The sequence below is a fragment of the Bubalus kerabau genome, chromosome 1 (genome assembly GCF_029407905.1).
Source record: "Bubalus kerabau isolate K-KA32 ecotype Philippines breed swamp buffalo chromosome 1, PCC_UOA_SB_1v2, whole genome shotgun sequence".
Lineage (NCBI taxonomy): Eukaryota > Metazoa > Chordata > Mammalia > Artiodactyla > Bovidae > Bubalus > Bubalus kerabau.
The window spans coordinates 108,419,382-108,491,470 of record NC_073624.1 but is presented as its reverse complement, the minus strand read 5'-3'; positions in this window follow the sequence as shown (position 1 = coordinate 108,491,470).

The window sequence follows — 72,089 nt, the reverse complement described above, 5'->3', positions numbered from 1 at the left end:
AAAATTTCTCCATTTTACAGTGGAATAAACAATAAAATTTGTTACAAATGTTTGATCATGCATTATACCTTGAGTACACAGATCTTCTCCTGTGATGATTATCTTATCCTTAAACAAAATGGAATAAATAAGTATTATAATAAAATTCTAGATGTTAAGAGAATGTGAGATACTCTCTTTTTATATGCCAAACATTCAAAAGGGGAGATAGACACTGTTAGGTATTCTATTGGAAATATTTCATAGGCTTACCTTGTGTATTGAATTTGTAAAGTAAAGGAAACTAAATGCTCTTTGCTATGCAGTGGTTTATAGGGGAATGCAGAATTTATAATAAGTTTTTATGTCTTGTGTATAAAGTAAATATCTAAGCACTTAAAATAATTGTAAATAATCTTAGAGAAAAACAAAGTTTTTACAATGAAATTGTGCTTAAGAAATTGTTGCACTTTGGCTTAATCCACAAATTGTAAAAAAAGTAGGGGGGGGGGAGATATTCCCTGGTAGCTCAGACAGTATAGATTCTGCCTGCAATATAGGAGACCTGGTTCAATCCCTGGGTCAGAAAGATCCCCTGGAGAAGGAAATGGCAACCCACTCCATGATTCTCGCCTGGAGAATTTCATGGACAGAGGAACTTGGTGGACCACAGTCCATGGGGTCACAGAGTTGGACTCAACTGAATGACAAACGCTTTTACTTTCATAGATTGAAAAACATGAAAAGAATGTTCAGTAGGGAGTAAAATAAAGAGAATCAGTGAAAGGAAAAGCATGGTAAATGCCTATTTTCTTTTGCAGTAGAATCATATGTTGCTTTTATAAAATTCACGAAAAATAGTTTCTTTCAGGTTCATATATTTAGAATTAATCATAAATGTATTAGCTGTAACAGGGATAGATTCATTAATCAGTAAAAATGATTAATTATGATAGAATGTTAGGTACTGTGCTCTGATGTATATGTTCCACATGGGATACCCAGTGTACAATAATATAAATTAGAGTACCTGGGGAGCAAAAGTCTCAATGTAGGAAAAGGTTGATGGTGAGTTCAGTCAGTTCAGTTGCTCAGTCGTGTCCAAGTCTTTGTGACCCCATGAATCACAGCATGCCAGGCCTCCCTGTCCAGCACGAACTCCCAGAGTTTAATCAAACTCATGTCCATTGAGTCAGTGATGCCCTCCAGCCATCTCATCCTCTGTCATCCCCTTCTCCTCCTGCCCCCAATCGCTCCCAGCATCAGAGTCTTTTCCAATGAGTCAGCTCTTTGCATCAGGTGCCCAAAGAATTGGAGTTTCAGCTTCAACATCAGTCCTTCCAGTGAATATTCAGGACTGATTTCCTTTGGGATGGACTGGTTGGATCTTGTTGCAGTCCAAGGGACTCTCAAGAGTCTTCTCCAACACCACAGTTCAAAAGCATCAATTCTTCAGCGCTCAGCTTTCTTCACAGTCCAACTCTCACATCCATACATTACCACTGGAAAAACCATAGCCTTGACTAGATGGACCTTTACTGGCAAAGTAATATCTCTGCTTTTCAATATGCTATCTAGGTTGGTCATAACTTTCCTTCCAAGGAATAAGTGTCTTTTAATTCCATGGCTGCAATCACCATTTGCATGATTTTGGAGCCCCCCAAAAATAAAGTCTGACACTGTTTCCACTGTTTCCCCATCTATTTGCCATGAAGTGATGGGACCAGATGCCATGATCTTAGTTTTCTGAATGTTGAGCTTTAATCCAACTTTTTCACTCTCCTATGGTATTGACACTTAATTTCACATTCCACAAAAGATTTCCTTCCTTCCTCACTTCTCTTCCCCTACTTCTCTCCCTTTCTTTTATTCTGTCTCCCTCCCTCCTTTTCTCCATCCCTTCCTTTCTTTCATTTCTCCCTTTTTAATGTATCTTTCCTTCAGAAAATACTTATTGAACACCTACTATATTCCAAGCATATTTGCCTTTTTAGATTTTTGTTAATGGGTCAAAGAGAAAACAAGCAGCAACTTTCAACCAGTTGAGTAAAAGAGTTAATAACTGACCTAAAAAATTGTACTATGTCTTTCTAGAACAACACTGATATTACAGCAAAAAAGAAAAATGCTACCTTCAGTTACCCTTGGCAATATTCTTGTTAACTAAAGGGATATGGTTCCTAGCTTGGTATCTACATTAGTTTAGTATCAATAAAACATGAAACATGTTCTTCATATCAGGTGGCCAAAGTATTGGAGTTTCAGTTTCAACATCAGTCGTTCTAATGAATATTCAGGGCTAATTTCCTTTAGGATTAACTGGTTTGATCTCCTTGCAGTCCAAGAGACTCTCAAGAGTCTTCTCCAACACCACAGTTCAAAAGTATCAATTCTTAGCTCCTCCTTTATCTTTCTTCTATTCTGTAACATTTGGTTCACTCAGAAAATATCTGTAGAGCAGTTACCATATGTCAGGCTCTGTTTTACATATTAATACAGTAGATATGGACTTCTCAGGTGATGCAGTGATAAAGAATCCACCTGCCAATGCAGGTGGTGCCAGTTCGGTTCCTGGGTCAGGAAGATCCCCTGGAGAAGGGTATAGCAAGCCACTCTCGTATTCTTGCCTGGAGAATCCTATGGACAGTGGAGCCTGGTGGGCTCCAGTCCATAGGATCACAAAGAGTTGGACATGACTGAGTAACTGAATACTCATGCACACTAGATAGAGCATTAAAACAATGTAGAAAACCTCTCCCCTCAATAAACATACAACCTAGTTGATAGAGGATGAGAATCAGTTTGGGGGAGAAATAAAGTGGAATAAATAAATAGGAAGTCCCAGGGAATGGTCTGGATTTGATCCAAAGGTCCTTGTGTCTAGATTCTGAGTGAGGCTGATATTTAAGGAAAAGTTTTCAGAATAATAGCCAGGGGGAATGATTGATGGAAGCTGTATCTACTGGATATCACAGCAGAACTTCCTATTCCTGCCGCTCTAAGCAAAGTATTCACTTCTACTCTCCTTCTGGAAATTTGTACTTCTTTATCTATGAATATTTTAAGCATTAACAGTCTCCTCCTATATATGAATTGAAAGCATCTCCTATCTTTGTTCACTCTCATAAAATTTGGGCTGGAGTGCAAACCGTTTCCTATCTTATCCTAGACCATCTAGTTTGAAAGGGATCTATAGTTAGCTGACTACATCCCTAAAAAGTTAATAATGCTAGTTAAAGTTTATTTGACACATCATGCCAAGCTTACTTCCCTGTGCAGTGCATGTGTTATCTCTAAATTCTGTGGGGTTGATAAAGTCATTCTCTTCATTACAAAGATTAAGATGCATAGTAAGGAACTTGCAAAAAATTCATATCCTATGCAGTCTCACTCCAGAGTTTGCATACATTGAGAAACTTCTGGATTTTGGTTTCTGAATAGTTAAGCAAACAACACCCCTTCTAGTGTGGCTTGTTTACTTTACCTAGTCAAAGAAAATCTCTTCTTTCATCTTAATTACTGCATCTTATGTAAAACACCTATCACTTATTGACTAGGTCAGGGACTCCAATTATTTATTTTCATAGCACTATGGGTTTGCCTCATCACATTTTATTTTAGTTACTTACTTAATTGGTTTTGACACTAGTCTTTCAGCAGGAATCAGGTTCACTGTCATTTTCATTATATCTCAAGAATATGAGGTAGTCTTGGAACATAACCAGTATGCTCTAAATATGTTTAGAGTGAACAAATTTTTAAAAGCTGAGTTGATTGACAGTAATGTCTATGAGAGAGGGAGAGACGGAGAAAAACTGAATTCATAGAAATTTGAGCTTAGTTTTATTATTTATTATTGAAGGCAATTCAAGAATATGAAATAAGCTATTTTCTAACTTCAAGTTCTCAGTAACTTGAAGAATAAGAACTGTAATACGATTGTGGCAGTTTCCTCTAGTTTATGAAATTTTATCACAATTAGCCTTTGAAAATGTTGAACATTCTTAATACATTAAAATTTCACGTTAGATCTATTGATGACTTTCGAACTCATGTTTGTTTTGCCTACTTGCCATTCTTTCAATCATAGCATGTTCCAAACCCTTAAGGATAAATGGCATTATTATAGAGAAGACAGACAACAATTGAGCAGAGAAATGGAATAGGATAGATTAGAGTTTGGAGAGAGAAAGAGGAAGTTGTGTTTGTGTGGGTGTATATGTTGGGATAAGTGCTGTCAAGATGATAGTAGAGCTGAACTTTGGGAATGATGTTATTATTAAAGAAACTAGAATCTCAGGAAATTCAGTTACAGGAATCATTTAAAAACTATTAATTTTTCCATTTTCTTTTAGTTTGTGCCATCAATCATATCTTTCTCAAGCTTTTTCAAATTGGTATTGTTAAGAAAAACTAAATCAATCTTTTTTTCCCTACTTTTTATACTATGAGTCCAATTAATATGGTCTCTATAATTTATATAAAACTTTGTGAAATATATTTCATTTGAAATGTGCATTAAGAATATATATAATTGTATAAAATGCATTGAATAAATTAAAACTATGATTAATTATTTGTAATAACTGTAGTGTAAAGCAGTGAAAGATTATGGCTTCTGAGATAAAACTTCAGTAACTCCTTCAATTTTAGGCATCCCTTAATTAATTTGAGATTTTAAACAAATCTATATGAACTGATATTATCTATTTTTCTTTCATTATGTCAATGAAAAATTAATCAGTTGATCTAAGAAAGAAATGAAAAATGTTATTTGAGCCAAATTTGAGCATTATAACCCGAGAAGAGCATCTCATAAAGCTCTGACTCTTCTGCCCATTAGAAGTCAAATCACAGTTATATGTTTTTTTGTTTTTGTTTTTGTTTTTAAGATAGAAGGCTATATACAAAATGACATATTATTAACAGCTTACACTATCCAGATCTAAGTGTCATCTGGCCCCTTACAAAATCAAGAAGGGATACTGTCTTTTAAGGAGTTGTCTTAATGCTGCTCCTCATGGTTGAGCAGCTGTTTCTGCCAATGGGGAGGCTTCGTCCATGCATAATGCTGATACACAATGCACAGTGAGGGAGAGAAGTCAAAGGGCAGAGAAAACTTTTATGTTTAAATATTTATTGTCTTGCCATAAAATAGGAATTTTATTTCAACAATAATGATTCTATTTTTTCAAAGTGGTATTAGATTGATGATTCTTATTGTGGGAGAATTCTCCAGAAGTTTCACACCTGTAGTTTAATATTTACATTCTATAGTTTATTTAGTTCAGTCCTTCGAAGTCATTCACTTGTATGTACACATTTTATCTCTGATGTTCTCTAAATATATTTCACATTGGCTTTGATCTATTTAATTTCCCCATGATTATCATTAAAAAAATAGTGGCACAAATGATACAGTTTTACTTTCTTTTTTTAAATTTATTTTTTATTTAAATTATTTTATTTTTTAAATTTACAATATTGTATTGGTTTTGCCATATATCAACATGAATCCACCACAGGTATACACGTGTTCCCCATCCTGAATCCTCCTCCCTCCTCCCTCCCCATACCATCCCACTGGGTCATCCCAGTGCACCAGCCCCAAACATCCAGTATCGTGCATTGAACCTGGACTGGCGACTCGTTTCATATATGATATTATACATGTTTCAATGCCATTCTCCCAAATCATCCCACCCTCTCCCTCTCCCACAATACAGTTAAAAATTTGTGTGTATGCTTAGTCATGTCTAACTCTTTGGGACCCCATAGACTGTAACCCACCAGCTTCCTCTGTCCATGGAATTCTCAGGCAAGAATACTGAAATTGGTTGCTGTGCTCTCCTCCAGGGGATCTTCCCCATGCAGGAATTGAAGTTGTGCCTCTTATATGCCTTGCAGTGGTAAGAGGGTTTTTACAACTGAGCCACCTGGGAAGCCTCAAAGATGACAGAATGATCTGTTTTTTCTTTTCTTTTTTTTTCCCAAGCCATTCAGTATTACAATAATCCAAGTCTATGTACCAACCGCTGATGCTAAAGAAGCTGAAGTTGATTGGTTCTCTGAAGAACTACAAGACATAGAACTAACACACACACACACACACACACACACACACACACAATGTCATTTTCATCATAGGGGATTGGAATGAAAAAGTTGGAAGTCAAGAGATACGTGAAATAATAAGCAAGTTTGGCCTTGGAGTACAAATTGAAGCAGGGCAAAGGATAATAGTCCATGCATTCCATATAGTCCATGTGTTCCATGCAGTCCATGGGATTGCAGAGTTGGACACAACTGAGTGACTGAGCTGACTGAACTGAAAGGCTAACAGTTTTGTCAAGAGAACCTGATGGTCATGGCAAACACCCTTTTCCAATGGTCCAGAACTGTGTGTAGAGTATAAAATATCAAGTATTTTCTAGGTTATTTCTGAGCAGCTCTACCACCTGCTGACATAAGGGTGGTTACATCTGCTTATCTGAAGTTATTGATATTTCTCCCAGAAACCTTGATTCCAGCTTGAAACTTGAAGAGAAATAATTGACACCAAATAAGGGTAGCCTAAAAAATAAGGAGGTAGAGCTGCTCAGAACCAGTGAAAATAGTAGATTACTGGGCATGATGGAGTCCATGAACAGGGACATCCTCTTGAAAGACAAGGACGAGTAATCTCCGCTGAAAGTGAAAGCCGCACAGTCATGTGCGACTCTTTGCAACCCCATGGACTATACAGTCCATGGAATTCTCCAGGCCAGAATATTGGAGTGGGTAGCCTTTCCCTTCTCCAAGGGATCTTCCCAATCCAAGGAGTACACTTTGCCAGCACTCTGATCTCTGTGATACAGGTCTTTCTTTTAAACTAAGAATTGTGAGACAATAAATCTATGCTGATATGCTCCTTAATTTGTGGGAGTTTGTTTTAGCAGCAGTAGGAACATTAACTGATATAGGGCAGTGACTGGCTCCTCTTCTGTGTTGACCTTAGAGGAAAACCTCACCTCCACCCACTGGCTTCTTCTTTTTTTTTTTTTTTAATTGGACACTAATTACATTACAATATTGTAGTGTTTTTTTGCCATACATCTACATGAATCAGCCATGGGTGTACATGTATCCCCCATCCTAAAGCCCCCTCCCATCTCCCACCTCCCACCCCCTGCACATTCCCATCCCTCAGGGTCGTTCCAGTGCACTGGCCCTAAGTGCCCTGTATCATGCACAGCTTTCTTATTCATTCATCTGATGATGGGCATCTAGCTTGTTTCCATGTCCTGGCCATTATAAACAGTGCTGCAATGAACATTGGGGTACACGTGTGTCTTTCAATTCTGGTTTCCTCAGTGTGTGTGCCCAGCAGTGGGATTGCTGGGTCATATGGCAGTTCTAGTTCCAGTTTTTCAAGGAATCTCCACACTGTTCTCCATATGGCTCTACTAGTTTGCATTACCGCCAACAGTGTAAGAGGGTTCCCTTTTCTCTGTACCCTTTCCAACATTTATTGTTTGTAGACATTTTGATAGTAGCCATTCTGACCGGCGTGAGATGGTACCTCATTGTGCTTTTGATTTGCATTTCTCTGGTAATGAGTGATGTTGAGCATCTTTTCATGTGTTTGTTAGCCATCTGTATGTCTTCTTTGGAGAAATGTCTGTTTAGTTTCTTGGCCATTTTAGATCGGGTCACTTATTTTTCTGTTATTGAGCTGCATGAGCTGCTCATATATTTTTGAGATTAATTCTTTGTCATTTGCTTCATTTGCTATTATTTTCTCCCATTCTGAAAGCTGTATTTTCACCTTGCTTATAGTTTCCTTCATTGTGCAAAAGCTTTTAAGTTTAATTAGATCCCATTTGTTTATTTTTACTTTTATTTCCATTACTCTGGGAGGAAACTGCTGTGATTTATGTCAGAGAGTGAGTGTTTTGCCTATGTTTTCCTCTAGGAGTTTTATAGTTTCTGGTCTTACATTTAGATCTTTAATCCATTTTGAGTTTATTTTTGTGTATGGTGTTAGAAAGTGTTCTAGTTTCATTCTCTTACAAGTGGTTGGCCAGTTTTCCCAGCACCACCTATTAAAGAGATTGTCTTTTCTCCATTTTATATTCTTGCCTCCTTTGTCAAAGATAAGGTGTCCATAAGTGCATGGATTTCTCTCTGAGCTTTTTATTTTGTTCCATTGATCTATATTTCTGTCTTTGTGCCAGTACAATACTGTCTTGATAACTGTAAATTTGTAGCATAGTCTGAAGTCAGACAGGTTGATTCCTCCAGTTGCATTCTTCTTTCTCAAGATTGTTTTGGCTATTCGAGGATTTTTTAATTTCCATACAATTTGTGAAATTATTTGTTTTAGTTCTGTGAAAAATACCGTTGGTAGCTGGCTAGAGATTGCACTGAATCTATAGATTGTTTTGGTAGTATACTCATTTTCACAATATTGATTTTTCCAATCCATTAACATGGTATATTTCTCCATCAATCCGTGTCATCTTTGATTTCTTTCACCACTGTTTTACAGTTTTCAATATATAGGTCTTTTGTTTCTTTAGGTAGATTTATTCCTAAGTATTTTATCCTTTTTGATGCAATGGAGAATGGAATTGTTTCCTTATTTTGTCTTTCAGTTTTCTCATTGTTAGTGTATAGGAATGCAAGGGATTTCTGTGTATTAATTTTATATCCTGCAACTTTACTATATTCATTGATTAGGTCTAGTAATTTTCTGGTGGCGTCTTTAGGGTTTTCTATGTAAAGGATCATGTCATCTGCAAATAGTGAACCATTTTATTCTTCTGTTCCAATCCGGATTCCATTTATTTCTTTTTCTTCTCTGATTGCTGTGGCTAAAACTTCCAAAACTATGTTGAATAGTAATGGTGAAAGTGGGCACTCATTTTTGTTCCAGACTTTAGGGGAAATGCTTTCAATTTTTCTCCATTGTAATGTTTGCTGTGGATTTATCATATATGACTTTTATAATGTTGAGGTATGTTCCATCTATGTCTGCTTTCTGGAGGTTTTTTTTTGTGTGTGTCATAAAATGGATGTTGAATTTTGTCAAAGCCTTTCTTTGCGTCTATTGAGACAATCATGTGTTTTTTATCTTTCAATTGTTGATGTGGTGTATCACATTGACTGATTTGCGAATATTGAAGAATCCTTGTATCCTTGGGATAAAGACCACTTGGTCATGATGTATGATCTTTTTAATATGTTGTTGGATTCTGTTTGCTAGAATTTTGTTAAGGACTTTTGCACCTATGTTCATCAGTGATATTGGCCTGTAGTTTTCTTTTTTTGTGGCATCTTTGTCTGATTTTGGTATTAGGGTGATGGTGGCCTCATAGAATGAGTTTGGTAGTTTACCTTCCTCTGCAATTTTCTGGAAGAGGTTGAGTAGGATAGGTGTTAGCTCTTCTCTAAATTTTTGGTAAAATTCACCTGTGAAGCCATCTGTTCCTGAGCTTTAATTTGGTGGAAGATTTTTGATTATAGTTTTGATTGCCATGTTCGTGATGGATCTGTTAAGATTTTCTATTTCTTCTTGGTTCAGTTTTGGAAGGTTATACTTTTCTAAGAATTCATCCATTTCTTCCAAGTTGTCCATTTTATTGTCATATAGTTGCTGATAGTAGCCTCTTATGATGCTTTGTATTTCTGTGTTGTCTGTTGTGATTTCTCCATTTTCATTTCTAATTTCATTGATTTGATTCTTCTCCCTTTTTTTCTTGATGAGTCTGGTTAATAGTTTGTCTGTTTTATTTATCTTCTCAAAGAACCAGCTTTTAGTTTTGTTGATTTTTCTATAGTCCCCTTTGTTTATTTTTCATTTATTTCTGCCCTAATTTTTATGATTTCTTTCCTTCTACTAACTGTTGGTTTCTTCATTTCTTCTTTTTCTAGTTGCTTTACATGTAAGGTTAATTTATTTATTTGATTTTTCTCTTGTTTCTTGAGGTTAGCTTATATTGCTATGAACCTTACCCTTATCACATTTTTTTACTGAATCCCAAGGTTTTGGGTTGTTGTGTTTTCATTTTCATTCGTTTCTATGCATATTTTGATTTCTTTTTTGATTTCTTGTGTGATTTATTAGTTATTCAGAAGTGTGTTGTTTAGCTTCCGTATATTTGCATTTTTAATAGTTCTCCCCCCACCACCCCCATGCTATGCTCAGTCGCTTCAGTCATGTCCGACTCTGTGTGACCCCATAGACGGCAGCCCACCAGGCTCTGCCATCCCTGGGATTCTCCAGGCAAGAATACTGGAGTGAGGTGCCATTTCCTTCTCCAATGCATGAAAGAGAAAAGTGAACATAATGCTATGCTATGCTAAGTTGCTTCAGTCGTGTCCGACTCTTAGTGACTCCATGGACTGCAGCCTACCAGGCTCCTCTGTCCATGGATTTTCCAGGCAATAGTACTGGAGTGGGGTGTCATTGCCTTCTCCCCCCACCCCCATAGTTGACATCTAATCTTACTGCATTGTGATCATAGAAGATGCTTGAAATGATTTCAATATTTTTGAATTTACCAAGGCTAGGCTTATGGCCCAGGATGTGATCTATCCTGCAGAAGATTCCTTGTGCACTTGAGAAAAAGGTGAAATTCATTGTTTTGGGGTGAAATGTCCTACGGAGGAACCTGGAAGGCTGCAGTCCATAGGGTCGCTGAGGGTCGCACATGACTGAGCAACTTCACTTTCACTTTTCACTTTCATGCATTGGAGAAGGAAATGGCAACCCACTCCAGTGTTCTTGCCTGGAGAATCCCAGGGACAGGGAAGCCTGGTGGGCTGCCGTCTATGGGGTCGCACAGAGTCAGACAAGACTGAAGTGACTTAGCAGCAGCAGTCCTATGGATATCAATTAGGTCTAACTGGTCCATTGTATCATTTAAAGTTTCTGTTTCCTTGCTAATTTTCTGTTTGGTTAATCTATTCATAGGTGTGAGTGGGATATTAAAGTCTCCCACTATTATTGTGTTACTGTTCATTTACCCTTTCATACTTGTTAGCATTTGCCTTACATATTGTGGTGCTCCTAAGTTGGGTGTATATATATATTTCTAATTGTTATATCTTCTTCTTGGATTCATCCTTTGATCATTATGTATTGTCCTTCTTTGTCTCTTTTCACAGACTTTATTTCAAGTCTATTTTATCTGATATAAATATTGCTACTCCTGCTTTCTTGTGGTCTCCATTTGCATGAAGTATCTTTTTCCAGCCCTTCACTTTCAGTCTGTATTTGTCCCTTGGTTTGAGGTGGCTGTCTTGTAGACAACATGTATAGGGGTGTTATTTTGTATCCATTCAGCCAGTCTTTGTCTTTAGGTTGGGGCATTCAATCTATTTACATTTAAGATAATTGTTCATAAGTAGGATCCCATTGCCATTTGGTTTGTGGTTTTGTGTTCGAGTTTATAAACCTTTTCTGTGTTTCCTGTCTAGAGAAGATCCTTTAGAATTTGTTGGAGAGCTGGTTTGGTGGTGCTGAATTCTCTCATCTTTTGCTTGTCTGTAAAGCTTTTGATTTCTCCTTCATATTTGAACGAGATCCTTGCTTGGTATGGTAATCTGGGTTGTATGTTTTTCTCTTTCATCACTTTAAGTATGTCCTGCCATTCCCTTCTGGCCTGAAGAGTTTCCTTTGAAAGATCAGCTGTTATCCTTATGGGAATCCCCTTGTGTGTTATTAGTTGCTTTTCCCATGCTTTTTTTTTTTTTTTTTTTTTTAATAATTTCATCTTTGTTAATTTAATTCACATGTGTCTTTGGCTGCTTCACCTTGGGTCAATCCTGTTTGGGACTCTCTGGGTTTCTTGGACTTGGGGGGCTATTTCCTTCCCATTTTAGGGACGTTTTCAACTATTATCTCCTCATGTATTTTCTCATGCCCTTTCTTTTTTGTCTTTTTCTTCTGGGACTCCTGTGGTTTGAATGCTGGGGCATTTGACATTGTCCCAGAGGTCTCTGAAGTTGTTCTTATTTCCTTTCATTCTTTTTCCTTTTTTCCTCTCTGCTTCATTTATCTCCACCATTTTATCTTCCACCTCACTTATCCTATTTCTGCCTCAGTTATTCTACTGTTGGTTCCCTCCAGTGTTCTTTTGATTTCAGTTATTGCATTATTCATTATTGATTGACTCTTTTTTATTTCTTCTAGATCCTCATTAAATATTTCTTGCATCTTCTCAATCCTTGGCACTAGTCTATTTATCTGTAACTCCGTTTTGTTTTCAAGATTTTGGATCATCTTTACTATCATTATTCTGAAATCTTTTTTCAGGTAGACTCCATATCTCCTCCTCTTTTGTTTTGTTTGATGGCCATTTTTCATGCTCCTTTACCTGCTGAATATTTCTCTGCCTTTTCATTTTGTTTAGATTACTGTTTGGGGTGGCCTTTATGTAGTCTGGAAATTTTTTGGTTCCTCTTTATTGTGGAGGTTACTCCCTGTGGGTGGGGTTGGACGAGTGACTTGTCAAGGTTTCCTGGTTAGGGAAGCTTGCATCTGTATTCTGGTGGGTGGAGATGGATCTCTTCTCTCTGGAGTGCAATGAAGTGTCTAGTAGTGCTTTTTGAGGTGTCTATGGGTTTGGTGTGACTTTGGACAGCCTGTATTTTAATGCTTATGGCTGTGTTCCTGCCATTGGTGGAGAATTAGTGTGGTATGTCTTGCTCTGGAACTTGTTGGTTCTTGGCTGGAGCTTGGTTTCAGTGTAGGTATGGAGACTTTTGGATGAGCTCTTATTGATTTATGTTCCCTGGAACCAGGAGTTCTCTGGTGTTCTCAAGTTTTGGATTTAAGCCTCCTGCCTCTGGCTTTCAGTCTTATTCTTACAGTAGCCTCAAGACTTCTCCATCCATACAGCACAGATGATAAAACATCTAAGTTAATCGTGACAACATTCTCCACAGTGAGGGACACACAGAGAGTTTCACAAATTTACATGGAGCAGAGAAGAGGGAGGAAGGAGATAGAGGTGACCAGGAGGAGAAGAGGGGGAATCAAAAGGAGCTAGAGCAATCTAGCCAGTAATCAATTCCCTATGTGCTCTCCACAGTCTGAAACACCCAGATAGGTTCATAGAGTTACAGAGAGAAGAGAAGAGGGAGAGGGAGATAGACGTGACCAGGAATAGAAGAGTAGGTGTCAAAAGGGGAGACAAATTTAGACAGTAATCTAGATAGGGGAACAGTGGAAACAGTGTCAGACTTTATTTTGAGGGGCTCCAAAGTCACTGCAGATGGTGATTGCAGCCATGAAATTAAAAGACGCTTACTCCTTGGAAGGAAAGTTATGATCAACCTAGATAGCATATTGAAAAGCAGAGGCATTACTTTCCAACAAAGGTCTGTCTAGTCAAGGCTATGATTTTTCCAGTGGTCATGTATGGATGTGAGAGTTGGACTGTGAAAAAGCTGAGCACTGAAGAATTGATGCTTTTGAACTGTGGTGCTGGAGAAGACTCTTGAGAGTCCCTTGGACTGCAAGGAGATCCAACCAGTCCATTCTAAAGGAGATCGGTCCTGGGTGTTCTTTGGAAGGACTGATGCTGAATCTGAAACTCCAATACTTTGCCCACCTTACGCGAAGAGTTGACTCATTGGAAAAGACTTTGATGCTGGGAGAGATTGGGGGCAGGAGGAAAAGAGGACGACAGAGGATGAGATGGCTGGATGGCATCACCGACTTGATGGACGTGAGTTTGAGTGAACTCCGGGAGTTGGTGATGGACTGGCATGCTGCGATTCATGGGGTCACAAAGAGTCGGACATGACTGAGCGACTGAACTGAACTGTACTGAAGTGCTCTCCAGAGCCCAGAAGACCCAGAGAGATTCACAGAGATAAGTAGAGAAGAGAAGGGAGAGTGGGGAGATGGAGGTGACTTTGGAGAGAAAAGGCAGAGTCAAAAGGGGAGAGACCAATCAAGCCAATAATCACACCCCTAAGTAAAAGTGGGTACTCAAGATTAGATTCTTAAAGATACAAAATTTATAACAAATACCAAAAAGCAAAGATTAAAAATCTAGAGTAGAGCTTAGACTCTTAAAAATACAATATTCAAACTATAAAACAAAATCAATCACAAAAATTATTAAAAAATATATATATGAAATTTGCTTTAAAAATAGGGTCTCTTCTTGCAAGGTAACAGTAGGTTACAACAGAGAAGGCAATGGCAACCCACTCCATTACTCTTGCCTGGCAAATCCCATGGGTGGAGGAGCCTGGTAGGCTGCAGCCCATGGGGTCACAAAGAGTCTGACACGACTGAGTGACTTCACTTTCACTTTTCACTTTCATGCACTGGAGAAGGAAATGGCAACCCACTCCAGTGTTCTTGCCTGGAAAGTCCCAGTGACAGCAGAGCCTGGTGAGCTGCCGTCTATGAGGTTGCACAGAGTCGGACACAACTGAAGTGATTTAGCAGCAGCAGGTCCAAGCATCTCAGGCAACCAGGTGTTGGTGAGCTCACTGTCCCAGGTGGGCTTGAGTCTTAATCACATCCCCTGTCCCAGCCACTCAGTTTCCTAGTTATGCTAGGAGAGTGCCGTCTCAGGTGTGCCTTGTATCTCCTCTGGGGAGCTGATCTCAGGCTGTAATCCTCCTGGCAGATGTCAACCCTCCAGGACCCTGGGAAGATTTGGTTAGGAACTTGGAACCTGTCCACAGTTTGGTGCAGGTTACTGTCTCTGGTGCCCAAATTGCCCCTTGCCTTCCAGCTCTGGCTGCTGTTTGCCTGCCTCTCTGCCTCCAGCAGGGGATGGGCCAGTCCAACTGGCTAGCTCTCCTTTGGTATTCGCTCAGTCTTTGTTCTGTGAGTGGTCTAAGCTTCTCCTTAGGTTAGAGCATTTAGATTGAAAGTTCTCTTTTTTTCTCTCTCTGGCTATCCCACAGTTTGGGTTGCTGTCTCACATCTGACATTAGCTCCCTCAGATTGTCCTCAGGGCATTCAGTCCAGGTCCTTACCCTAAGCATACAACCCATGCCTCCCTGTCCAGACCTGCTCACTGGTGACAGACCTGAGAGTCTGGGCTACTTCTCCCCTGGGAATTGTGGTTAGGCTTGTATTGTGTGTGTGTGTGTGTGTGTGTGTGTGTGTGTGTGTGTGTGTTTTCCTCCCAATTATGTTGCCCTCTAAGATTCCAAAACTCCCCACAGACCCGCTGGTGAGAGGGTTTCCTGCTGTTTGGAAACTTCTCCTTTACGACTCCCTTCCCAGGACAGGTCTCAGTCCCTAACTCTTTTGCCTCTCATTTTGTCTTTTATATTTTGTCTTACCTCCTTTTGAAGAAAATGGGCCACCTTTCTAGGTGCCTGGTGTCCTGCACCAGAGTTCAGAAGTTGTTCTGTGGAAGTTGCTCAGCATTCAAATGATCTTTTGAAGAATATGTTGGGGAGAAAGTGGTCTCCCCGTCCTATTCCTCCACCATCTTAGGACCGCTCCCCTCCCCACCTCCCAGTGGCTCTTATCTTCTATGTTCTAGATATTCTGTGCTGTGAAACCTTACTGGTCCATAAACACAGAAACTTGATATCCTTTTTACATTCTCCAGTTTTGTTGTTTTTTTTTAATAGTTAAAGCAAAGAGAAAATTGATGGTCAAAAGAGGAAGCACCTCAAAACACCCAGTTCAGTCGTTCAGTCATGTCCGACTCTTTGTGACCCCATGAATTGCAGCTCACCAGGCCTCTCTGTCCATCACCAACTCCCAGAGTTTACCCAAACTCATGTCCATCGAGTCACTGATGCCATCCAGCCATCTCATCCTCTGTTGTCCCCTTCTCCTCCTGCCCCCAATCCCTCCCATCAACAGGGTCTTTTCCAGTGAGTCAACTGTTCACATGAGGTGGCCAAAGTATTGGAGTTTCAGCTTCAGCATCAGTCCTTCCAATGAACACTCAGGACTGATCTGCTTTAGGATGAACTGGTTGGATCTCCTTGCAGGCCAAGGGACTCTCAAGAGTCTTCTCCAACACCACAGATCAAAAGCATGAATTCTTAAGCACTCAGCTTTCTTCACAGTCCAACTCTCACATCCATACATGACCACTGGAAAAACCATAGCCTTGACTAGACGGACCTTTGTTGGCAAAGTAATGTCTCTGCTTTTGAATATGCTATCTAGGTTGGTCATAACTTTCCTTCCAAGAGTAAGAGTCTTTTAATTTCATGGCAGCAGTCACCATCTGCAGTGATTTTTCAGCCCCCAAAAATAAAACCTGACACTGTTTCCCCATCTATTTGCCGTGAAGTGATGGAACCAGATGCCATGATCTTCGTTTTCTGAATGTTGAGCTTTAAGCCAACTTTTTCACTCTCCTCTTTCACTTTCATTAAGAGGTTCTTTAGTTCCTCTTCACTTTCTGCCATAAGGGTGGTGTCATCTGCATATCTGAGGTTACTGATATTTCACCTGGCAATCTTGATTCCAGCTTGTGCTTCTTCCAGCCCAGCGTTTCTCATGATGTACTCTGCATAGAAGTTAAATAAGCAGGGTGACAATATACAGCCCTGATGTACTCCTTTTCCTATTTGGAACCAGTCTGTTGTTCCGTGTCCAGTTCTAACTGTTGCTTCCTGACCTGCAAATAGGTTTCTCCAGAGGCAGATCAGGTGGTCTGGCATTCCCATATCTTAAAGAATTTTCCACAGTTTATTTTGATACACACAGTCAAAGGCTTTGGCATAGTCCATAAGGCAGAAATAGATTTAATTTTGGCATAGTCAGTAAAGCAGAAATAGATTTATTTTTTTCTGGAACTCTCTTGCTTTTTCGATAATCCAGCAGATGTTGGCAATTTGATCTCTGGTTCCTCTGCCTTTTCTAAAACCAGCTTGAAAATCTGCAAGTTCACGGTTCCCATATTGCTGAAGCCTGGCTTGGAGAATTTTGAGCATTACTTTACTATCATGTGAGATGAGTGCAATTGTGCGGTAGTTTGAACATTCTTTGGCATTGACTTTATTTGGAATTGGAGTGAAAACTGACCTTTTCCAGTCCTGTGGCCACTGCTGAGTTTTCCAAATTTGCTGGCATATTGAGTGCTGCACTTCACAACATCATCTTTCAGGATTTGGAATAGCTCAACTGGAATTCCATCACCTCCACTAGCTTTGTTTGTAGTGATGCTTCCTAAGGCCCACTTGACTTCACATTCCAGGATGTCTGGCTCTAGGTCATTGATCACACCATCATGATTATCTGGTTCGTGAAGATCTTTTTTGTACAGTTCTTCTTAAACACAAGGCAATGGCACCCCACTCCAGTACTCTTGTCTGGAAAATTCCATGGATGGAGGAGCCTGGAAGGCTGCAGTCCATGGGGTCGCTGAGGGTCAGACACGACTGAGCGACTTCACTTTCACTTTTCACTTTCATGCATTGGAGAAGGAAATGGCAACCCACTCCAATGTTCTTGCCTGGAGAATCCCAGGGACAGGGAAGCCTGGTGGGCTGCCGTCTATGGGGTCGCACAGAGTCGCACACGACTGAAGCGACTTAGCAGCAGCAGCAGCATTAACACTTTTGATGTTTGCATCTCAGTTCAAAGTGAGATTCAGTAAAAAACTTTTTAAAAAAATGGCTTACAAAAATAAATATATATTTAAAAACTTTACATTTATGTGAATATATTAAGTTATTCATAAATTACCTCACTTTAATGTAATTGTAATGAAGCAACATTTAAAGAAGACTTTTTCTCCTGTACTTTTATTCAGATGAAACAAGTTTTATATTTTCATATTTGGGTCATTGCAAAGACTCTTTTCTATAAAATTTTGGTAATTAGTGCAATGAAGCTGCAAAGATCTTGCTTTCAGTGTTCTGGCTCACTTGTGACCTGTTTGTATTAAAAGCTTTTAATGGAAATGTTTAATATTTCATTTTATACATAACCATGGCAGTATTTTGACATTTACTGTTTTGTCATATTATCTTTCTGCTTTTTCTCTATTTGAGCAGAAACCATATAATTTGAAAAATTAAAAAAAAAATCCTTACAAGAAATTAAAGATTTAAAATAATACTCTAAGTACAGTCTCTACTTTAATGATTGACTATTTTCACAGATCATAAGCATATTCTAATTTTACTTCTCATTTGACACAATTTACATTAATAATTGTGAAAACTGAAAGAACTCCCATGACATCTAGAAGCATTTTTAAAAAGCCCTGAATTTCATGTAGACACTCTTTTTTAAATTCATTGAATTATTTACCTTAGTATCTCTGAATAAAAAAGTATTAAAATAAGAACTTACTTTAACTCCTAAATTTTTCAAATCGGCAACGAGTATATTCTTGAGTTTTGTATGATACATAAACTTGGATTATAGATACCAGGTGAACAGATCCTAGGCTAGAGAAGAGGAGATGGGTGACATTGGAGGCTGTGGGGCTGGACAGGAAAATGGACAGATGAGAGTTGGAGAGGAGAGAGCACTCATTTCTAGGTAGCATATAAAAGGAGTATAAAGATGATCATAAAAGGTTAACTTTCCTGAATATTTGTAGCCATTTTCTTTGCTTTTTTCCACTCCACTCTGTCTTATTATAATTAAAGATTTAGAGAATTAAAGGATCTATATAACACTTTTACTTTGGAAATTTGATGCTAAAGATTGTATAATTTTAAGATTGTCTTCTCAGAATAAAACTATGCAAAGTTCAACTATTTTCATTTGCATACTTGGAAAAATATGAGTGAACTATTGAAATGCAACTTTTCATGCCTATATGCTAGTGATGATCAGGAATTTGAGAGACGTATACTAAAAATTTGGCACTGTTTCAGGGAACTCTAAAAATTTTCCACTGAAAGAGAGAAACAAGAGTGTCCTACTATCTCTTGAAAATTCTTCCATCTGGCCTGAATGCATACTCTTGTCCATTTATTTTATCAGACATCAGATCAGATCAGTTGCTCAGTCGTGTCCGACTCTTTGCGACCCTATGAATCGCAGCACGCCAGGCCTCCCTGTCCATCACCAGCTCACAAAGTTCACACAGACTCACGTCCATGGAGTCAGTGATGCCATACAGCCATCTCATCCTCTGTCGTTCCCTTCTCTTCTTGCCCCCAATCCCTCCTAGCATCAGAGTCTTTTCCAATGAGTCAACTCTTCGTATGAGGTGGCCAAAGTACTAGAGTTTCAGCTTTAGCATCATTCCTTTCAAAGAAATCCCAGGGCTGATCTCCTTCAGAATGGACTGGTTGGATCTCCTTGCAGTCCAAGGGACTCTCAGGAGTCTTCTCCAACACCACAGTTCAAAAGCATCAGTTCTTCTATTTTATACCTTTACTGGGATTTGTGAATGTGAGTTCATCTCAGATTTGGGGTAAATGACCCCCGTCACCCTATATGAAATGTTAAGTGAAAAAATAGAATTTATACAAAAGCTTATGCATCTAGATACTCTTTCTCTAAATGTGTATTGATATGTACATAAACAGCTCCAGTCAGACCTAATGAGAAGAAAAGGCAGCAGCTTAAGATTGAGTGGAAATACAGTAACACTTACACTGGTCTTGTGTTATTTAAGGAATTTAAAGAAATTGATTTTGTTATCAATCCAACAATTTTGTGAGTAAATTAAACTTTTCTAGGTAATTCTTCAAATTTAAACTTACTTTAAAAAAAGAAATGTGAATCAAAATCAAAGGTAAGAACTGTTTCTTTAAAATATTAGGTAAGCTCAGGATTTCAATGAACTTCAGTTTGGGATTATACTTCTTTTAGTGTACTTAAATTATGATTATGAAACTACTGGGAAATACTGGATATTTACCAAACACATGAAAATAATTATTCATCTTATTGTGGCACCAAAGAACAGATGTCAACACTCAATCATGTAGGGAAAGATAGCTATTACTAGAAAGGAAATGAAAAACACAGCCAATACCAAAGGATTTTTTGTAACTAAATTATCTGCATTTTGATCCAATGTAAGAAAGAATGTATTCCAATTAAAACAGAAATTTAGAAGAAATCTAGAAAGGACTGTACAATAATTAGGATACCAGCTAATACGAAGGGACAGGTGTTAAATTTTCTGTAGATTATAATTGTCTTTAAATAAGTTAAAATAGTCTATTCTATTGTAGAAATAATTTTAAATTGGGAAAACAGCTTTATCTATGTAGATTTATCTTTGCTATGGAAATAAACACTTTGCAATGGGAGGCAGAATTATCTTCCTTTATATTTTGAGGTCAGCTATACTTTCCCACAAATTTTGGTCTTTTGGTAATCTTTTTGGATGTAAATGCAAATCAAGAGGAAGGTTGATCCAGAAAATAATTAACCAGCCACAGTTTTCTGCAGCCCTTCTCAGACTCCCAGCAACCATTTTGAGTAGAAATGCCAGCTCTGGTTAAGAGGTAGAGGGTTTCAGAGAGCGATTTCAGGCATAGTATATAAAAAAAAAAATACTTTAAGAAAAACTTTAAGAAGTTTTAAATAGTTTGGTATTATCATTTTAGGTAATGACATATTTACAAGTTTATAAGAGAGAAAGTCAGAAAATTTAATTGTCCTTGGTGTTTGGATAAATACAAAGCACTTTTTTTGCAAGCTCATACCCAATGAGAAGGGTAAAGGTACAGCATCTCATATGACTTTTCAGTCTATTGTGTACGTGTGATGTGCTGCTGTGTTGTGCTAAGTCACTTCATTCCTGTCTGACTCTTTGTGATCCTATGCATTGTGTAACCTGCCAGGCTCCTTTGTCCGTGAAGTACTGGAGTGGGTTGCCATGCCCTCCTCCAGGGAATCCTCTGGATCCAGGGATGGAACCCACATCTATTATGTCTCCTACATTGGCAGGAAGGTGCTTTACCACTAGCGCCACCTGAGAAGTCCTCTACATGTGATAGTCAATGTATTTCAGAACTTTCTCATGATTCACCTTTACTTTGTCCTAAATCTGTTTTACTTACCCATGATTTTAAGTGCAGTTTCAGTGTGGGATGACAAAGAGCCCCATATTTGTCCCTCGCACCCCTTTCCCCATCAACAACCACCTCTCTCTCTGACCTCTTTTCTTTATTGGAAAATAAATAAATTTTCCTTAGATTATGACGTGAATGAGAGTCACTCAGTCTTGTCCAACTCTTTGTGACCCCATGGACTGTAGCCTGCCAGGCTCCTCTGTCCATGGAATTCACCAGGCAAGAATCCTAGAGTGGGTAGCAGTTCCCTTCTCCAGGAGATCTTCCCAACCCAGGTCTTCCTCATGGCAGGTGGATTCTTTACTGTCTGAGCCACCAGGAAATATCATTATATTGATATACAAACTGATTTTGTCAATTTTAATAGTTTTTAATATCCATCTAATATACAGCTTTTATTATGCATATACTCTAATGTATAATGTTTCCATTGATCAAATTGGCTTGAAAACATCTTTAAAAATTGGCTTGATGTATTGAATTCAAATGGAACATATAATTTTCCCCTTAAAATAATAGAAATTTCTTTTTTGTGTAATCTTTTTACTGAATAGCAGATTTTTAGGAACATATCTAGTGGTTAGGTGAAAAATAAGTGGTATTGTCAGGTGTAATAGTAGTTATAAAGCTGCGTATTTAGTAGTTGCCTGAAGCATTTGAACCATCTCTTTATTGATGTTTAATCTTTACTGATGTTTTTAATTGAAGATGAGAGTAGAAGTTAACCTAATAATGACTAATTATAGATGGCGTTAATTTCAACGTTACCAAAAATTTTTAATATATTTTTTTCAATCTTTGATTTAAAGACATCCATAGTTTCTACTTCTTAATATAAATTTAAGACTTACTCAAGTAATTAAATGAAATAATTTGGTAGCGTGCATGCAATAAATTTTTGGGGGGTTGTGTTGTTGTTATTTGAATGATACATGAAGCTACTTAGATAAGCAGGCAACCTGAAATTCCTCTCATATGTGAGCATCACTAGAATAGTATTGAGACATTCACAGATAAATACATCATGTGTTGGAAAAATTCATCTTCTTGGCTTTTCCAGGAAAATTGAATCCCTAACAAGGTAGCAAGAATACACAGAAGAACTGTACAAAAAAGATCTTCATGACCCAGATAATTACGATGATGTGATCACTCATCTAGAGCCAGACATCCTGGAATGTGAAGTCAAGTGGGCCTTAGAAAGCATCACTACAAAGCTAGTGGAGGTAATGGAATTCCAATTGAGCTCTTTCAAATCCTGAAAGATGATGCTGTGAAAGTGCTGCATTCAATATGCCAGCAAATTTGGAAAACTCAGCAGTGGCCACAGGACTGGAAAAGGTCAGTTTTCATTCCAGTCACTAAGAAAGACAATGCCAAAGAATGCTCAAACTACTGCACAATTGCACTCATCTCACATGCTAGTAAAGTAATGCTCAAAATTCTCCAAGCCAGGTTTCAGCAATACGTGAACCATGAACTTCCTGATGTTCAAGCTGGTTTTAGAAAAGGCAGAGGAACAAGAGATCAAATTGCCAACATCCGCTGGATCATGGAAAAAGCAAGAGAGTTCCAGAAAAACATCTATTTCTGCTTTATTGACTATGCCAAAGCCTTTGACTGTGTGGATCACAATAAACTGTGGAAAATTCTGAAAGAGATGAGAATACCAGACCACCTGATCTGCCTCTTGAGAAATCTGTATGAAGGTCAGGAAAAACAGTTAGAACTGGATATAGAACAACAGACTTGTTCCTAATAGGAAAAGGAGTACGTCAAGATCATATATTATCACCCTGCTTATTTAACTTATATGCAGAGTACATCATGAGAAACGCTGGACTGGAAGAAACACAAGCTGGAATCAAGATTGCTGGAAGAAATATCAATAACCTCAGATATGCAGATGACACCACCCTTATGGCAGAAAATGAAGAGGAACTAAAAAGCCTCTTGATGAAAGTGAAAGTGGAGAGTGAAAAAGTTGGCTTAAAGCTCAACATTCAGAAAATGAAGATCATGGCATCTGGTCCCATCACTTCATGGGAAATATATGAGGAAACAGTGGAAACAGTGTCAGACTTTATTTTTTGGGGCTCCAAAATCACTGCAGATGGTGACTGCAGCAATGAAATTAAAAGATTCTTACTCCTTGGAAGGAAAGTTATGACCAACCTAGATAGAATATTGAAAACCAGAGACATTACTTTGCCAACAAAGGTCCGTCTAGTCAAGGCTATGGTTTTTCCAGTGGTCATGTATGGATGTGAGAGTTGGACTGTGAAGAAGGCTGTGCACCAAAGAATTGATGCTTTTGAACTGTGGTGTTGGAGAAGACTCTTGAGAGTCCCTTGGACTGCAAGGAGAACCAACCAGTCCATTCTGAAGATCAGCCCTGGGATTGCTTTGGAAGGAATGATGCTGAAGCTGAAACTCCAGTATTTTGGCCACCTCATGCGAAGAGTTGACTCATTGGAAAAGACTCTGATGCTGGGAGGGATGGGGGGCAGGAGGAGAAGGGGATGACAGAGGATGAGATGGCTGGATGGCATCACTGACTCGATGGAGGTGAGTCTCAGTGAACTCTGGGAGTTGGAGATGGACAGGGAGGCCTGGCCATGCTGAGATTCATGGGGTTGCAAAGAGTCGGACACGACTGAGCGACTGACCTGAACTGAACTAGATATAAAGAGTAAGGTGTTTTATGTGTAAATTATGGCTTATAGGAATGTGAATGGAGCTTACATCAGTGAGGGTCTGGAAAGTTATCCCCACACAATCACTAAGAACCCATCCTGAAGAACAGGACACAGTAGAAGCTAGAACTCACAGAGAAACTGTCATGAAAGGAAGTTCTTAAATGTATCTGGGTTCTGCAGATTCCTGACACCTGGATGCCATGACCTTTTGAGCATAAGGACTTCTTTGTCTCTTCTGCATTCTGAATATTATAGGACTTGTCCCTCGTTACCAAATTCTAGCCCATGACCAGATATGGATGGAAATTCTAAAAATCATTGTCCTCAGGTTTAGAAGGGAGTGGTCAGTGGCTTTTAGTTACTGGACAATCAAGCATATTACCGAAAATGTTGTATCTGTAGATATAAACATATAGTCACTTTGCAATGGCTTAATAAAATAACCAATTAATCATTGTTGCTGCTGCTGCTGCTAAGTCGTTTCAGTCGTGTCTGACTCTGTGCGACCCCATAGATGGAAGCCACCAGGCTCCCCCGTCCCTGGGATTCTCCAGGCAAGAACACTGGAGTGGGTTGCCATTTCCTTCTCCAATGCATGAAACTTAAAAGTGAAAGTGAAGTCGCTCAGTCATGTCCAACCCTCAGAGACCCCATGGACTGCAGCCTTCCAGGCTCTTCCATCCATGGGATTTTCCAGGCAAGAGTACTGGAGTGGGATGCCATTGCCTTTTCCGAGAGTTAGAATAAAGTCCTCCTATTTTCAGTCTTAGATAGTTCAGTTCAGTTCAGTTCAGTCACTCAGTCATGTCCAACTCTTTGCGACCCCATGAATTGCAGCATGCTAGGCCTCCCTGTCCATCTGAACTCCCGGAGTTCACTCAGACTCATGTCCATAGAGTCAGTGATGTCATCCAGCCATCTCATCCTCTGTCATCCCCTTCTCCTCCTGCCCCCAACCCCTCCCAGCATCAGAGTCTTTTCCAATGAGTCAGCTCTTCACATGAGGTGGCCAAAGTACTGGAGTTTCAGCTTCAGCATCATTCCTTCCAAAGAAATCCTAGGGCTGATCTCCTTCAGAATGGACTGGTTGGATCTCCTTGCAGTCCAAGGGACTCTCAAGAGTCTTCTCCAACACCACAGTTTAAAAGCATCAATTCTTCAGCACTCAGCTTTCTTCACAGTCCAACTCTCACATCCATACATGACCACTGGAAAAACCATAGCCTTGACTAGACAGACCGTTGTTGGCAAAGTAATGTCTCTGCTTTTAGTTTGATACTTACAAAAGTAATATTAGTTGACTGGATTTTGGGTTATGGTCTACTTTTTTTTTTTTTCCTACTAGGGCTTGGCAACAATTTTTACCTTTTTAATATCCATGCTGTAAAGAATCAGTACAAGTTCTAACAATAAATGTAATTGGCTTCTCAATAATGTAGTGGTTATAATCAAATAACACATTTGCTTGCTATGTTATACACATCATGAAATTCAGTTTCCAAATAGATTTGGATACTATCAATTTCTACCTTAAATATTAAGTTTCCCAGATGTATTTTTTTAAAGTTGAAATTAGCTGTGGATGGAAAAAAACAGTAGTAATAAAATATTTAGTATTATTTTTTATTGACCAATTGCTATGTATGAAGAAGGAACTAAGGCTTTTATATAGCCAGCTTATTAATTATCACCTTCAATTATCAATCTTATTTAAGGTAGGTAGGCTTTATGAATCCCTCCTTAAAGTTAAATAAAATGAAAAAAATTAAGTAACATATAAAATCCAGGATCTACTGAATACTGTATGTGAGAATTTGGATATAAATTAAAATTTGTGCTATTATGAGTTAGCCTGAACTCATAATCTTCCATAAGAATTCCTTTAATTTATATATAGGTGTGTATCTGATATGATCAAAATTTGTCATGTAATGGGAATATGGTTGTGGAGAGGTATATGAGAAGGCTTGGTAATGAGAGAATCATGTGAGAAATTTTGCTTCCTTGAGATAGCACACTTTTCTAGACCCCTTTCCTCTGATTATCCTTTTCTGATATTTATGAAACCTAGAGGAAACAATTAATGACTAAACCAAGACCTCAATAATCTAAGCAATCATTTTTATTACAGTCTGAGTGCCAATATAACACAGTTTGCAGCAGTTTACTAAAATACAAATCTCCTCTGCCATTTATTTTTAAAATTCAGGGAAAGCCTTAAATAAGATTTTAAAATTCATTACTTAAGAAATAGGAAGGTAATGATTTCCAAATGACTTAATAATTTTGCATATTAAATATTACAGGACTTAGAATGTTTTGCAATACAGTATTAATTTACCTGAGAAGTTATTCCATAAGGAATAAAAAACATGTGTTTCTAACTAAACTTATTACCTTAAAAGCTTGATGAATGACAACTATGAGAAAAATCCCCTTAAAACCATAGACTAATTGGTTGAATATAAATTCTCTTGGGTCAGAAACAACAGCTGTGCATATACATTAAGGCAAAATATGAGGCAAGAGGAACAGATAACAGCAAATAAGTCTGTCATTTTACGTTGAATGATACAAGGATTCAAATGTTTCCTTTCTCTTCTGGATTAGGTTCATAGGCCCACATGTTCTATGTCAATGAGTAATGACTTGCTGTTCCTTTCCCCCCATCCCCATTTATGTTTCCTTTTCTCATTACAGTTCTGTGTCTGCTCACAACCTTGGCTGAGTTCAGCCTGCCATATGCAGGCAAATCTAGGGAGTAGGTATGATTTTCCCCTTATATGCCCTTGTACTTTTCTGAGCTTCCATTAAGCCTGATATAGCTTTAACATCTTTTCTACATTTTTTTTTGTATCTACAAGATTTAAAAAATATTGCATCCTTTTTTTGCCCAACTTTTACTGTCGCCATGCCATCTTTTTACCTGAATGCAAGGAGACTGATATTTTGACATGAAATGAATGATGCAGGATACAAATTGAAAGGGCTTCCCTTGCCTCTGGGATAGTTCAGCAGTCTTTAAAAAGACACACAGAGCCATTCCAGCCTGGTCTCCACGTACTTCTATGGTTTCAGTGTTTATCTTTCTTGCTTTTGCATTCCGTTCTTGGGTTGTTTGATTCTGCTCACATTTCTCAGTCTTAGTAGTGGCTGTAATATCTCACTTGATCACTTTATCTCACTTCCTGCCCCATTTTTCTGAATACATCTTAGTCAATTTTTTTCAGGTATTACCTTAAAAATCATGCTCTTTAGGTATTTTAGGGATGTTTATCATCTCACCATGCTCCTGATTTTGTTTAGCTTCAGCTCCTACAGTATCACATTTTTTTCTCTTTTCTTTTAATTGCTTGTTTTCTGATTTATGTTGTAAGCACTCAAAGGAAAGACCACATCTATCCTGCTCTCCATTTCAAATTGCACTCCTCACACAGAGTCTAAAATATTGTTTGTTAAATAGTTATTTCTTCTTTGTAAATCCTTTGCCTAAAATGGTAATATGATTGGATTGTCAACATTTAAGTCAAAGATGTGGGAATGGGAATTTTCAGAGGGAATTATATAATATCAAGCACTATATATTAAAATAAATCTTAACTCTTACATTAATAATTATATGAATATTTTTTCTAACTGAATTTCAAGTGTGTGAATGAAAATTAGCTTGATCAGTTTGATATTGTATAAGTAGTGTTCAGACTATGAAAACAAAAATGTACTAGATGTGTGTGTGTGTGTGTGTGTGTACTGCTTTGGCAGACACCACATTTACTATTTATACAATGCCTCAAAGGCATGTAGGAAAGAGGAAAACAATCAGGGAATAAGTTGGTTAATATATCCTAACAAATATATAGAACTTGAATATTCCCTTTTCTATCATATATTTTAAAATTAAGAAACAAAGCAGAGGAAAAAACAAACTTTGGATAAATAAAACAATAGAGAAAATAAATGTGTCTAAATAACCTATGCATTTATTTTGGCCACATTAATTTTCCCTGAAGCACTATTTTGGCATACTACTTATTGAATAACAAATATATAGCAAATGAATATTGATTTGGATAGGAAAACAGCTATGGCACCTAATTCTGGACTGTTATATGGATTTCTAAACTGAGTTGAGAATGAATTATGAGTTAATTTGGCCAAATAACCAACATATATTCTGATATCCTGCCCTGGATAGCATGAGAGAAAAGATTTCTTTCAGAGACATATGAACCTAAACATTTGAAAACTTACAAAACCCTTCTGCATAATCATAGCTTTCCTAGTGTTTTTGAAATATGTTTTCCCACATTAAACCAATTGTGTGTGTATAAGAATTGATTCAATGTGTGAAAAACATATGTGTGTATGTGTGTGTGTGTGTGTGTATATATATATGTCTCTGCCTTAGATGTTAAATAAAATATGTCTTTTGCCACTTGTATTAAGAATTTGGGTAAAATAATGAATTTTTCTCTATAATTTCCATTTTAGGATCATTTTAATCATTCAATGAAACAAGGAATGTAATTAGTCTAGTACTTGGCTTAGTGGTAGTTGTTGTATTGGTGTGATCATTAAAAAAAAGATCAATTTTATTTTTATTGTGTTTTAAATTTCAAATTTGACTTACTAATAGTTCTTAGTCCTTTGAAAATAAAGACATATTTTCTACCACATACTTTGTTATTCAGGGATAGCAAATGGAGAAAACTTATTTTCATAACATACACTTTTCCAGTGAGAAAATAAATTAACAGGGAATTAAATGTGGATGTATCAAAAATATATATTTCAAAAAAGATATTTCCAAAACAAACAGAAACTCAACAGCAAAATCCTTTATGAGCAATTTTAAGGAACAGTTTCTTTTAGCTAACATTTTTATTTTCTACTTTTTAAAGAAGCACTACCCTTAAAGATTTGAGAATAGCTTAAACTAGAGAATACATTGCAAAATGTCTGATCTCTTGCTCAATACTTAAATTTATTCTGCAGAAGACATTTGCCATACAAAATTACAAGAAAATGGAACAGCTATAAAAATTTTCTGCATTGTAAATGGAACATTAAACAATGCATGCTTTGTCACATTTTATTGGACAGGTTAGAGATGTGACATCAAGTAATACATTTCAGAGTGATGAGATAAGGAAATTAGATACTGAATGCTTTGTAGCTCTCAATTTATAATACTTTCAAATATCATTAAATGACACATCCTAGAAGAGCAACCAACCAAAGCTTCTTCTAAATTCTTGAATTAACAAGTAAATTCTTCAATTAACACTTTTTAAAGATAAAAAAAATATTTTGTTTACTGGGATCTGAATCCCTACATAAAACCTTTGTTAGAGTCACTGCCAAGCATAATCTGTGTACCTATTCAAGGTTGCATGATGCATTAACTACCTTTAAAATTTTAGTTAAAATAAGAAATTGTACTGAGTATTTGTAATAGATTCTTTCAAAATGTTCAGTATCAAGCACAATGAATGAGTATGTGTGAATGTGGTATTTCAGTTTTTTGAAATAAAGTACACTTTTATTTTACTAATAAGAACTCAGGTTTATAGAACCTAAGATAAGAAATAAGGGTACAATCCCTAGGACAACAAATGTTGGATTATTGATGGATTGGTAGGGTTTTGGGCAGCTTCCATCTCATAAGCAGCAGGGTATTCAGAGCTAGTAATGACAGGAATACTTTCAAAAGAGAGCTGCAAGTATAATAAATTATAAAGTATTTAGATGGGGAAGTTCAACCAAGCAGCTTTGTGTCCTAAGGAGAAAAACAAACAACAAAGAAAAATCAAAGAATCAAAATAAAAATCTTAAAGAAGACAAAAGCTTCAGTTTAAAACTAAAGTAAGCATAAAGCAAAAGTATAAGAATGGGCAGGAAATAAAATCCATATACATAATAGTGACATAGTAATTCTCTTTGATTTTTCAGAAGTTTAAAGGCATATATAATTTTAAATAGTTGCTTTCTATTTGGAAATTTTGAATGTATACTTTATGAAATAATTCTTGATACTAATAAACTGAAATGTCAGACTATACTAGTATTATGGGATTGTAAACATCCAAATAACCATTCAATATTTATTTACTGGGCCTTTCTGTGCAAGACACATGTTAGATAAAATGAGAACTTAAAAATGTGTACTAGTAGTTTATTCCTGCCTGAGCCAAGTTAGCCACCTTGTGTAGAAACAGGTGAGTGGGCAACTGATGTAAGATATTCACTCTGTGGGCTTCCAAGGTGGCTCAGTGGGTAAAGATTCTGCCTGCAATACTGGAGATACAGGAGACACTGTTTTGATCCCTGGGTCAGGAAGATCCCCTGGAGGAGAGAAGGGCAGCCCACTCCGGTATTCTTGCCTGGAGAATCTGATAGACCGAGGAGGCCTGTGGGCTACAGTCCATAAGGTCACAAATAGTTGAACACAAGGGAAGTGACTAAGAATGCACATGTATTCACTCTGTACTTTCGATACAGTGCTTCTTATATTATTCACAAAGGAGAGACATTAATTCTCCTCAAAAGATGAGATTTGAACTGAGACTTACAGGCAAATGTATGACTCTAGCTGATAAAATTTTGTAATCAGTCTAAGTCTGGGAAATGAAATATAAAAATCATAGTTGACAAATGTACAAGTTATGTTTAAGAGACAGATAAACCCAGTTTATCAAGATAAGTGAATGCAATAGCTTGTTTCAGGAAAGAGGAGTTTCAGGAAAGCGGAGGATGGGGAAATTATAAGTGACACTGCACAGAACAAGCAAGCCTGCCTTGGATAATAGAAAACCATGATTGGAACCTCATTCTTTGAAATGTGGAAAATTAATGTAGACTGTTGGGAATGGAAGTACCATGATCACAGAGTGCAAATTTGAAAGAATTCTGTCAAGGTGGTTAGTGTTCTAAGGAAAAAGGGAACAATACTCTGAACTATTATGTGTTGGAAAGGAGGGATGAAAAGATATTTCTGGGTTAGAAGTAATGTTTATTCATCATTGAGAAATGTCTAATGTCACATGTCACACGCTGTTCTAGGACCTAGTTATATAATAGAAAGATTTTCAAAACAAAGAAGTTTCCTACTCCCCACTTTTGGGGATCTTATGTTCTAAGTCAGATTAGTCAGGGAAGGCTGCTCCAGGAAGGTGATGTAAAAGATGGAATGTGATGGTAAAGAAGCAGTCGGACACAGGATAATAGAAGGAAGGAGTACTTCAGATGAAGTATGCAGTTGGTGCAGGACTCCCCTGGTGGCTCAGACATTAAAGAATCCACCTGCAATGTGGGAGACCTGAGTTCAATCCCTGGGTTGGGAAAAAAGCCCTGGAAGAGGGCATGGCAACACACTCCAGTATTCTTGGTTGGAGAATCGCCATGGACAGAGGAGCCTGGTGGGCTGCAGTCCATGGCGTCTCAAAGAGTCAGACAGGACTGAGCAACTAAACACAGCACAACAATTGGTGCTAAGAGCTACTGAGAAGGAAACATAGAAACTTGGTGTTTTCAAAGGACAGGAAGAAGGTCCCTATGCTTGGAGCTTGAGTGACAAAGGATGGAATGGTAAGAGGAAGAAGTAGATAGAACTTTATAAGCCACCATAGAGTATTTTGATCTTTTTTGTTTGTTTAATCAGTTTGAACTGGAAGACAGTAAGTAGAAAAGGGACAGATTTTAGTTAGTGGTTTTATAATCTTAGTCAAGCTGTTTTATAAAAAAACAATGGGTATTACAAAGTCAGATGGATAGTAGATGATGTCTCCAGTGCTTTGGCTCCATCTGACCTGAATTGTGGTTCCATTATGAAAAAAAGAAAAAGGAAGAAGAGGCTTAGGAATTAAAATAATGAGTTTGTTTTTTCTGTTACATGTGAGTGTATAGAGTGTAAAAGTGTAACGTCAGAGATGCCTAGGAGAAAAATGTCACAGAGGACAAGGGCTGTAATGACATATGCTATAGAGAAATCAAGAGTGATGAAGACAGAGAAGATGTAGATTGATTTATCAATTACAAGGCTGTTGTAAATCATCCCGACAGCACCTTGCTAAAGCAATGCGAATAGAAGCCAACTTACTAAGGTTAAAATGGAGACGAGAAGAAAAGCTATCAAATGAATGCTATTATTTATAAAAATGTAGCCATGTAAAAAAGGAAAAGATTCAGGTCTTTCAGATATTTTATAATGCTAAAAGAAAGTCTTTAAGATTGAAGCAAACATTAAAAAAATCTGATCTCTAGTTTTTTTGACCAACTTTCTGCATTTTCAATTTTGGAAGTAATGTGTCACTTGTTTCGTGTTTACAGATATTTTAAATTTAGAAATAAGTTGGTTGTACATATGCTCTAATTTTCTTTGATTGCTTGATATAATGAAAATGAACAAAAATATTTAAAATATGGAAAGTAATTTAATACATATAAATTTAATTTAGATGGTTTTATTATTGTCCTATTAATAAGTTCATTTAAGGACACTATTATTAATTTAATAGGGTCATTAAGTAAAGCAAAGGACCCAAAAATGAAGCTTTAAATAATGTTTCCAAGGTTTTGCCTCCTCCCATATCAAAGATAGTTAAACTCAGTTTGAAAGGCAAACTTCTGATTTAAAATGGTATGACTAAATATTTCTAAGAAACATTTTGCAGCTCAAATGATAGAAAGAATTATCTGTGAATCCAAAGCACCTTTTGGTGTATTGCCTCACTTGACCCCAGGACAGCTTAATAAGTATGCAAAGTTGAGGGGATTGAATCTTAATGAGGATGAATCAAATTTTACAGTTTAGCAATAATAGAATTAACATTTTTGCCCCTAGTTTTATGATAATTAAATTGGAGCTTTTGCCAAAAGCAATGTCTAAATATATTTTAAGAAAGCCAATAATGAATCCAATAAATCTTACAATTTATTATTTTTTCCTGTCATGGTTTCTAGAAAGTTCAGAAATCAATTTTATAATTATAGGGGTCATATATTGTTATAATACTTGATCATTATTTTGCATTGCTTTATCATTATGTGTGTAAACATTTTTGGTTGTCATTTGATAATAAAGTGTATTGTATTTGAAACTAAACAATGATTATAAAGGATGAATCAATGAATGAATGAAAGTACCAAAATTTTCCTTGAATTTTGGTATATATTGAAGAGCTCTTTATTCAGCCATTTCCATTCTAGTAGCATATTCAAAAGGAAATGGCAACCCACTCCAGTGTTCTTGCCTGGAGAATCCCAGGGACGGGGGAGCCTGGTGGGCTGCCAGACGTCTATGGGGTAGCACAGAGTCGGACACGACTGAAGCGACTTAGCAGCAGCAGCAGCAGCATATTCAAATATTATTTATTTAGTGAATATCACCAACTGGTTATTAAACATATGAATTAAAAGAATATGACACACAGTGTGAGCAGAGGGTTCTTTTCAAGGGAGAGCTGTCTGGTTATTCATGAAGAGATTCGACAAAATGGTCTTTAAATATGGTGAGTAGGAATCTAAGTTTTAGAATTAAAACCATGACTTTTCTAGCAAATAGTAGCTCCTTCTATTAAGGGTGTATATATGTGATAGCCAGGTTAAAAAAAACTTTGATATAAATCAGCTCTACAATGTATTCATTTAAAGTGAAAATATATCTGCTGAAGGAAATACACTTGTATCATCTGCTAAATGCTTCTTTCTTGTTACAAAACAACATGGGCAAGTCAAATTATCATCATAAATCATACATTTGTTAAGACCCCCCATGAGTAAAAAAAAAAGTTATTATTAGCTGCATTGCATGGTGAAATGGAGAACTAAACATGTTTTATTTATTTATTTATTTTTACAACCCTGTTACTGTTACGGCTTCCCAGTGGCACTATTGGTAAAGAACCCATCAGCCAATACAGGAGACAGAAGAGATTCAGGTTCCATCCCTGGGTTGGGAAGATCCCCTGGAGTAGGAAATGGCAATCCAACCTGGTATTCTTGCCTGGAAAATCCCATGGACAGAGGAGCCTGGCGGGCTACAGTCCATGGGTCTGCAAAGACTCAAACAAGAACAAGCAACTCAGCACACACAGATAGAATTAAGATATCTTCTTGTTCTTACTAAAAGTTAAATGTCTTAATTTTGATTAAGATAAACATTAATTAATTAGTATTCTCCAAGATACATACTAAAAGGAAGTGGGGCATACTTTTCATTGGTTTCTTCACGTTATTGATTTTCCATTTGTGAAGAGCCCATGTGAATTGTGACCCAATAATAAACCATAGGGTGACAAAGAGTAAGAAATGTCTCAAGTGACTTAGCATGCAGCAGGCTCAACCCTATTACTAGTATAAAGTACTTGTAATTTATTTTTGGTAAGACAGCTTTGTAAACCATTGGGACAAGCCAGTCATATTCTTTAGCCTTAGAATTCTTTGCCCTGGACACCGGACTAGATCTGGAAATCCCTTTCTCAGTGAATGCTCTTCTCATATATTCCAGCAGAAATAACACCTGCAGTGGATTGAAAAATTTTTATTTAATTCTACTATTTCATTTGGTCTTTCTAATATGTATCAGTGTCCTATGCATCATTCTATTTGTTGAAGGTAATTTTGCATATATCTGGTATAATTAATTATGAAATGGCTGTAATATTAGTCACAGAGCAACTTTATTTTCTCATTTGCAAGTTCTTAGAGACATATGTTTCCTACTTATGAAAATAAATAAATTAAATATAATATTACCATCAAATATATACAGCAGTATATCTAAAGTATATTTTAAATATACTTCCTTCAGGCTCAGCCAGTAAATCATCTACGTGCAATGCAGGAGACCTGGGTTCGATTCCTGGGTTGGGAAGATCCCCTGGAGAAGGAAATGGCAACCCACTCCAATATTCTTGCCTGGAGAATCCCATGGACAGAAGAGCCTGGTGGGCTACAGTCCATGGGGTCACAAGAGTCAGACATGACTTCGCGATTAAAATCAAACAAACAAACAAACAAAATATATATAAAGTATATTTTCAATATACTTTTAAAATGTATATTTTTGAAAGTCCTATGCTTTTTTTAAATAAAATTGATAATAATTATCCACTGGCAAAATATACAAGCAGACAAACCCCACATCCAGGAACACTGGATCTGATTCCACAGTTATTTAGAAATCATTTATCCATTTTTATTAATGATTCAGGTATAGTTTTATTATATGATCTTCCCTGGTATGTTTCATTCTTTAATTTGGCATTAATTATTGGTTTAATTTTAAGTAAATTTTAATTTTAAAGTGAAAAAAATATTTCTAATAAGATTAGGTAAATGATAATGCATCTGCATGGTAAATACTGTATTAAAGAATATTGTTTGAATTGTAAATTCAAATTGAATTTACTCTCTCAAAAAATACTCTGTATGTAAATATATACATACATATATATATATATATATATATAGTAAAAGATACATATAGATGTATGTTAAAGTTTAGGTCATTAAAATATGTTAGGGTAAAGATTTTTAGAAAAGTCAAACTCAAATTCAATGTATGCAACTATGATTTCAAGCAGTAATGGAGAATTTCTGCTGGTCTAAAAAGTTATTTACATGAATATTTAAATACATGGTGGTGAGTGTTAAGTCCTTATGGTATTAGGAGTTTATCACTTAAACCTTTAAGTGGAATCACAGCAGTTTGTTTTAAAAGTCGATATATAGAATTCCTTTATAATTGTTGAAACAAGATGAACAATTTTATATTTCATCTTAAAAATATGAGTATATCTGTTGCTTTTAAAATTATTTTAGGAAGTAATTGAGTAAAGAAATTGAAAAAATACTGTTGAAATATATAAGTTGAAAAGGAATAAAATAGGTCATAGCATGATAAGAAAAGACTGGACTGATGTATTTCGTATTTGGAGAGAGGATTCAATAAGGCACAATAATTGACTGCCTGAAGCAGATTGATGTGGGGCAAAGAAAGAAGGTGTTAAATATCATGGTAGCTTTAAAGTCTGAATATCAAGAATACTGGAAGATTTGAAGTGTCAGAAGATAGTTTTAAACTTTTCTTGGTTTCCATTTGGCAGAATTCACCTAAAAAGATTCAGGGACATGAGTCAATTAGGTCTTCCAAACTATTTAACCATTTATCTAGTCAGGTTAATTGAAGCACTAAGATATCTCAGCAGTTAAAATTTGTTATTATAATTAAGGAAAATAAACACATTACCTTTATCAACTGAAATTATAGTCTGAATCATCTAAACTTTTAATCCACAAGAGTCTACTATCTCAATATTTTCCTTAATCTATTGTTACTGTTTTATTTGGTTTAAATTGAAAATTTTGTAAGATCGTAAAAGCTCCTCACCATCACTCCTTCTAGCGCCTCAGCTTTTATATTCAAATTTTCCATTTTAATATTTTGCATGTGGCTATTAGTACAGTTCTAACTAAAACTATACACACTTGTGTATACATACACACACACTCATACACATATCTATTTAAAGTCAGTTTCAGCAAATAACTTGATATATACTTGTTTTCTAAATATATTGTGTAAAAGTAAATATCATGAATAAAACATGATTCTGCACATACGTTGTTCACTGAGAAGTAGAAAGGATAGATCCAAAATATAAATCAATAGTGGGGTAATATGAAAAAAATATTGAATAAATTTCAACATACAGAGGCAAAATGATCCTGGAGTACTAGAAATATGTGAATGAGCCTTCAAAAGCAAGGTGAACACTGAGGGAAGCTAAAGGAAATATAAAGTCAGTCCAATCAAATCAACTAAATCAAATCATATAAAGTAAAATAAAATGAAATAACAGATACATGTGAAGAACTTAATGACTTTGAGGGGTTCAAGACTGCAGTGGAAGAAGTAACTGCAGATGTGGTAGAAATAAGCAAGATAACTAGAATTAGCAGTGGAGCCTGAAGATGTGACTGAATTGCTGCAATCTCAAGGCAAAACTTTCATGGATGAGGAGCTGCTTCTTATGGATAAACAAGGAAAGTAGCTTCTGAGATGGAATCTACTCCTAGTGAAGATGCTGTGAGGATTGTTCAAATGACATTTAGAAGATTTTGTTGTTCAATAGCTCAGTTGTGTCTGACTTTTGGCCCCATGGACTGCAGCACGCCAGGCTTCCCCATCCTTCACCATCTCCTGGAGCTCACTCAAAAACTCATGTTTATTGAGTCAATGATGTCATTCAAAAATCTCATCCTCTGTCATCCGCTTCTCTCCACCTTCAATCTTTCCCAGCATCAAGGTCTTTTCCAGTGAGTTGGCTCTTCACATCAGGTGGCCAAAGAATTGGAGCTTTAACTTTAGCATAAGTCCTTTCAATGTCTATTCAAGATTGATTTCCTTTAGGATTAACTGGTCTGATCTTCTTGCAGTCCAAGGGACTCTCAAGAGTCTTCTCCAATACCATAGTTAAAAAGCAGCAATTCTTTGGTACTCAGCCTTCTTCATGGTCCAACTCACATCCATTCATAACTACTGGAAATACCGTAGCTTTGACTACATGGCCCTTTGTTGGCAAAGTGATGTCTCTGCTTTTTAATACACTGTCTAGGTTTGTCATAGCTTTTCTTCTGATTTAGAATATGACAGAAACTTAGTTGATAAAGCAGCAGAACTTGAGAGGATTGACTCTAGTTGTGAAAGAAGTTCTTCTCTGGGTCAGATGTTATTAAACTGCATTGCATGCCACAGTGAAACCTTTGGTAAAAGGAAGTGTCAATCAATGCAGCACATATGATCATTGTCTTATTTGGAGAAATTTCCATAACCACCTCAACCTTCAGCAACCACCACCCAGATCAGTCAGCAGCCACCAACATCCAAGTAAGACCTTCCACTTTAAATTAAGTACTTTGTTCTTTTAGACATAGTGTTATGACACAATTAATATAATACAGTATTTTGTCAATATTACTTTCATATGCACTGAGAAGCCAAACAAAATTCATGTGATTTTTTTTTTATTAAATACTCTATTCCAGTGATTGGAACCAAACCCACAATATCTCGGAGGTATTTCTGTTTCCAACCCCAATCTAATCTAGCCACCCTGTCTCACCTGAGGAGGGAAAAAAATACTCAGAAATATTTGTGAGGTTCACAGTCCAGAGGAATAAAATCACTAAAATTGAGACCTAATCATAGGAGCACAGAATGCTTGCCCTTCTTCACTGCTGAAGACTAGAGCACTAAAGGCCTATTTCCAACAATTCCTTTTATCTAATCTAACCAATTCCCAATCCAATGAAAATGAAATCAAATCTACTCAGTCCCATCAAATGACTTTATCATTTTGTGATGGGAATTCAGCATTTATAATTACAAATGAAAGAGTAGACTAGTGTTTCTGAAACACCACTCAACTAGCAGTATGAAGAATGCATTTCCAGGGTACTAAGGGCAAAATGAAAGCATACATTTTAGGTATTCATACTAACATAACTTCAATCCCTTTAGTTGTCAGCAATTAATAATTTGTTCAATCTTATTACCACAAGGAATATCAAATTACATATTAGAAGAAAATAAAGGTACTCTATCATTTACTTCTGATAAGCCTGATGTTAATGTCATGCATTTAAGGATGGATTTTATAAATTAAGGACAAAAGCCAATTGATTGAGGGAAGGAGAAGGTTTTGAAATGATTTTCTGAAAATGTTCAAATTCACTTGGGAATTTTACTTATTCTTTTAAAAGCGACTACTTTACTGGAGCCTGCATTGTGCTCAAGGAAACACAACAGCAATACTGATGACATGGTAAATTGTCTCTAGTGGATTCCTGTACATTTTAATGACTTGTAGAACAAGATTAAGCTATATAGTTAAGAATAATCAGAAAGCATGTATACATGTGACATCCTTTATTGTCTTATTTCATATTATTAGATGTTGATACATTGTGCGTGTAATAAAAAACCTATTTAAGACAACGGTATTAAAAAGAAACCTATAATTACAGCAGGGAGAACAAGTCCTTAAAGCAGAAGCAATAGGTGAATCTAAAGTATTCATAAAGAAAAAACATAAATTGGGGAATTTTTGAACACTTGAGATTCTGTGCATGCACCTAAAATATTAGGGCATACAAAACTCTTGCATAATTTCACCATGGTTTGACTTTTTGCACAGCTGGATTTAGTTTATGTCTTTAGCAACATGGATGCTCATCAACACAGTCTACATTTGATTTCAAGATTTTGTGTTAAAAGCACTGGTGAAGATGTGAACAATTGGGGAATAATTCCTTGAAATGTAGATTTTGTCAGGAAGGATTACCATAAATAGCCTTTGATATTTTCATTTAGAAAAACTGTCAATATATAAATATCAAAATATTCAGAAATCCAGGGATATAAAAGTCATGATGCTTGTTTGATCTGTCAGGCAGCCTTTTAAGGGAAAATGTTCAGTATCCTTAAAGTTTAACACTATAATTAGCCTACAAATATGTTAATAGAGTTTGGATTCATGGACCTTAATTTAATGTGTAAAATACTGAGAAAAATTTCCAGAGCATTCCCAATGGTATACGTTGAAAGCTAAGTTATACTGGATCAGTTCAGTTCAGTTCAGTCGCTCAGTCGTGTCCAACTGTTTGTGACCCCATGAATCGCAGCACACCAGGCCTCCCTGTCTATCACCAACTCCCGGAGTTCACTCAGACTCATGTACATCAAGTCAGTAATGCCATCCAGCCATCTCATCCTCTGTCATCCCCTTCTCCTCCTGCCCCCAACCCCTCAAAGCATCAGAGTCTTTTCCAATGAGTCATATCTTCACATGAAGTGACCAGAGTACTGGAGTTTCAGCTTCAGCATCATTCCTTCCAAAGAAATCCCAGGGCTGATCTCCTTCAGAATGGACTGGTTGGATCTCCTTGTAGTCCAAGGGACTCTCAAGAGTCTTCTCCAACACCACAGTTCAAAAGCATCAATTCTTCGGTGTTCAGCTTTCTTCACAGTCCAACTCTCACATCCATACATGACCACTGGAAAAAACATAGCCTTGACTAGACGGACCTTTGTTGATAAAGTAATGTCTCTGCTTTTGAATATGCTATATAGGTTGGTCATAATTTTTCTTCCAAGGAGTAAGCATCTTTTAATTTCATGGCTGCAGTCACCATCTGCAGTGATTTGGAGCCCAGAAAAATAAAGTCTGACACTGTTTCCACGGTTTCCCCATCTATTTCCCATGAAGTGATGGGACCAGATGCCATGATCTTCGTTTTCTGAATGTTGAGCTTTAAGCCAACTTCTTCACTCTCCTCTTTCACCTTCATCAAGAGGTTATTTAGTTCCTCTTCATTTTCTGCCATAAGGGTGGTGTCATCTGCATATCTGAGGTTATTGATATTTCTCCTGGCAATCTTGATCCCAGCTTGTGCTTCTTCCAGCCCAGCATTTCTCATGATGTACTCTGCATATAAGTTAAATTAGCAGGGTGACAATATATAGCCTTGACATACTCCTTTTCCTATTTGGAACCAATCTGTTATACAATTTCCAGTTCTAACTGTTGCTTCCTGACCTGCATACAAATTTCTCAAGAGGCAGGTCAGGTGGTCTGGTATTCCTATCTCTTTCAGAATTTTCCACAGTTTATTGTGATCCACACAGTCAAAGGCTTTGGCATAGTCAGTAAAGCAGAAATAGATGTTTTTCTGAATCTCTCATGCTTTTTCGATGATCCAGGGGATGTTGGCAATTTGGTTTCTGGTTCCTTGCCTTCTCTATAACCAGCTTGAACATCAGGAAGTTCACAGTTCATGTATTGCTAAAGCCTGGCTTGGAGAATTTTGAGCATTACTTTACTAGTGTGTGAGATGAGTGCAATTATGCAGTAGTTTGAGCATTCTTTGTTATTGCCTTTCTTCGGATTGTAATAAAAACTGACCTTTTCCAGTCCTGTGGCCACTGCTGAGTTTTCCAAATTTGCTGGCATATTGAGTGCAGCACTTTCACAGCATCATCTTTCAGGATTTGAAAGCGCTCAACTGGAATTCCATCACCTCCACTAGCTTTGTTCGTAGTGATGCTTTCTAAGGCCCACTTGACTTCACATTCCAGGATGTCTGGCTCTAGATGAATGATCACACCATCGTGATTATCTGGGTTGTAAAGATCTTTTTTGTACAGTTCTTCTGTGTATTCTTGCTGCCTCTTCTTAATATCTTCTGCTTTTGTTAGGTCCATACCATTCTGTCCTTTATCGAGCCCATCTTTGCGTGAAATATTCCCTTGGTATCTCTAATTTTCTTGAAGAGATCTCTATTAAAATGTATATACTATTTATAGTTTGAAACAGATCCCATATTGCATTATCACTCCCATTTTACAAATGGGAAGAGTGAGGTACAGTGAATATTAATTGTTTGGCTCAGAAAGTGGCATTCAGAAACATTTTTAAAAATATATAGATGCTCTTTTTGTTCCCTTTTATAGAATCCATTTTCCATGTAGATAGGAATTATCAAAGCCAAAACTGCACTGGACAGAGTTATAGAGGTAAGAAATATTTTTCTCAAGGCTATTCTAATAGCAGGGATAGAGGGAGAGACTAGAAAACAGTCCAAACTCAAGTCTACTGAAAAAATAATGCAGGAATTTTTAAGAGGGTGACCAAGGGATTTTCATGGGCCACCCATGTTTGCTAATAGAAGGGCTCTGGAATTCTGTATAAATGTGAACTTGATAACTTAATTTATGATATTTTATTCTTGGAAAACAATCCAAGAATCACACAAATATATTTTTGCATACTCTATTTAATCTCGCATTATTTATGATAGTACAAATCCGGAAAATACAGCTGTGCAGCACAAGGAAATTGGTAAACAAACCATTGTATCCAAATGAGACCACACTATATAACCATTTAATGGTGTTTGAGGGATGTATTATTAACATAGAATAATATTCATGATAGTAATTAAATAAAATCTATACAGATTATATACATATTTATATGGAGTATACATCTACTTTTCAAAAACTGTTGCACTTACTGTAAAACATAGACTCAGATGAGATAAATATTTAGCACTTTTTAGTTTTGAATCATGAAACTAGGGTGTTATTTTTCATAATTATTATATTTCTTAATATTCAAAAAATAAACCTTTTTTGCATAATACTGAAAGTGAAGAAAATAGAGCAATATTAAAGGGGAGAGAAAGAAAAATATATGAGGGGTATTTGAAAATATGAAAAACATGAAACTACAAAATGAGGTCAAAATGATTATTGATTTCATAAAAATTAGTATTCTATTAGTAATGGGTTGTTTATTTAGGATTATTTTACTTGTGACAAATAGAAAAAGTCATTTCTCACTAAGTAAATCTTAACAGTAAAAGAATTAAATATATATATGTTATATAATTATATACTAACTATAAATGTACTTAAAAAAATAGATATTGATACATATTAGATGAATACATGCTTATGGCCAGACCAGTGAAATGTTAATGCAAATAGCTGGCTTTCGTCACAGCTGAAGTTGGGTCATCAGCCTGTCACTGTTGTCTTTGCTTTTGTGCTGTCTGTCTTTTCTGGTAGGCCCAAACTTTGGTGCCACTGTGTTGTATGTATTTTTGTTTGTTAACAAATTAATATCCAAGTAGCTGGAAGTGTATCCTTGCTCAATGTGTATATTCAAAGTGATCAAACATCTTGGCCAGGAAATATGATATTCTAATTGGACAAGTTTAGGTTGAAGTCCTCAGCACTTCCATTACAAGAAGTGAGGAGAGGAAAGATGAATCTCCAGATGAAAATCAGGATTCTCTTTAATAGATGTGAAAGAATTCAGCATATGAGAAGAATCAGCTGGTCACTAAAAATATGAATTTTGCAGGTATAAGTTAGAGATTGTAACTAGCTAGGTAGAAAACTACCATGATTATTATAATTACTGTACTAGTTAATGTATAAATGACATGAATTAATGCAGAAACATTAATGTTTATATCACAGTATAATATAAAATATGTTAACCACCTTATGGCAGAAAGTGAAGAGGAACTAAAAACCCTCTTGATGAAAGTGAAAGTGGAGAGTGAAAAAGATGGCTTAAAGCTCAACATTCAGAAAACTAAGATCATGGCATCTGGTCCCATCACTTCATGGAAAATCGATGGGGAAACAGTGGAAACAGTGTCAGGTTTTATTTATGGGGGCTGAAAAATCACTGCAGATGGTGACTGCTGCCATGAAATTAAAAGATGCTTACTCCTTGGAAGGAGAGTTATGACCAACCTAGATAGCATATTCAAAAGCAGAGACATTACTTTGCCAACAAACGTTCATCTAGTCAAGGCTATGGTTTTTCCTGTGGTCATGTATGGATGTGAGAGTTGGACTGTGAAGAAAGCTGAGCGCTGAAGAATTGATGCTTTTGAACTGTGGTGTTGGAGAAGACTCTTGAGAGTCCCTTGGACTGCAAGGAGATCCAACCAGTCCATTCTGAAGGAGATCAGCCCTGGGATTTCTTTGGAAGGAATGATGCTAAAGCTGAAACTCCAGTACTTTGGCCACCTCATGCGAAGAGTTGACTCATTGGAAAAGACTGTGATGCTGGGAGGGATGGGGGGCAGGAGGAGAAGGGGACGACAGAGGATGAGATGGCTGGATGGCATCACTGACTCGATGGACGTGAGTCTGGGTGAACTCCAGGGGTTGGTTGGAGGCCTGGTGTGCTGTGATTCATGGGGTCCAAAGAGTCAGACACTACTGAGCGACTGAAATGAACTGAACTGAACTGAACTATTTGGAAAGGTATTAACTGAAGGATAGCATGACAATGGTATAGTAATTCTGTTAATTAAAACACAAATTACCTCATAACATTTATGTGGTTTTATGCAAGTTTTTTGAAAAATACATTATTCAACTAAAATTAAACTTTATCTCCTTGGAAAAGACAGTTTTAGAAAGTAATAAGTGCAAATATACAGAACTAAAGAGAAACATTTTTAGAGAATTGAAGTTTATGGTTTGAAAATTTCTAAGTAAAAAAAAAAAAGTGAGTCAAAAGTCATTTCTAGAATCCATTTGATTCTTAGCACATCATATACTTAGAGCATCTTGCCTGATAATCTGTTAATAGAGGTAAATATGAAGAAAGTCCTGCTTTAGAGAATCCAAGCTCAGAGCAAGACTGCTTGAGCTTGAATTTCATCTTTATCATTTCCCATCATGACTTAATCTCATTGTGCCTCAGTTTCTTTGTCTGAAAGTAGAACTTAATTCAGCACTTCAGTTCAGTCGCTCAGTCATGTCTGACTCTTTGCGATCCCATGAATCGCAGGACTCCAGGCCACCCTGTCCATCATCAACTCCCAGAGTTCACCCAAACTCATGTCCATCGAGTTGGTGATGCCATCCAGCCATCTTATCCTCTGTCGTCCCCTTGTCCTCCTGCCCCCAATCCCTCCCAGCATCAGAGTCTTTACCAATGAGTCAACTCTTCACATGAGGTGGCCAAAGTATTGGAGTTTCAGCTTCAACATCAGTCCTTCTAAAGAACACCCAGGGCTGATCTCCTTTAGGATGGACTGGCTGAACCTCCTTGCAGTCCAAGGGACTCTCAAGAGTCTTCTCCAACACCACAGTTCAAAAGCATCAATTCTTTGGCACTCAGCTTTATTCACAGTCCAACTCTCACATCCATACATGACCACTGGAAAAACCATAGCCTTGACTAGATGGACCTTTGTTGGAAAAGTAATGTCTGTGCTTTTTAATATGCTGTCTAGTTTGGTCATAACTTTCCTTCCAAGGAGTAAGCGTCTTTTAATTTCATGGCTGCAATCACCATCTGCAGTGATTTTGGAGCCCAAAAAAGTAAAGTCTGATACCGTTTCCACTGTTTCCCTATCTATTTGCCATGAAGTGATGAGACCAGATGCCATGATCTTAGTTTTCTGAATGTTGAGCTTTAAGCCAACTTTTTCACTCTCCTCTTTCACTTTCATTAAGAGGCTTTTTAGTTCCTCTTCACTTTCTGCCATAAGGGTGGTGTCATCTGCATATCTGAGATTATTGATATTTCTTCTGGCAATCTTGATTCCAGCTTTTGCTTCTTCCAGCCCAGCATTTCTCATGATGTACTCTGTATATAAGTTAAATAAGCAGGGTGACAATATACAGCCTTGATGTACTCCTTTGAAATTAAATGGGTTACTCTCATAGACTCACACAATCATACCCACATTTATACATATGTACAGATTAAGACAACAGTGTCTGACATATTGAAAGCATTTCAAAATATTAGACATTGTTAATAAAACTCAGTCATATTTCGATATTAGCATCTTGAAACACAACTATTTCCTAACAAAACTGATTGTTTTTCAAAAAAAAAAAAAAAAAAAGACAATACATGATCCAAGTTTAATTTATTTCAACTTAAATTTGTTTGCTTGCTTGGCTACAAGAAAATTATAAACATTATCTTTCTGTAAAAAATTTTTGGAAAATTTTCTTTAAAATACTTTGGCAGACCACTGTTGTGCACTATAATTGAGCAATCACAACAAAATTCCAATAATCACAGAATAATTGAAAGCAGTCTGTCCTATAACCACTATTATTTAAGACAGAAAGTGTCTTTATCAGGATATCTATTTTTGTATCTATACTTGTCTACCTCATAATATTTTAAGAATTTTATGTCATTATTCAGAAATTACATCCTCTGGCTACCATCAAGTCCCCCCTGAAAAAAACAAACTAATAATGAATCAGATAAAAATTGTAAGCACTAGAGTTCTGTGTTTTCACACTGACTTAGGAGAGCTAACTGGATTTCCCTAATCAGTTTCAGAGATGGTAAGAATGCTATTTCTCAGAAGCAAATTATGCTGAAAATAAGAACAATTTGATTTAGTAGCTTAAGAAAGAGCAGAGACAATGTCAGACCACATCCGGGACCTGTTTAAAGAGTGTTAAACTTCATACGGGTCATCACTCTGCCTAAATCTAACTATAGTCTTAAAAACGTCATTGTGAGTATTTATTCCCTACACAATAAAATATTGAGTTTCAGTATCTCAATACCTGAGACATTTGAATATGACAGTTCATGCCAATAGAAAATTCAGCAGTGAGGCACATAGAGAAAAGTGAGCTGTTTCAAGCAGTGTTCCGATGAGACTCTAGCAAGACTCTGAATGAAGGTATCTTTCAGTCATGTTGTAAGTAAAATATCAGAAAGATGGAGTTTATTTTTAAGTGAAAAATATCACTTGAAACAGCAGAATTGGTGAGTGGCATATATATTTCCTTTTGCAGACCAAGTCACTTGATATTTTGCATCTGGTATCAACAGTTAATAGGTGACTCCATAGAACCTGGAAAATGATAGAGGGGCAACTTATGGAGTATTTAGTCATTAATCTATTTCTAAATGATTGGCTCAACCAGAAACTTAACACTAGTGGGGACTTTTTGTCATGATTATGACACTGCCATATTCTTGTCCTTCCACAACTATATATATAATGGTAGAATTCTATTAAATTTGTGCTCATCATTTCTGGCAAAACTGCTTCAGTTGGGGCTTCCCTGGTGGCTCAAATAGTAAAGAATTTGACTGCAGTGTGGGAAACCTGAGTTTGATCCCTGGATTGGGAAGATTCCCTGGAGAAGGGAATGACTACCCACTCCAGGATTCTTGCCTGGAGAATTCCATGGACAGAAGAGCCTGGTGGGCTACAATCCAAGGAGTTGCAAAGAGTCAGACACGACTGAGTGGCTAATGCACAACACACATATTTATAGCCACATCTCCCTCTTTTTCATGCGATGGGAGAGTTAATCTCATTCTGAACTTCAGGAGTAACCACTGATCAGTTCAGTTCAGTCGCTCAGTTGTGTCCGACTCTTTGCGACCCCATGAATCTCAGCACACCAGGCCTCCCTGTCCATCACCAACTCCCGGAGTTCACTCAGACTCACGTCCATCGAGTCAGTGATGCCATCCAGCCATCTCATCCTCTGTCATCCCCTTCTCCTCCTGCCCCCAATCCCTCCCAGCATCACAGTCTTTTCCAATGAGTCAACTCTTCACATGAGGTGGCCAAAGTACTGGGGTTTCAGCTTTAGCATCATTCCTTCCAAAGAACACCCAGGACCGATCTCCTTTAGAATGGACTGGTTGGATCTCCCTGCAGTCCAAGGGACTCTCAAGAGTCTTCTCCAACACCACAGTTCAAAAACATCAATTCTTCAGTGCTCAACTTTCTTCACAGTCCAACTCTCACATCCATACATAGTTTGTATCTATAAGAACATCCCTTCCTCTCTCTTTGTACTTATTGGCTAGGTATAAACACATTATTCATTTCTTAACCTTGACATTCTTGACGTTTTGAATACAGTAATTCTTTGTTGTGCGGTGTTGTTCTGCACACTGTAGGGACACTCAGCTGCATCCCTTGTCTCTGTTTGCTGAACTCCAGTAGTATCTACCAGTCCAGTTGTGACAACCAGAGTGATGTCCAGTTAGTGTCAAATAACCTCATGTGTGCACATTTGTCCCTGGTGGAAGAAAAAAGAAATGTAAATATATATAGATATAGATATATATACATATACATAATTTAGAATTTAACAACTAATTTAAATATATTATATATATATATATACACACATACTTAGGATATATGTATAAAATTTAGAATTTAAAAAGTAATCCTTATCTTGCAGCAAATGAAAGATAAAACCAGAATATTGCCATGCTCTTCAATATTATATTCCAACAAAGAACATGGATTTTTCTAAAAATAAATAAAATAGGAAATACCTGATACATTTGAATATGACAGTTCATGCCAATAGAAAATTCAGCTCTGACAAAAAACAACTGTCTGGATTTTGTTCAGTGAATAATTAATACCTCTGATGTTGCAGTGAAGTATGCTGTAGAGGGCATTATATAACAATAAAACACTTAAGGGTTTTTAGATGAATGTTGATAAGCAAGCTGTTGCTTTATAATATAAGTAAGCTGTTTTCTTCAAGTGAGAAAATTGTTATCCTAAAGAGAAAGCTGCTTGCTCAGATGAGAAAATGGGTTGCCTGGTTAAACTTATTTATGTTAATATTCTGAAGCAAGCAGTGAAAAGATGTGTTAGTTTGAAGTTTTATGTTCCTAGAACAAGGAAGTTATATTTGCTTAAATGATCTCAGTCCTAATGAAAAGTAGAGGAGCAAGGGTCTGATGCCAACCTCCCTTCATAGTTTTAGGGATAGCTTTTCCATACATGTACCAAGTTGATTCTGATTTATCAGTTTAATTTTCTGACATCTTTCAGAAGGTAATAGGTTTATTTTTAACTTAGTTTTCTTTATTATAATTTTTTTATTTATGGAATTTATATGTACAGGTATGCTTTGAAACTTCGTATTTTACCTGAGACCCTATTCTTTTTACTCTGTTATGAATGTAGTTGACTTTATCACCCTACTTTTTTCTGACATCTTGTCTTCCACTCCTAAGATTATTGTCATTACAGCGGAAATATTTAAAATTGACCAAAGACAAATTATACTCTCTTCGCTGGAAATTTGTCTCTGGAAAGCACATTATTTCTTGGTGAATGATATAAAAACTCTAGCTCATGGGAATTTGCTGTATGGCTCAGGAAACTCAAGCAGGTGCTGTGTATCAACCTAGAGGGATGGGCTGAGGAGGGATATGAGAGGGAGGTTCAAAAGGAAGGGGATATATGTATACCTATGGCTGATTCATGTTAAGGGTTAAAAGAAAACAGCAAAATTCTGTAAAGCAATTATCCTTCAATAAAAAATAAATACAATTTTTAAAAACGCTCAAACACTTTGAGTTTCCAGGACTTCTTTCCAGTAACTGTATTTGTGTGTGCACATGTGTGTATGTCTTATGGGTCATCATATCCAAGGAAGAGTTGAGTTACAGGAAGAAATGGAAGAATAAAGCAGACATTTAGAAAGAAACAAAGATGAGATAAAGGGGGAAAGTATTGATGGCATCAGGTCTGGCTACATAATTTGCAGGGCCCAGTGCTGATGAAAAGATGAGACCTCTTATTCAAAAAGGCAAAAACAAGTGCTGCCATTAAAGGTCAGTCAGTCAGTAGGTCAATTGCTCAGTCATGCCTTACTCTTTGGGCCCGCCAGGCTCCTCTGTCCATGGGATTCTCCAGGCAAGAATTGTGGAGCTGATTGCCATCCCCTCCTCCAGAGGATCTTTCCAACTCAGGGATCAAACCCATATCTCTTATTTACCCTGCACTGGCAAGTGGATTCTTTACCACCATGCCACCCGGGAAACCCAGCTGTTAAACATACCGAAACATGAAACTTTTCCCCCATCTTTTGCAGTCTCTTTCTTTACCCATCAAGATGGTTTTAATATCCCATGAAATGTTGTGCCTCCTTGAGAATGAGGATACTTGAAGGGCAGGTGCAGACCCTCAGAGGAGTACCCGTGATGTCCACACACTCTGCTCCCCTATGCGTCCCCTTTCCCAGTCCAGACACTGGTCCAAGATGTGATCCAGCCAAGGAAAGTCAATCTTTCCATAAGCCAGTCACCCCCAACCCACAGTGACAAAATTCCAAAGGGATTAGGATCCCTGTGCGGAATGATCAGTATCTGAATTATGAATACACAACACCCCTAACCTACCAAGTTGTTCGATGACAGAGCCATGGCTTTGCCAGCTTGGGGTGAGGATGGCTGCTGCCCATGCTGCATTCCTGATTCTGACTTGTGCCCAGGTCTCTACAGTCACTGGGTAGGCTGAGGGTTGTAGGGTGGCAGTGCAGGGGCCAAGGCCTTGGGGAGCAAGTGCATCAGGGACCAGTGGGCAACTGAGACCAGATATGAGCTGGCAGGCCAGGGTGCCAGAGGACAGGGAAACAGACAGCCTGGGACAAGGAGATGGGCAGGGGGCAAGACCACTTCGGTGCCTCAGCTCCCTGTGACATATTCCATTATCCTATGGAACTCCACTTACAAATATAATTTCAGAGATAAATGGTAATTTCAAGATTAACCACAGAATATTACCTTTTAAGCCCTAGACTTTCTGAGTGAGCAGCCCTGAGTGACTGTTATAAGCTCATGCATCTGACTCTAGTGTGTATTACAACTCTGTTGTTGTTCAGTTGCTCAATCTGATTCTTTGCAACCCCATGGACTGCAGCAGGCAGTCCTGTCCTTCACTCTTTCCCGGAGCTTGCTCAAACTCATGTCCATTGAGTCAGTGATGCCATCCAACCATCTCATCCTGTCCCCTTCTCCTGCCTTCAATCTTTCCTGTCATCTTTTACAGCCTCGAATTTAAGTTTATTCCTGAGACCTATCTGTATCCATGTCCTTGGATATTTGCACAGTCATGCGTCCTTGCAGCTTGCTCTCAATTTTTGCTTAATGTAGCTATAGTTAGAATCATTAATTTTCCAGTCTTTATATTGGCTTATCTTTCTCCCTTTGAGTTTTTCTGTCTTTCCACTGTCCTGTCTCTCCATATTACTCCATCACTGTAACGCTCTCATTCTCATTTACATCTTTGATCCTAGAATTTATTGTGGGATATAAAGTCATGAAACACTTAGTATGACCCCAATTTCATGACTTTGATATGGAAGAAATGAAGTTTTCTCAGAGAGGCATCTCCCCCTGAATCTCATGATAGTGTATTAGCTCTTCATGATGAAGAATGAACAAAACATACTTAAAAATTAATTTGGGCTAATCTCTTATTTCAGAATTCAGTAAGACAACTTTTAGATTATTTTTAATTAATTGAACCTTTAATTAGCTATAATAACTGAGACCCTCATATTAACAGCCCTCTAGATTTTAAGAAATAATAATCCCAAAATATCCAAATGTTAATTTCAATTGAGGCTCTTCCAGTAAAGGGCAGCTGCTGCTAGCATGTTAGCATTCACAAAGAAAATTATGACTTTTAGATACACATTTTAGAATAAAATGGAAGACTAGTATTTATAGGATGAAAGAATGTTCTATCATAATTCTAAAATACTTTTCTTAGTACTAAAAGAATACAAATATTGATGGGTTCTGTGACCTAGAAAAAGACTACAGAGATAAATAAGACAAACCAGAAAACCAAGAAAACATTGCCTCTAATAAACAATGGATCTATTCCAAGCTGTTGTTTTGTGTTACATTCCATTCTTGTTAATTTGAAGTTTACAAAATAGGCAGAAACTTTTGTCTACCCAGTGATTTATCTATATAGTTTTCCACTCTATTTTAAGTTGTTTTAAAACATAACTCTAGATACAATGCTGAAAGGATACAAGTATAGTTATTTTTAGTTCATATTTTTAGACAAAGAACTTTAAGTCCTCACTTAAACACTAATGTAATCTCAATTTTTGCTCCCTTGGCACCCTTCTTCTTTCATGATACTGTTTTTTAAATAGTTCCTTCTCTCTCTCTCTCTCTCCCCCCACATATATATATATATATATATAGGCTTATTTATATTGGCTTATATATATGTATATATAAGCTCTTTCTCCCTTCTGACATTTGCCTATTGTTCTTATATTTAGTAACAATTTCAAATGGGTCAGAGATTTGAGAGTTGGGACAAGATATGAATTTGTTCCATACATTTTGAAGCTATAAGCATATGAAAGTGAAAGTGAAAGTGCAGCTCGCTCAGTCATGTCTGACTCTTTGAGACCCCATGGACTATACAGTCCATGGAATTCTCCAGGGGATCTTCCCAACCCAGGGATCAAACCCAGGTCTCCCACATTGCAGGCTGATTCCTTACCAGCTGAGCCACAAGGGAAGCGCAAGAATACTGGAGTGGGTAACCTATCCCTTCTCCAGTGGATCTTCCTTACCCAGGAATCAAACTGGGTCTCCTGCATTGCAGACATATCTTTTACCAACTGAGCTATCTGGGAAGCCCTATGTGTATGCATATATATTTGTTGAGAATAAGGTAAGATATATACAAATATATATGTATGTATCTTACCTTATCTTCAAAAATAACATTGACCTTGTTCTCCTTTAATGAATTTGACCACTATACAATAATTTTTCACAATTTCCCTTACTTTGTCTGATTAAAAAATTTGATGAAAGATTTGCCCCTACACCTTCTCTTCACATTTTATATAGTAACTTTGGGCAGCCTACTCTATTCTCATTATTTCATGTAGCCAACATTGAAACCAAACCTTTTTATATGTGTCCTTTAAAAGACTGAGACATTTCCCTTCTAACCTGAATATTGGGGGCTTTCTTTTTTTAGTGTACACTGTTGTTTGAATCTTGAAAAATGCTTTTTTCTGCATCTATTGAGATAGTTTTTTAAAAATTTTTCTTTTTTTATTCTGTTAATATTAATATCAGTTCCATATGTCATTACATTTGCCTCATATGTATATCTTGCTCCTTAATGTTTCAAAATTTAAATTTACGTTTCTAAGATAAACTCAGCTTGGTCATGATGTATTATCCTTTCTACATACTGTTGGATTAAATTTACTAAAACTGAATTATGAATATTTGTGACTATATCTTTGAGGATATGGCTCTATATTTTTCTAACTTCTTTGTCTTTAGGATTGGCATAATGCCGGCCTCATAGAATGCATTTTGAAGTATTTTCTTTTATTGTCATTTAACTTGTCTCTACTATTCTTGACACTTCCTGGCCTTTTGCTTGTATGGCACCCAAAGAGATTCAGTTAAAAATATGAGAGACCATATCTCATCCTTTAATACTAGATGAGTGCTCACTAAACTTTCATCTGAAATAGTGTTGGACTGCCATTCCCAAAGACTCATTTCTTTGTGGGAATGATGTCTACAACTGTTCTTGACAACAACTGTGTAAGTGTTATGGTTCAGTTGCAGACAAAAGAAGGTATTCTTGTAGGAATGACTGTAACCAGATCCTGGGTGGCTTACAAATCATCTGCAGACCCAGAAAGGTGCAATCTAAACCAGACTTTCTGCAACAGTTCTCAGCCTCTGGGGTTATGTTGCTACTGCCATGGTTGACCCAACTGCCACTGAAGCCTCAGGAAGTTGCCACTTCAGGAAATTTACTGCAATCTGTGTCAATATGTGATTGCCTTCTACCACGCATCTTTCTTCTACTCAATTCAGTTCTGAATTGAAAATCACAGGCATGCATCCATTTATAGAATCTCAGTCATTCAGAAACAACTGAGTTGCAGAGGAGTTTAGAAATCTGCATATTTAAATGTTTTGATATAGTTACTTGTTTGTTTGTTTGTTTTTGGTTTGGTTGTTTTATTCTGTTTCTTACCTTTTTAGGTCAGAAAGTTCACTATAAAGAGAATAGAATGGGCAATGAATAAACCAATCTCCAGATTACACCCGCTTCAAGTGATAGCCTTGGACGTGTGCATTGCAGCAGCACTGCTTCATTAAAAATAATGATTTCTGCAATTAAAAAGTATACGTAAATAATGAATACACCTTCAGGTTTTATTCATACTTAAAATAGCAATAGAAATAGAAAAAGAATCAGCTCATATTTTCTTTAAACATCGATTTTTATGTGATTCAAATGCTTTAATTAAATGAATCAAACTTTTGAATTGCATTTTTCATGATGTCTGCATATAGAATGTAGATAATTAGAAAATACAATGCTGGTCTTCTTTTGTTTCTTATAAATTTATTTATTTTTGGCTGTGCTGCGTCTTCGTTGCTGCGCAGGCTTTTCTCTAGTTGCCGCAAGCAGGGAATACTCAGTAGTTTCGGTGCATAGGCTTCTCACTGCAGTGGCCTCTCTTGGGGAGCATGGACCTCTAGGACACGTGGACTTCAGTAGTTGTGCTACCAGGGCTCAAGTAGTTGTGGTTCCCATGCTCTGGAACACAGGCTCAATAGTTGTATGCGGGGTTAGTTGCTTTCAGGCATGTGAGATCTTCTGGGATATGGGATCAAACCCCTGTTTCCTGCATCGGGAGGCGGATTCTTTAGCACTAAGTCATCAGGGAAGCTCAATGATGGTTTTTAGATGTAATTTCTCTGTATATAGCACTAATTCAATTGCTCAAACATTTTTGGCTTCTAAGAATGATACAAAAATTAAGATTAATTGATTCTATTTCAATATTATATATATATATACACACACAATGTACTATATCATGAATAATTATATATCATATATACACATATATAAATATATATACACTTTGCAAATACAAAGTACTTGAAGCTATTTCCAAAAACTCCTCAGAGAAATTTGTGCACTATTTATTGCTGTACCAGTTAGTAACAGAAATTACATAATCAAATTGAATAATTTTAGTGCTTACTACAATAAAAAAGGACACTTTGCAAAATTGTGACATATTACATATTTCATAACTTTAACATTTATGTTATATTTTTTATATCTTGACATTGGCTTACACGTCTCTGTTTTTTATGTTCAAAATATTTGGGACCAGTATTCTTTATCCTTTTACTTCACTCTGGTAAGTTCATATGCACACTAATATGTGTATACACACATGCCTGTGTACACAGACAACTATCGTGACTCTGCCAAGATTGTAGCCAACAAATTTTTTCTAGTTCTGCTCAGAAGGCAAGATGAAAAAAAGATTTGACTAGGTGAAAACCTTCATCAAAAGTATTATCTATTTAGATTCCATCTGTGCTTTCATTGTTACATTTATATATGGAATTCCTTTCAGTGGTAGTATCTTAACATGACTCAGTTGACAGTTTAACCCATTCTTTTCATTTCCTTTGATTTCATTTATCTTTATTTTTTATTTTATTTTAAGAGGTTCTGTTTGCTAAAGAGAGAAAACTTGTTAACCTTTATCCACACAGTTTTCTAAATATACCTGGCTTATTTTAACTCTTATGTGACATTTTGATGCACAGACATATTTTAGTTAAGTTAAATTCAGTAAGTAAATTATATTACATACTTGTTCAACAAGACAAAAATAAGTGTTAAGGTTTATGAGACAAAATAGTACCTTTAAACTTTTTTTGAGTTATAATTAATTTAAAATATTATATTAGTTTCAGGGGTATAACAGTGACTCAGTATCTTTATAGGTGATGCTCCATTTAAAGTTATTATGAAACATTAGCTGTATTCTTTGTTATACAGTATATCCTTGTAGCTTATTTTCTTTACACATAATAATTTGTACCTCTTAATCCCTTAACTCTGTGCCTATCCCTTTTCTTTTTCCTACTGGTAACCACTAGTTTGTTCCCTATATCTGTGAGTTCATTTTTATTCATTCACTTTTTTTTTTAAGTTCCACATCTAAGTGATGTATGTACAGTATTTGTCTTTCTCTGTCTGACATTTTACTAAGCATGATACCTTCCAGGTTCATTCATGATGTTGCAAATGGAAAATTTTCATGTTGTTTTATGGCTAAGTAATTTTCCATTGTGTGTGTGTGTCTCTCTTTGTGTGTGTACGTATGTGTGTGTGTGTGTGTATATATATATATATATATACACACATACTGTTTCAATATCTTGGCTACTATAAATGATGCTACTATGAAATTGAGGTGAATATATATTTGTGATTTAGTGTTCTCATTTTCTTTGACCTTTCTTTCTGCCTTTAAATTGCTTCTTTCTTATCTCAAATATTTCTTAATAGTTCATAGAACACTTAAAATGTTATCTTCAGTTAAATGATTAAAAAAACAATGGCAACATTTTTGAATAATAGTTGTAGCCAGTGTTTAAAAATTCTAAGTGTATGGATTTGATACTTTGACCTATAACAATTTTTGTGACTCTTTGGAAAACAAAATTTTTATCGTATTATTTCACGATAAAAATACCTACTTAAGGGGTATTAACTTTATATTCTGTTTTGAACTTGGGATTAGCCCCAAACAGATTTTCATAGCATGTTAAATTATGATTAAATCAATCAAATTATGCAATTGCTGGATTCCCTGAGAAAAGTGAGATTAAAAAAATAATAAGTCAACATTTAGTTAGTATTTAAAACTGTTCAGCTACTTTAGTCAATTCTTAATCTGTAGGCACAAATAGACTTACTCATCAGGAGGAAAATTCTATTTATTTAAATATATATGTGAAGGATGTTCTCATAAATTGGTAGATCTTTTGTCTGAATGTGTATAAGTTATGCAAAAAAATTTTTGTATGTATTCCTAGAAATTAAGAGAAAGTACATTATGCTATTGTTTAGTTACTATAGGTATTATTTTATAACAATAACCACTTAGATTTCTTGGCTACAAATAGATATTGACAAGACCTTTTCTACTTTAAAAACTAAAATGGCTCAATATATGCAAACTTTTCTGCAATGAGAGTAAATCTTTAATGCCCAGTGGGGAGTTGCTCAACTATTCCAAACCTATACATATCTATTGGACTTCCCTGGTGGCTCAGACAGTAAAGTGTCTGCCCGCAATGCGGTAGACCTGGGTTCGATCCCTGGGTTGGGAAGATCCTGTGGAGAAGGAAATGACAACCCACTCCAGTCTTCTTGCCTGGAAAATTCCATGAACCGAGGAGCCTGATAGGTTACAGTCCATGGGGTCACAAAGAGTCGGACACAACTGAGTGACTTCACTTTCATACATATCTATTAACCTATGTATTATTCAGTTTAGGAATTATAACATCAGAAGTATCTAATAAACATGCATCATAAAGATCAGCAGGAAATACTTATACAGATGCATCAACAACTTAGTTATGTGCAAACCTGTGTGTGTGTGTGTGTGTGTGTGAGAGAGAGAGAGAGAGAGAGAGAGAGAGAGAGAGAGAGAGAGAGAGTCTGTAGGTGGGAATCGAGACTGCCAGTTGATTTTAAAGATGACAAGGTCCTTCCCTAAAGAGATATATTGCTTATTACTTGGGAAATGGAAAGACACCACAATTCCTCACTTCTAAGATTTATATTTTTCACATTCTAAGATCTCTAAAATTAGGATGTCTTTTTTTTTATTTAATTTTATTTTATTTTTAAACTTTACAATATTGTATTGGTTTTGCCATATATCAACATGAATCTGCCACAGGTATACACGTGTTCCCCATCCTGAACCCTCCTCCCTCCTGCCTCCCCGTACCATCCCTCTGGGTCGTCCCAGTGCACCAGCCCCAAGCATCCAGTATCGTGCATTAAACCTGAACTGGTGACTCGTTTCATATATGATATTATACATGTTTCAATGCCATTCTCCAAAATCATCCCACCCTCTCCCTCTCCCACAGAGTCCAAAAGACTGCTCTATACATCAGTGTCTCCTCTGCTGTCTCGTATACAGGGTTATTCTTATAGTCAATAGTATATTATAATTTTTGTCAAGTTGTTACTGTTATATAGTTGTCATTGTTTTCACATGAATGGAACATTGTTGAATGATCAATTAAGCACCAACATCAAAAATTACAGAATGAGGGGGTATGAAGGAAAACTCAAAGACAGTACTGAAGCCCTCTCTTTACGTTGTGAATGCTCTTGATAATAGAGAATGCTACTGTATAACAACTATTTGCAATCCTATTGAAAAGTAACTTAGTAAAAATTGAAGTCAGAATTTAGAGTAGTTTCAGAAACAATTTTCCCTCTTTATTTCACTTATATTATCCTTCTGATGTCTGCATAAAATATCATAATAAATTATTTTAAATAAGTCTAAAAGACATTTCTACTAGTATAATTTTATCTAGAATGATATGTTAATATTAATAGTATTAATATTATTAATTTTGGTTTCTTAAAGGATTAAAAATTTTGGTACATGGACTTCCCTGGTGGCTCAGATGGTATAGAATTTTCCTGAAAGGCAGGAAACCAGGATTCAGTCCCTGGGTTGGAAAAATCGCTTGAAGAAGGGCATGGCAACCCACTCCAGTATTCTTGCCTGGATAATTCCATGGATGGAAGAGCCTGGTGGACTTCAGTCCATTGGGTCACAAAGAGTCAGACACAGCTGAGCAACTAATGCTTTCATACCCATTGATGCCTTAGATTTGATGAAATATGGCAATGGTATTAGCATATGAAAACTACTAAAGTAGAGGGAAAAAGCTATACAGTATGGAGTGAGAGTAATTAGTTAGCATAGTCTGCAAGTGTCAAGGGAATATATAACAAGGAATTGACATTGAACAGAACTTTGAAGGATACACAAGACTTTACCAGGAGGAGAAATGTCAAGAAGGTTTTCCATACAGAATTGCGTTGTAGAATGTGTTCCTTAAAGTATTATTCTAGAGGAATGGTCCACAATAAAAGGCATCTGTGGTCAAATAAGCTTAAGAAAAACTGTATATCTTCTCCTCCTTGCACTTCACAAAAGTGCACAGTGTGTATTAGGGGTTTGACTTAATTTTTTTAACTAAATATATTTTAATCCATAATACACTCTTGGGAAATGCTACGATTGACAATGAATTAAAAGGGGAAAAGTGCAGTGAGATGAGGCTGTAGACTGATAGGCCATTTGCATATTAAGCAGGATTCTTCAAAAGATTTTGAGTTTTATTCTTGAAGCTATTAATAGTCATTAGGAAATGGACAGATAGTCCCTATTTGAGAGTAAAAAAAATTTTAAAGACAAGAACTTTATTTAATAAATAAAGGTATTTAAATAAATACATTTTAACAAAATTTTATTTAACAAAGTTACATGCTAACTTCCCCTCCAAAAAAGAATAATCCTCATGGTCTTTTTTTTTTTTTTTTTTTCCTACATGGTAGACACTCACTATAAATGTTAATAATATAGACTTACCAAGTGTAAAAGTGAAAATGTTAGTTGCCCAGTCATGTCTGACTCTTTGAGACTCCATGGACTGTAGCCCTCCAGGCTGCTCTGTCTATGGGATTCTCCAGGCAAGGATACTGGCTGCTGCTGCTAAGTCGCTTCAGTCGTGTCTGACTCTGTGCAGCTCCATAGATGGCAGCCCACCAGGCTCCTCTGTCCCTGGGATTCTCCAGGCAAAAATACTTGAGTGGGTTGCCATTTCCTTCTCCAATGTCTGCATGCATGCTAAGTCACTTCAGTCATGTCCGACTCTGTGCACCCCCATGGACAGCAGCCCACCAGACTCCTCTGTCCACAGAATTCTCTAGATAAGAATACTGGAGTGGGTTGCCATTCCCTCTCCAGTGTATCGTCTCAACCCAGGATTTTAATGTGGGTCTCCTGCATTGCAGGCAGATTCTTTAACATCAGAGTCACCAAAGAAGCCCAGTAGTATAGACTCACCAAGTGTAGTTAGTTCTAAAATAACTTAAATAAATATTGCATATCTCATTGATTGTCTGTGAGAAACTTTCAGCTAATTCCTTTCTAAAATATATATAAAACTATTGAAATATAAGCATAATAATTTAATAAGATTTAAATTATTGAGGAATAATTCTCAATATAGAAACCACTCATTTCAAGAAATTTAAAATGAAATTTGTTTCTGTAGGCTAACAATTGTAGGATTACATGTAAATTTCATAGGACTATACATACACATTTTCCAGTATTCTTGCCTGGAAAATTCCATGAAGAGAAAAGCCTGGTGACCTTATAGTCCATGGGGTCACAAAGAGTTGGACACAACTGAGTGCCTAACACTTCCACTTTTGTAAATATACATTTATACATAAAATTAAAAATTATTTTAGTTTGCACCTGCTTCTCTGAAAAGAGGATAAATTAACCATCCTTACTAAAACATATACTGATATCAGCTCATAGCTTATTTTCCTGGCTTTAATTTTGCAAAATAGTATTATGGTGTAATTCCCCAGGTAAGATTTACAGTATGTTAAGTATTAATTATTTGAAAACTGATTGCTAAAGTTGTTAAGCAGCTCACAATTGGAAGAATATATTCTACCACGCTCTTACAGTAAATTACTATCTTCAGTCTTTCTGAAGAAGATTGAAACTTGAGTGTGTGAACATCATGTTCAGCAAGATTATTTATTGTTTTAAAGTGCCCAGATATATTAGACATAGGTTTTCATATCATTATGTAAGAAATTAGGATGGATAATGCTGTTAGGGACATAGGTGAAGAAAAATGCCTTCCATTAAGATAGGAGAGTATCATGAACACTGGTCTACTGCACTGAGCCTTGCAACGGTTCAGCATATTGTTTTAAGCCACGATATATAATAGGTAGTTAATGTACTTTTGAATTCCCAGTATTTTCCACATCATGTATAACCTTGAACTTATTTAATTTCTAATATCCCCCCTAGAAATAAAATGAAAAGTACAGTGAATGTAAAGGGAATATTACACCTGCAGGTCCTGGTTACCTGGTTGACAAACATATTTTTTAAAGTAATAGTAAAGGTAGCAGTTTACTATCCAAGATGGTGGAGTAGAAGGACCTGTGCTCATCTTCTGTGAGAACTCCCAAATTACTACTCACTGTTGAACAACCATCAGCAGGAGAATGTTGGATCACACCAAAAAAAGATATATGCAAGAGCAAAGTAGAAGCCCCAAGAAGATGGTAGGAGGGGTAAAATCACGTATAGAATCAAACCCCATACCCTCCAGAGACGCTCAGAGAGCGCAAACAAAACCTTGTGAACACCTGGAGACCCCACAGAGACTGAGCCAGACCTGCCTTTGAGTGTTTGACTGTCTCCTGTGGAGGTACGGGTCAGCAGTGGCCTGCCACAGGAGCAGGGGCTCTGGGTGCAGCAGACCTGGGTGTGGTATTAGCCCTCTTGGAGGAGGTCACCATTGATCCTACCATACAGCCACCAGAACTTACACAGGACTGGGGAAACAGGATCTTGAAGGGCACAAACAAAATCTTGTGGGCACCGGGAAGCAGGAGAAAGCAGCAGTGAACCCACAGGAGACTGATCTAGACTTCTGTGTGAGTGTCCAGGAGTCTCTGGCAGAGGCGTGGATTGGCCATGGACTGCTGCATGGTTGGGGGCACTGACTGCAACAGTGAGTGCATGGGACCTTTTGAATGAGGTCACCATTATCTTCATTACCTCCACCATAGTTTGGTCTCAGGTCAAACAACAGGGAGGGAACACAGCCCTGCCCATCAACAGAAAATTGGATTAAAGATTTACTGAGCATGGCCCTTCCAATCAAAACAAGACCCAGTTTCCCCACAGTCAGTCTCTCCCATCAGGAAACTTCCATGAGCCTCTTACCTTATCCATCAGAGGGAAAAAAGAATGAAAACCACAATAACAGAAAATAAATCAAACTGATCATATGGACGACAGCCTTGTCTAACTCAGTAAACTATGAGCCATTCTGAAGGAGATCAGCCCTGGGATTTCTTTGAAAGGAATGATGCTAAAGCTGAAACTCCAGTACTGTGGCCACCTCATGCGAAGAGTTGACTCATTGGAAAAGACTGATGCTGGGAGGGATTGGGGGCAAGAGGAGAAGGGGATGACAGAGGATGAGATGGCTGGATGGCATCACTGACTCGATGGATGTGAGTCTCAATGAACTCCAGGAGTTGGTGATGGACAGGGAGGCCTGGCGTGCTGCGATTCATGGGATCGCAAAGAGTCGGACATGACTGAGCGACTGATCCGATCTGATCTGATGCCATGTAGGGTGACGCAAGATGGATGGGTCATGGTGGAGAGTTCTGACAAAACATGGTCCACAGGAGAAGGGAATGGCAAGCCACTTCAGTATTCTTGCCTTGAGAACCCCGTGAACTGTATGAAAACACAAAGATATAAGACACTGAAAGATGAACTCCCCAGGTTCACATCCACAACACATCCAGTTGTAGATATGACTGGTGATGGAAGTAAAGTCTCATGAGGTAGAGAAAAATATTGCATAGGAATTGGAATGTTAGGTCCATGAATTATGGTAAATAGGAAGAAGTCAAACAGGAGATGGCAAGAGTGAACATCAACATTTTAGGAATTAGTGAACTAAAATGGACTGGAATAGGTGAATTTAATTCAGATGACCATTATATCTACTACAAGATATAGTGGGCAAGAATCCCTTAGAAGAAATGGAGTAGCCATCATAGTCAACAAAAGAGTCTTCCATGCAGTACTTGGATGCAATCTCAAAAACGACAGAATGATCTTTGTTCATTACCAACGCAAACCATCCAGTATTCCAGTAATCTAAGTCTATGTCCCAACCAGTAATGCTGAAGAAGCTGAAGATGAAAGGTTCTATGAAGACTTACAAGACCTTCTAGAACCAATGCTGAAAAAAGATGTCTTTTTCATTATAGGGGACTGGAATGCAAAAGTAGGAAGTCAAGAGATAACTGGAAAGTGAAAGTGAAGTCACTCAGTCGTGTCCGACTCTTTTCAACCCCATGGACTGTAGCCTACCAGGCTCCTCCCTCCATGGGATTTTCCAGGCAAGAGTACTGGAGTGGGTTGCCATTTCCTTCTGCAGGGTGTCTTCCCAACCCAGGGATTGAACCCGGGTCTCCTGCATGCCAGGCAGACCCTTTAACCTCTGAGCCACCAGGAGTAACAGGCAAATTTGGCTTTGGAGTGCAAAATGAAGCAGGGCCAAGGCTAACAGAGTTTTGCCAAGAGAACACACTGGTTACAGGAAACATTCTCTTCCAACAATGCAAGAGACAACTCTACACAGGGATATCACCAGATGGTCAGTACTGAAATCAGATTGATTATATTCTTGGCAGCCATAGATGGAGAAGCTCTAAACAGTCAGCAAAAACAAGACAGGGAGTTGACTGTGGCTGAGATCATGAACTCCTTATTGGCAAGTTCAGACTCAAATTGAAGAAAGTAGGGAAAACCACTAGACCGTTCAGGTATGACTAAAATCAAATCCATTATGATTACATGATGGAAGTGACAGATTCATGGGATTAGACTTGATAGACACAGTGCCTGAAAAACTATGGGCAGAGGTTTGTGACTTTGTACAGAAGGCAATGATCAAGAACATCCCCAAGAAAAAGAAACTCAAAAAGGCAAAATGGTTGCCTGAGGAGGCCTTACAAATAACTGAAAAAAGAAGGCAAGCTAAAGGTAAAGGAGAAAAGGAAAGATATATCCATTTGACTGCAGTGTTCCAAAGAATAGCAAGGAGAGATAAGAAGGCTTTGTTTTTCTTTGATTACTGCAAAGAAATAGAAGAAAACAATAAAATGGGAAAGACTAGAGATCTCCTCAAGAAAATTAGAGATACCAAGGGAACATTTCATGCAAAGATGGGCTCGATAAAGGACAGAAATGGTATGGACCTAACAGAAGCAGAAGATATTAAGAAGAGGTGGCAGGAATACACAGAAGAACTGTACAAAAAAGATCTTCACGACCCAGATAATCACGATGGTGTGATCACTCATCTAGAGCCAGATATCCTGGAATGTGAAGTCAAATGGGCCTTAGAAAACATCACTACGAACAAAGCTAGTGGAGGTGATGGAATTTCAGTTGAGCTATTTCAAATCCTAAAAGATGATGTTGTAAAAGTGCTACACTCAATATGCCAGTAATTTGGAAAATGCAGGAGTGTCCACAGGACTAGAAATGATTAGTTTTCATTCCAATCCCAAAGAAAGGCAATACCAAAGAATGCTCAAACTACCACAAAATTGCACTCATCTCACATGGTAGTAAAGTAATGTACAAAATTCTCCAAGCCAGGCTTCAACAGTACGTGAACCATGAATTTCCAGACATCCAAGCTCTATTTAGAAAAGGCAGAGGAAACAGAGATCAAATTGCCAGCATCCTTTGGATCATTGAAAAAGGAAGAGAATTCCAGAAAAAGCATCTGCTTCTGCTTTGTTGACTATGCTAAAGCCTTTGACTGTGTGGATCACTACCAACTGTAGAAAATTCTTAAAGAGATGGGAGTAGCAGATCACCTTACCTGCCTCCTGAGAAAACTGTATGCAAATCCAGAAACAACAGTTAGAACTTCACATGGAACAACAGACTGGTTCCAAATAGAGAAAGGAGTATGTCAAGGCTGTATATTGTCACCCTGCTTATTTAACTTATATGCAGAGTTCAGTTCAGTTCAGTCCCTCAGACGTATCCAACTCTTCATGACCCCATGAGTCACAGCACGCCAGGCCTCCCCGTCTGTCACCAACTCCAGGAGTTCACTCAGACTCACGTCCATTGAGTCAGTGATGCCATCCAGCCATCTCATCCTGTGTCGTCCCCTTGTCCTCCTGCCCCCAATCCCTCCCAGCATCAGAGTCTTTTCCAATGAGTCAACTCTTCCCATGAGGTGGCCAAAGTACTGGAGTTTCAGCTTTAGCATCATTCCTTCCAAAGAAATCCCGGGGCTGATCTCCTTCAGAATGGACTGGTTGGATCTCCTTGCAGTCCAAGGGACTCTCAAGAGTCTTCTCCAACACCACAGTTCAAAAGCATCAATTCTTCGGCACTCAGCCTTCTTCACAGTCCAAATCTCACATCCATACATGACCACAAGAAAAACCATAGCCTTGACAGGACGGGGTTTTGTTGGCAAAGTAATGTCTCTGCTTTTGAATATGCTATCTAGGTTGATCATAACTTTCCTTCCAAGAAGTAAGTGTCTTTTAATTTCATGGCTGCAGTCACCATCTGCAGTGATTTTGGAGCCCCCAAAAAATAAAGTCTGACTCTGTTTTCATTGTTTCCCCATCTATTTCCCATGAAGTGATGGGACCAGATGCCATGATCTTCATTTTCTGAATGTTGAGCTTTAAGCCAACTTTTTCACTCTCTACTTTCACTTTCATCAAGAGGTTTTTAGTTCCTCTTCACCTTCTGCCATAAGGGTGGTGTCATCTGCATATCTTAGATTATTGATATTTCTTCAGGCAATCTTTATTGCAGCTTGTGTTTGTTCCAGTCCAGCGTTTCTCATGATGTACTCTGCATATAAGTTAAATAAGCAGGGTGATAATATACAGCCTTGATGTACTCCTTTTCCTATTTGGAACCAGTCTGTTGTCCCATGTCCAGTTCTAACTGTTGCTTCCTGACCTGCATACAGATTTCTCAAGAGGCAGGTCAAGTGGTCTGGTATTCCCATCTCTTTCAGAATTTTCCACAGTTTATTGTGATCCACACAGTCAAAGGCTTTGGCATAGTCAATAAAGCAAAAATAGATGTTTTTCTGGAACTCTCTTGCTTTTTCAATGATCTGGCGGATGTTGGCAATTTGATCTCTGGTTCCTCTGCCTTTTCTAAAACCAGCTTGAACATCTGGAATTTCACGGTTCACGTATTGCTGAAGCCTGGCTTGGAGAATTTTGAGCCTTAGTTTACTAGCATGTGAGATGAGTGCAATTGTGCAGTAGTTTGAGCATTCTTTGGCATTGCCTTTCTTTGGGATTGGAATGAAACTGACTTGTTCCAATCCTGTGGCCACTGCTGAGTTTTCCAAATTTGCTGGCATATTAAGTTCAGCACTTTCATGGCATCATCTTTCAGGATTTGAAAGAGCTCAGCTGGATTTCCATCACCTCCACTAGCTTTGTTCGTAGTGATGCTTTCTAAGGCCCACTTGACTTCACATTCCAGGTTGTCTGGCTCTAGGTCAGTGATCACACCATCGTGATTATCCGGGTCGTGAAGATCTTTTTTGTACAGTTCTTCTGTGTATTCTTGCCACCTCTTCTTAATAGCTTCTGCTTCTGTTAGGTCCATACCATTTCTGTCCTTTCAAGCAAAATGCCAGGCTGGATGAAGCGCAAACTGGAACCAAGATTGCTGGGAGAAATATGAATAACATCACATATGCAGATGACACCACCCTTATATGGCAGAAAGTGAAGAGGAACTAAACAGCATCTTGATGAAAGTGAAAGAGGAGGATGAAAGAGCTGACTGGAAATTCAACGTTCAGAAAACTAAGATCATGGCATCCGTTCCCAACACTTCAAATAAATATGAAAACAATGGAAACAGTGATAGATGGTTTTGTTGTTGTTTTGAAATACAAAATCACTGCAGATAGTGACTGCAGCCATGAAATTAAAAGATGCTTGCTCCTTGGAAGAAAACTATGACCAACCTAGACAGTATATTGAAAAGAAGAGACATTACTTTGCCCACAATGGTCTGTCTTGTTAAAGCTATGGTGTTTCCAGTAGTATATATGGATGTGAGAGTTGGACTATAGAGAAAGCTGAGCCCCTAAGAATTGATCCTTTTGAACTGTGGTGTTGGAGAAGACTCTTGAGTCCCTTGGACTGCAAGATCAACCCAGTCAATCCTAAAGGAAATCAGTCCTGAATATTCATTGGAAGGACTGATGCTGAAGCTAAAACTCCAATACTTTGGCCACCTAATGGGAAAGAAATGATTCATTGGAAAAGACTCAGGTGCTGGGAAAGATTGAAGGCAGGAGAAGAAGGAGATTACAGAGGATGAGATGGTTGTATGGCATCACCGACTTGATGGGCTTGAGTTTGACAAGCTCTGGGAGCTGGTGATGGAGAGGGAAACCTGGCGTGCTGCAGTCTATGGGGTTGCAAATAGTCAGACACGACTGAGAGACTGAACTGACTGAGCAGCAGCAGGAACATCTGGATTCTTGCCTCACTGCACTGTGGAAGATGACTGGCTGGATAATGCTTCATTACCCTGGCTTCCACTATCTTTCCTGAAGTTCATTCAGTTGGGGGTCTCTCAAGAAGAATTTGCTCAAGTGGGTGCAATACTCCTTTGATAGCCCTGTCCCTGGCAAGAATTTGTTCAAGTTTATGTGTGTATGAATAAAACCTTGTTCAGGTTTCATATGATTTCTTCCACATGTTGAGACTCTTTTTTGATACAGACCAAAGGCCAGATCTTTCAAGTGGAGGCAAAATGGAGGTTTCAAAAGGCTCATATTTCATGAATTATTAATTGTCCGATTTCCCAGTGTGATAGAGAATTCAGTTTTCAATGCTCTAGATTAAATACAAATTCTACCAAAATGAAAGAACACTTCTGAGATGACAGATTTACAGCATAGCTGAAAAGATTAACACTTCCACTGAAGAAATTTTATTTATAAGTAATGCAAAGAAAGAAACAAGCTGATTTCATAATTTGACATCAGTGAATGAGCAGAACATTTATAGAGTGAGAATGTAACTTTCTCTACATGTCTAGATCTCATTTACAGAGGTTAACCACAAATTTATCACAAATTTAGTGTGATAGTATGTTAGGGTTAGATGAGATCCTAAAACAAAATGTTAGTGTAATGTTTAATTCCTCCACAAATGCCTGTTTTTGTCAGGCTATGCCTTGACACTACCAATGATTGCAGACTTTATGCCTCACTACTTTCTGAGCCAGACAGTTGGAAAGTGCATCCTAGGATTTCAGGGGAGTCATTAAACAACTGCTTTATATGAGATCTGATTTTATCTGTGAGAAACTTTGATTCCACTCATATTAGTCTGATTTTCAAATATTTGAAAACCACCATTACATTCCACCATTCCTCTCATCTTGAGTCTTTATTTTCAGGCTAGCAAACTCAGTTTTCACTTATTTTTTTAAAATGTATGTATTTCAGAACCATTTATTTTCCTAGTACACATTTTAATTTAAGTATAACTATCTTAAAATGTGATTTTCATAATTAAATAAGATTAAATGTGATCTCACAATTGTGGAAAATAACTCATAAGGAAAAGCTATGACTTTATTAAATAATTTGATATTTACATTATAAATTAAAGTAGACAGACCCCACAGTACATCCTAGAAATGTCAGAATCCAAATTGTTACTATGTATTTATTAATATTTGCCTTCCTTCTGTCTTGCTTTTTTCTATCTTCCTTAGCAGTGATAGAATTCTCTAAACTCATTATTACCCATGTTGGCTAACATAGAAAACCCTTGAACCCATTCCTGACCCTCATAAACCTTACAGTCTAAGGAGATAAATCAGTTAAGGTGTGATAGTGACCTTGGAAATTCTCAAAATATTGAATTGAATGGTGAAACAATTTTTCTCAGGAATTTCAGCAGGAATTCTCAGATCTTACACAATATGGTTCAAGACCATTGTAATCCTCTGCTGCTGCTGCTGCTACTGCTAAGTCGCTTCAGTCGTGTCCGACGCTGTGCGACCCCATAGATGGCAGCCCACCAGGATCCCCTGTCCCTGGGATTCTCCAGGCAAGAACACTGGAGTGGGTTGCCATTTCCTTCTCCAATGCATGAAAGTGAAAAGTGAAAGTGAAGTCATTCAGTCGTGTCCGACTCTTCGCGACCGCATGGACTGCAGCCTACCAGGCTCCTCCATCCATGGGATTTTCCAGGCAAGAGTACTGGAGTGGGGTGCCATTGCCTTCTCCATGTAATCCTCTAAGGGATGATATAACAGGCAGCATTTCTGGAGGGAAATGTGTTCACACAAGCGGCTATGTGTACATATTATCTATCCACCTCTCCACACATATACATGTCTTTTTGAAGAATGTTTCATGGAACTAATGTTCTAAAGAGCACATCATAAGAAATGCTAATATAGGTGAACTATTCATCTCACACAAATGTTAAAAAAAAATTAAGAGATAATATGTTTGGTGTTTTGGTCAGAGTCTCAGTTAAGTTCAGCTCAGTCATGTCTGACTCTTTGTGACCCCATGGACTGCAGCATGCCAGGCCTCCCTGTCCATCACAACTCCCGGAGTTTACTCAAACTCATGTCCATCTAGTCGGTGATGCCATCCAACCATCACATTCTCTGTCATCCCATTTTCCTCCTGCCTTCAATCTTTCCTGCATCAGGGTCGTTTCAAATAAGTCAGTTCTTCACATCATGTGACCAAAGTATTGGAGTTTCAGCTTCAGCATCAGTCATTCCAATGAATACTCTGAAGTGATTTCCTTAAGGATGGACTGTCAGGGTCTAACAGATGATGAATGACAAGACTTTATTCAATAAAAGGCTATAGTAGCAATGAACAAAGCTAGTGGAGAAGATGGAACTCCAGTTGAGCTGTTTCAAATCCTGAAAGATGATGCTGTGAAAGTGCTGCACTTAATATGCCAGCAAATTTGGAAAACTCAGCAGTGGCCACAGGACTGGAAAAGGTCAGTTTTCATTCCAATCCCAAAGACAGGCAATGCCAAAGAATGCTCAAACTACCATACAATTGCACTCATTTCACACTCTAGTAATGTAATGCTCAAAATTCTCCAAGCTAGGCTTCAGCAATACGTGGACTGTGAACTTCCAGATGTTCAAGCTGGTTTTAGAAAAGGCAGAGGAATCAGAGATCAAATTGCCAACATCCCCTGGAGCATCAAAAAAGCAAGAGAGTTCCAGAAAAACATCTATTTCTGCTTTATTGACTATGCCAAAGCCTTTGACTGTATGGATCACAATAAACTGTGGAAAATTCTGAAAGAGATGGGAATACCAGACCACCTGACCTGCCTCTTGAGAAACCTATATGCAAGTCAGGAAGCAACAGTTAGAACTGGACATGGATCCAAATAGGAAAAGGAGTATGTCAAGGCTATATATTGTCATCTGCTTATTTAACTTCTATGCAGAGTACATCATAAGAAACGCTGGGCTGGAAGAAGTGCAAGCTGGAATCAAGATTGCTGGGAGAAATATCAATAACCTCAGATATGCAGATGACACCACCCTTTTGGCAGAAAGTAAAGAAGAACTAAAGAGCCTCTTGATGAAAGTGAAAGAGGAGAGTGAAAAAGTTGGCTTAAAGCTCTACATTCAGAATACTAAAATGGGGCATCTAGTCCCAAGACTTCATGGGAAATAGATGAGGAAACAGTGGAAAACAATGTCAGACCTTATTTTGGGGGGCTCCAAAATCACTGCAGATGGTGATTGCAGCAATGAAATTAAAAGACACTTACTCCTTGGAAGGAAAGTTATGACCAACCTGGATAGCATATTGAAAAACAGAGACATGACTTTGCCATGAAAGGTCCATCTATTCAAGGCTATGGTTTTTCCTGTGGTCATGTATGGATGTAAGAGTTGGACTGTGAAGAAAGCTGAGCACAGAAGAATTAATGCTTTTGAACTGTGGTGTTGGAGAAGACTCTTGAGAGTTCCTTGGACTTCAAGAAGATCCAACTGGTCCATTCTAAAGGAGATCAGTCCTGGGTGTTCATTGGAAGGACTGATGCTAAAGCTGAAACTTCAATACTTTGGCCGCTTCATGTGAAGAGTTGACACGTTGGAAAAGACCCTGATGCTTGGAGGAATTGGGGGCAGGAGGAGAAGGGGAGGACAGAGCATGAGATGGCTGGATGGCATCACCGACTGGATGGACATGAGTTTCAGTCGACTCCGGGAGTTGGTGGTGGACAGGGAGGCCTGGTGTGCTGCGATTCATGGGGTCACAAAGAGTCAGACACGACTGAGCGACTGAACCTATCTGAACTGATAGTAGCAGCAATGACACACACAGTCAGCGGCATCAGCAGCAGCACACAAGCAGCCAGTCCAAAAGTAAAATTAGGAAAAACATATAAATTACTCCAAAATTCTAAGTCTTGCACTATTTTTTTTCTCTTTAAAAAAAAAAAATAGAGCATTGAGTCAAAAAGTTTGAATTTGATCTTTGTTTTTGTTTTTTAAATGTGTCAGTATTTTACACTGTTGAATGTACAGACTTCATACAGAAGCACAATCCTATGAGCTCAGTTGTGTCCGACTCTTTGTGACCCCATGAACCGCAGCACACCAGGCCTCCCTGTCCATCACCAACTCCCGGAGTCCACTCAAACTCATGTCCCTTGAGTAGGCGATGCCATCCAACCATCTCATTCTTTATTGTCCCCTTCTCCCCCTGCCTTCACTCTTTCCCAGCATCAGGGTCTTTTTATTTATTTATTTTACTTTTATTTTATTTTTTTTACTTTTATTTTATTTTTAAACTTTACATAATTGTATTAGTTTTGCCAAACATCAAAATGAATCCGCCACAGGTATACATGTGTTCCCCATCCTGAACCCTCCTCCCTCCTCCCTCCCCAGACCATCCCTCTGGGTCGTCCCAGTGCACCAGCCCCACGCATCCAGTATCGTGCATCGAACCTGGACTGGCAACTCGTTTCATACATGATATTTTACACGTTTCAATGCCATTCTCCCAAATCTTCTCACCCTCTCCCTCTCCCACCGAGTCCATAAGACTGTTCTATACATCAGTGTCTCTTTTGCTGTCTCGTACACAGGGTTATTGTTACCATCTTTCTAAATTCCATATATATGCGTTAGTATACTGTATTGGTGTTTTTCTTTCTGGCTTACTACACTCTGTATAATCTCATTAGAACTGATTCAAATGTATTCTTTTTAATGGCTGAGTAATACTCCATTGTGTGTATGTACCACAGCTTTCTTATCCATTCATCTGCTGATGGACATCTAGGTTGCTTCCATGTCCTGGCTATTATAAACAGTGCTGTGATGAACATTGGAGTACACGTGTCTCTTTCCCTTCTGGTTTCCTCAGTGTGTATGCCCAGCAGTGGGATTGCTGGATCATAAGGCAGTGCTATTTCCAGTTTTTTAAGGAATCTCCACACTGTTCTCCATAGTGGCTGTACTAGTTTGTATTCCCACTTTTAATGAGTCAGGTTTTCGCATCAGATTTTTGCATCAAACCAGAGTTGGGTTTATTTTGTTTTTTTTTTAAAGAGCACTGAAAATTTAATAGAAAATCAAAATTTTGCAAAGTAGTTGCTTTCAAACAGTATCCACTAATATACTCTTCTATAAATCTTTTTCCCTTGGTAAATCTTGCAAGCTATTATTTATTTTTTTTTTTTTTAACCATACTTCTACTTTTCATTCCTTTATCTCAAATACATCTGGATATTTTCTGTATGTGTGTGTGCTCTTTCTCCACATTTATATATTCTATCTCCATTTCTGTTCTCTTTGAATTGATGAATCAATCATTAATTATTCATCTTATACCACAGTATGTGAAAAATGGAAGAGATGCAAAGTAATCTAAGGCAAGATTCTTTCCTTCAAACAGTTTATAATAAACAGGTAAAGATTTAAAGTGGCTTGTGTTAAATAGTTACATGCGCTAATGACTGTAAAGACAATATAAATTAAGGAAACCTTGAATTGGTAGAGGTTCCTAGGGTCTGAGAAGAAATTTTAGAATTGAAGTGAAATTATATTGTCCCCTAAGACTTAGAGGAGAAAACAATAAATTTCATGCAGCTGCGCAATCTCCAAAGAATAAATGAGAATAAAATAGCCTTACACATGAAGAAAGTACATATACGTTGGATAGCCAAGAAGCCAGGAATGAAATCATTATTTAACACTAGGATATTTAATCTAGTAGTGTATTTTACCTTATTATTAAAATGTAA